The sequence below is a fragment of the Sylvia atricapilla genome, chromosome 5, assembly GCF_009819655.1.
Source record: "Sylvia atricapilla isolate bSylAtr1 chromosome 5, bSylAtr1.pri, whole genome shotgun sequence".
Lineage (NCBI taxonomy): Eukaryota > Metazoa > Chordata > Aves > Passeriformes > Sylviidae > Sylvia > Sylvia atricapilla.
In genome coordinates, this window is record NC_089144.1 from 2,047,086 (window position 1) to 2,118,521 (window position 71,436).

The window sequence follows — 71,436 nt, forward strand, 5'->3', positions numbered from 1 at the left end:
GTGCCCAGATGGCCAAAAAGGCTGATGGCATCCTGGCCTGGATGAGAAATAGTGTGGCCAGCAGGACTAGAGCAGGGATTGTCCCTCTTGTACTCAGCACTGGTGAGGTCACACCTCAAATGCTGTTCACTGTGAAGCTGCACCTTGAACAGAGTTTTGAGCCCCTCTCTCAAGAAAGAGATTGAGGAGCATGTCCAGAGAAGGGAGTGAAGCTAGTGAAGAGTCTAGAGACAAGAGAAGATGGCCTCAAGTTGCACCAGACGAGATTTGTGTTGGATAATAGGAAAAAAATCTTACTTGAAAGGGTAGTCAAGCCTTGGAAGAGGCTGCCCAGGGGAGTGCTGGAGTCACCCCACCTGGATGTATTGAAAAGCTGTGTAGATGCGGAACTTAGAGACACAGTTTAATGTTGGACTCAATCTTAAAGGTCCTTACAACCTAAATGATTCTAGGATTCCAGAAACCTCCCACACCACCTTGCCTTGAAATCCATGGACTATTGGCTTTTCACATGTTTTTTTAACTATTTCCTTACTTTTTATTTAAATCGTCCTTCTGGAGTTGTAAATTACCTTTTTTTAAAATACGTTCAAGAAGAAAGGAAACAAATGTATAAAGAGGCAGGTTCCTATCTATGTGACTCACTGCCATTCAATGCATAATTTACTTCAAAACTCCTTTTATCACTCTGGGGGAAATTCAGACTTAGCAGCCATTCCTATCTTAAGGCTCAGATGTCAGAAGGCACACGTTAGTCAGCTGGAATTCTCATGAGCTGCAGCCCTGCAGTTAGTTCAGTACTGAACTAAAATCCAGAAATTAATGAAATGAAAATTCTGAATTTAATGGTGACATCAATGGAAAGGTTGCACTGATGTTAAAATGCACTGGTCAGCCAGGTACTGGTTCTACAGTTCCTGTTCTGTTGAGAGAGGCAGTTCAGTTTTCAGCTGTTTGCTGCCAAATACGTGCTTATTTCTCTTTGTAAATGCTACTGCTTTTTCCTGGGTAGTTTCATCTGTTAGAGCAAAAGGCTGGGCCAAAACCACATCTATAATAGATGATTCAAGAAGAACCCTGCAACTTTCTGTTGGATTTTTGATTTTACACCACATCATGTTTTTCTCTGTAACTACGATCAAACAAACTTTTTTAGTCCTGGGGAGAATTTACTTCTTCAAATAATTCAAACTCCTCAAAAATAAACATATTAAAACAGTCTGAAATGTGTATTTCAGATGATGATATTTAAATTACAATACTCAAATAATTAAAATAATTTCAACATCGTGGATACAATAATTACATGCTGGCAGTTCCACTATGACCATGTAGATGAGCTATAGAATATAAAGTTGTTCTTTTGCACAAATGTTTGCAGGGCAAAGCAGCTATACCTGGAAAGCTGTATCTATTCTGTTGTTCTGTAAGAATCCAGGGTTTGAGGGGATTTCTGCCTTATGTGCTTAAGACAAGAAAAGTAAATTTAATTAAATTTAACAGTGTTATAGTATTATTTTTTTAATTAAAGGGTGACAAAGAATTACCAGAATTTTCCCACCAGGAATATTACACTACAGACAGAATGTTCCAAGCAATGCAGGAATACACAGAAAAAATAATCATTGCTCGAAAAACAGAGAATTCACAAAGTTCTTTAACAACATTTTATTTTTTTTAATGAAGTTACAAAACTTGAAATACAGTTAAATTAACTGATTGAGATCAAGTTATTTTCTCCTTAGAAGTTTATTTTGATCTGTGTAGTACAATTAGGGTATGGATGAAAAAGTACATTTCTTTAAAACCTGGGAATTTAGTTCACTTCTTTGACTTTGAAGAATTATGTTTTTTGTAGGTATTTGCATTAGCCTGATTGTTACCTCTGTGCAAAACTGATGACATTGCAGGAATCTGAGAAAAGTAGTTTTTTGCCCGGATATGCTTTTGTTCTATTCTGTAAATAAATGGACCTTCATAAGTCTGAAAAGAAAAACAAATTCAAATCCCATAAATACAATTAAAATACCTAGAAATATCTGTGTTGCATCATATTTTAGACATTGTAAACATTTGCACATATTCTAAACTTTATAAATAGCGACCCTTTAATAAACTAAGGCAGGTTATTTATTTGTATTGGTATGAGGCTCATACACAGTGATGTATTTTGTAGTTCTATAATAATATCTTATGGCCCAGTAGTGAAAATTTCTCCTTGTAAAACATTAGTCATGTTTTAAAACCAGAGTAACTTTTTTTTATCCATTCAAGATAAAACTTATTTATTTCTTTATTTCAGGTAAGAAAATTTGTACTTACATTTGAAAATGTCACTTAGACAGGGACATTTGCAAGGTAAGGACTGTAGGGGCATTTCTTCATAAGAATCAGACTTGTTATTTTAAACTAATTATGGCAGCAAGTTTTTTGCAGAATTTCAGTCAGTACTTGCATGCAGTGGTGACATTTTCCCAAATTCCTAGTTATTAGTAGTACTTGGGATGATGGAATATAAATAACCAGAATATTTATTTGAAAAAACCTTTGGCTATTGCTGTAGTCATTACTTTGAATAATTGCTATTAAATAAAATCACTATGAATAATTGCCATTAAATAAATGGCTTAAGAAGCCTTTTTAGTTGCAAGGAATGAAAAACAATGATTCAATTTGCAATATTCCATCTTTGTCTCATTTTCCTTATTTCACACTTTTCTTTTTTTTTTTGAAGAAGAAGAAAGTTGAATCCTCACCACAACTGATTCACTGAAAGTTGAGTCCTCACTACAACTGGTTCACTTCTATATTTGTTGCAAGAGCTAAAGAAAATATCTCATGGCTTTTACCTGTTCTGACCCAACTCCCACATCCACTGAAGCTAATCAAGTCAGTGGCATTTTTTGACTATGACATGAAATGATAGAAGTGCTCAGTCAGAATCTTTGCCTGCTTAATGCTGGTAACAGGAATTTATGGATGCTGAGGAGCATCACTAGATTCAGATTGTCTGAATAGTATTCTTGACTCACAGTGAGTGAGAGAAATCAATAAAGGGATTTCCAGCTTGAAATCCATTTTACCTTCTAAAGCTAAAGCTCACACAAATGTGTTTGCTTGAAGACACAAGCTGAGTACTCACACAAAAAATATAATGGATTACAGAATTCCTTTTGCCTTTAGAATTCCCTGATATATTCCATCCATAAAGCAATACTTTGAAGAGAGCAATTAATTTGCTCTGTCTATTTGGTTTGCTCTTAAGGCTTCCAAAAAGAAGAGAAATACATAACAGCTGAAGCTGCATTTGTGATGCACATATATTGAGTTAAAAATTGAATTAAGAACACCCTGAACAAAAGAACACTAGGCAACAATGACTGCTGATCATTACTTACATAAATCAATAACCTGGAGCTGAAAGGCTTAATAACCATTATTAAGTGCAGGACAAACACTGTTCACAGGGTTTTCCTGTGCCTTACAAAACTAAATACTCTTAATATATGATGTTCAGTGGAGAGATATTTCCAATGAGATATTTTACCATGTTTAGATATGGAATTGGGGGAGACTGGTGTAAAAAACCAGTTTTGATGAAGAGTTTAACACAGTCCTACGTGGTTTTAACTCAGAAGAGAAATTATGTTTCTATCACTTAAATGCAAACTATAAGGTTACATTGTAAGGGATACTTAGCCAACATTTATGTAGGAAAGTAGTGACAAATTTTATGACAAATACATAAGTTATAGACAAGGAAACATTCTTCTATCTGATGAAATTTAGAAGACTAATGAGAAACTAATGAGGCCAGAGCATGTGCAAGAACACAGGCACACAATTGTTAAGTATTTCTGGTTAGTCTTTAGTATGCTTTTCATCCAGGTTAGCCCTTGTCTGGTCTGATCTGATCTGAAGAAGAGTGCACTCATGGCACTGTTCTCAGCAGGGAGTGTGGATGAGGCCACTCAGCTTCTTGCATTTTCAGGAGAGAGAATAAGGCAGGACAGAGTTCAGGTACATGAAATGAGCTGTACATGCCAAGATGCCTTCTGCATTACTGTCCATTTTGTTTAAGAGTACAGATGCAATCATTTAAATAGTCACAATGAGCCAATTTAAACATGGAAAAGTAAATTGGAAATGAGCCAATTTAAACATGGAAAAGTGTAACGACTGAATTTGGCCCAACATAACTAGTCACGGGATTCTATTAAAACATAACACAAATAATGTAAAAACTAAAGCCCATTGAAATGTACCTTCTGAAGGTTACAGATCTTAAGATGTGCATCTGCCTCCTCTTTAGTGAGGAGAATAGTGTTCCATGGGGACCACTCACGCTGCTTATCCCACCTGACCATAACCAAATCATAGAGGTCACTGCAGGCGCTGAGAGCTGACTGGCAGTTCCACACCTTCTCAATCAGGTACTGCAGATCTGGAAGCTGAAATGAAAAACAGGGTTTAAAAGGAAGAAGCGTGTTTCATTCTACAAGTCTTGCACTCATCCAAATGAAACACTGGGTAAAAATGAAGTTCTGTGCACATGCCATATGATCACTTGGTTAAAGAGCACCTTAACATACATATATACTTTCGGCATAGTTGTTGGAACATCTGGTTCTTTGACCTATCACTAGACCTCTTTTAGTGTATAGCTTGCAAACCACTTTTAAAAGTACACCTATGCTTCAAGAGCTTAAGGGCTGCTTCTTCATGGTGTGGAACATCACATATCACAGGAAGAAGCTGTAGCTTTTAGCCCATTTCTCAACCTGTCAACAACACACACAAAATAAAGGACATACAATCAAAGCCACTGCTTACTGTGAGTAACAATGCTCTTTCCAACAGTACCTGAACTAAGAAAACAATTTTACTATCATCCTGATAATCAGCTTCAGACTTCCTGAGGTTTTCTAGTATAAGTCTGTACTTGAAATATGCTTCTCTTTTCCGAGCCTCATTGTCAAGCCGGTAACACGAGCGACATCTGCCAATGGTGTGGGAATTGGCAGGAATGAGAAACTCAGTAGGTGCTAAGTACTTTTCGCAGCTGGGACAGAAGTAAACATTTTTATAAAGCTTCAAGGGATCTTGTGGAACCTAAAAATTTAAAATAAAAAAAAAAAAGTTAATTTACTCCAGGGTATCTTTGTATTACTTGTCACTCTAACACTGTCAGGATACCTCTTCTGTATCTTCACGCAAGTATTTTAATATGTAAAAGCTGGAAGCATTTATTTTAAAATACCCAATAAAGTGTTGTGATTTTTCTTCGATAGGATACCAAGACTCACTGTATTTTCTTACTGCATTTGCTAAAATCAGTTATATAAATGAGTCAATTCATTTTAATGCTATATGTAGATCCTAAACATTATGTTCCAGTGCTCTTCCTGGTGCTTCTATGTATGCAGATTGTCAGTTATTCTGGAAAGATGACAACACAGAAAAAACCGAAACTAAATTCTCTGCATTTGATTTTTCATGTAGAATCTGGCCTTTATGACAAAGATAAAACCCTAGGTTATGGGCATATTAATATTTTGGCATAAGAATTCAAAATCATCAGACCACATCAGTCCAGAAACAACACGGGAAGAAACTAAACTAAACTTGATAGTGACCTCCTTATCCTCATATTCCTTCACGGATTCTGGTAAGAATGTAAATGTAAATGCAATGTAAAGTCTGTGCAGAGGGACCTAGTCTGTAACTGGATAGTTTGAGCAGTCTAATAATCTTCAATCTCTGCTACAGTACATCTGCTAATAAACCTAGTGTAAAACTAACTGTTAGTTGGTTCTAAATCTAACATCTGCATCTAAATCTGATAGACTCTCTACTCCTGAAATAACACTGACCACTACATGAGGAATGCTCTTCTGACAGATGCAAAACAGACCTTGCTACTTAAAGCAGCAACACATGATAGTGAATCATATTTCTATTTGTAATCTGTAGTCAGAAAAGAAAACCACACAAAACTAACTACATCTGCTTTACACACAGGAGCAACTGATTTTACAACAGAAGGCCAGAGGTTTTGCTTAGGTGCAAGCTCACTAGACACTGACATGAGCAATGCTCTTTTCTGGATGCATGGCAGACTCTCCTCTCCTCTTGACCAGGAGAGAAATCACGACTTCCTCTCTCAGTATATTGGTACCACTTTACTATTACATTTTACTGATACCATCCCGTAAGATCTACCATTTATAACTTTCAGATATTTTATTCCAGACATGAGTTCCTGGCCTCTCTCAGTGCTGCCAGTCACTTGTCAGGTGCTTATAATCATGTCCATGCCCCATGCTTCCTAATAGGACTACATAAATTTGTGGGAAGCCCATGTACTTGCTACGTTTTACTTCCTGAGGAACTCCTCCACCAATTCTACAGCAAAATGTAAAATAAAGCTTTCAATGCTTTTCATCCTCCTTCTCTTTAATTCAATGGCCACTATGCCAGGCTGCAAAAGGAGAGTAATACCTTAACAAACCCAGCAACTCTGGGGTTAAACTCTGGAATTTTGATATACTGAAGAAATAATGTACAAATTCTTTTCCTCAGTCCTTCCAAGTTGCATTCTTTCACCCCTCTTGACATAAGATCGACTTCTCTGTCAATTAATGCCACTATTTCCTCTGTTAATGTACATTCATGTTCCTGAAAAAAAAAAAAAAAAGAGAGAGAGAAAAAGGAAAATAAACTGCATAACAATAAAGAAGCAAACAAACAAAATCATTCAATGAGACATGAAAGTGAACTCTGGATTCTGTGCCCATTACCATTCATACCTCTGTATGTTCATGTAAGAACATGTTCACAGAAGAACTTGTTAGTATCTCAGGGAAAAAATCTCCAATGAAACTAGAAATACAAAAGTGACAATGCTTACAGATTCTGTTTTAAGGGACCTACCAAAGCTGGGAGGAACTGTAAGCCTGGAAGCACTAAAAGATGCTTAGCAGAGGTACTGAACAAGTGCAAAATTTGAAGTCTTCAAAAGCCCAAAGAAATATTTCCCTAAGAAGCTTCCTTTGGCTATGAGATTGGAGGTGTAATATGGATGGGTTTAAAAAAAATGCCACAAGAAAACCCCAAAAATCCACCACACAAAAGGCATGGGAGACTTTACCAGTACGCCTGGAAATCAGTACTTCAGTATTTCAAATGCTGAGCAGGAGATTCTCCAGAAAGAGAGAGACATAACAGTTCAGTGGTTTCTCAGGTAAAGGAGAGTGCTATTATACAGACATTCACTGTTCACTACAGCAATTTTGACTTGTATCAAGATGGGCAAGAGTTCATAAACCAGAAATGCTCTCAATGCCATAGTGACTTTAAATAAAATACTGGCACTACTCAAACAAACAGCAAGATGCTTGTTTGTTTTAATAGGACCAGGAAGCAGCATTCTATTCTAGGCAGATGTCAACAGCATCATCCTGAAAGGACCTTGAAAGCCATTCTTTTTGTACATGAATAAATAAATAAAACCAATATGAAAGACAAAAAGAAATGCAACCAGCTTTAAATTCATTGGAAACACTAGCAGCAGCAGTGGGGGTGGCAGGTGAGGAGCAAAGAGAAGAACAAAAAAATCAGTATTTGCTACCCATAAAACTGGTAATCCAAACCAATAGATAGAAAAGGTTCTAAACAGTTATTTCAAAGAACTGAGAAAAAATAAATGCTAATCGCCACATATATGCCTGCCATGGTTCTCATAAGGTTGATATTAAGCAGTAAACTAAACTTTGGACTAAAATTGTATTATGTAATAATATACAAAGAAGTCTAAAACCACGGGGTTCAAATTCTAACACAGCCTGAAGGCAAATATGCACATGATAAAGTGAAATATGAATTTTGAGTGTATCTGGAATGTAAATTACACTCACACACCAGGTAGTACATGAGGTTCTCTAGCTGCCAGCCCACCATCACAGCACTTGTCTGCCAGCAGCAGCACTGCTTACACATCAACATAATGATGTAACAGTGTCTTTGGAAAGTACAGCTTCAAGCTAAACATAAATAGAAAATGAAACCTTACCTCCACTGTACATTTGAGTGTTAACAGCACAGATGTTCTCTCATCTTTTGGGATGTCCTTTGTGCTAATGCTTTGGTAGATTTCAAGTAGTTCCTTGCCACGGAGATTGTCCTTTGTATCCATTTCAGTGATTCTTCCATCATATGCTTTCCACCTCTTCGGTTGTGCACACTTCAGAAACAATTTGTACAACTCTGAGGCATTAAAATCTGACCACCAGCTGAACAATTGCATTATGATACATCAAGTTTCATCAGACAAATAGGGACCTAATGTTAATGCTTGACTAATGTAAAAGGCTAATTTTACTGCCAATAGTGATGCAGCACCTCTTCCACCAAAGCAAGCATTCAATTGCACACTTTATTTAAAGCTGCAGGTCATGGCAGTTTTGACTTACAGGATATTAAAAGCAAATAATATTCTCCTACAGGGATATGCTCTACTTATTTTAATTGAATTTACTGACAGCAGTGTTAGAATACATTTGCTCTGTATTTCACTTTGCAGTCATAAATCCCTTCAAACTATCAGTAAAAATCAATACGTTCGTTGACTGTGTAAAGATTGTGAATTTAAGACCTTAAAGTCTACTGCAGTAAAAAATATCTCCAGGGAACTGTTCTATTTATACTAGTTGAAGAGAAGGAATAGACTTGGTTAGAGCTAGGGCAAGGTACCTGTTTACAGTTTATCAGATACCTCACCTAGCTTCTTGCTTGCTAAATTAACCACATGCCATATGCCTTATGCTTCAATTATCTCTTTGCACATCTTGAACATTTATAGACAGGAAGACAGTATAGACATGATGTCACCTGCCCCAAGAGGTCTGAAAAGTACAACCATTTTCTTCTTTCCAGAAGACTGGTTTTGGTTTCAAATCACAGTTACATAAAGAAGCAGGTATCCAATTCCAATAGAAAAAGAGTTTTCAAAAGCCTCTACCCATCATTACTTAATTCCATTTCCTTTTCTTAATGGGGAGAGGTATTTGAAACCTCTTTATAGTGTTTTTCACTACATTTGGAACTTAAATGTTCAATAACACTCACAAATTACACCTTGCAGTCTCAGTGTGACCTAACAACAGCAACACTTTGTGTAGCATTCACATGCCCAGTAGTTTTCTGGACATGACCCCAGCATTAACAGAATCATTATTTTGATGAAATAGACTTGATATGGTGAAAAGTAATCAAAATATCAAGAATATTAGATAGCTAGAAGAGATGTGATTAGTTATGATTAATTATCACCATGCTCAAACCAGGCTTTTCATCACTTTTAAATAAATAAAGTTAGGCAAAGAAAAGAAAGACAAAATAATTTAAAAAAATATTTAGTATCAAATTAATGACATTTAATTAATAATCAGTGGGGGTAGAACTCTAATTAAAAGAGATATGTGACCAAAGGTCACATTTCAGAACCAAAACTGAGAAATGCAATAGCAAAACCAGACATCAGCTAAAAGAAAACCCCAAAACAACCAGCTCTTAACTACTTGGTGAAATCTTTGCATTTCTGCAAAACTAGAGCAAGGCAATTTTTTTTCTCTGTCATAAATAGGGAGCATTCTACTGTATCTTCATTTTGGTTCAATATCTTTGTACAATACTAGAAATTCCTAAAAAAACTCCAAAACGAAACAAAAAACTCCCCAAATTTTGCAACCAATAAAATTCAGACTGACTCAGAAGGTCTATCATGTTGTCAATCCTCTGTATGTTAGACTGGGACAAACTACTGCTTTCCATGTAGTAGTTAATTCAGTACCTACATTTGATCCTCTCCAAGGAAATCACTTACAACAACAGAGAAAGGTCATTTGTTTATGCTAGAAAGAACCAATGGCCAGAGCAGACTCTAGGAAATAGTAAAATTAGATTCTTCTGATAATTTGCAAACCCAGTATGTGCAAGCAGTTTTGGTATCCTGTTCTATAAACAGCCTTTAATACAGACAAATTGTATTATTATAATTAATTCTTCAAAAAGATATCTGTAACTTTTTGTACTTTTTCTTAGTGCCTTATCATAGCTGGGTATTACATTAAAACATTTTAAAATGTAAAAAAAAACAAAACAAAACAAAAGAAAAAAAAAAAAAACCCACGACATCTTTTTCAGAAAAAAGAAAGACTCGAAAGTTCTCTGATTTCAGGACTATTTTTCTGTACTCCAGACTGACATGAGAAAAACTAAAACTTTGAGATCTTCTGCCAGCTTCCTCTTGTCTTTTAGTCTGCTGGCAGTGCTGTGGAATTTACAATAATCCTGTTATCTGTATTACTTCAGAATGCAAGGCTACTACAACTACACTCTGCTGCCAGTGCATGAAAGCAGAAAAAAGCACCTGAGGTGAGAAACACACAGACAGAGAGAAAAACGTAAGTATAATAAAAAAAAATCCATAGGATGTCTGCAGAAATAGTACAAAGCACGAAAGGTATGAACTGAGTGACAGTTAATAATTACACAAATTTCTTTAAGTAAGCATGATTGCTGTATAAAAGCTTAATCCAATACTTCCTCTCCAAAGTCCAAATGCTGAAGAAGAACAAGCTCAGCATAAAGAAGAACCCCACAGAACACAGTGCCCACACAAGCAGTATTGACCTCCACAAGAGCACACATGCCTGGGGAGGTTCATGCTTAAAGGAGCAAAGAAGGGAACAAAGGTTTCCATGGAGAAGCAGGTTTGGTACCACACTGGCTACTGCAGCTTGCAGTCTTCAGATGTGAAAGATGTTATTCCAGTTTTAACTGGGAAGTGTCCAGATTCACATCACCAGCTTGAAATTCAAGAAAAAAATAAATAGTCCCTATTCAAGTACTCAACAATAAATTTCGTACTGTAATTTAAAGTGCTTAAATTGCAGTGTTATAGCAAACCATCCATTTAATTTTGAGACTTAAACTTTATTTCGTTTATCTTTTTTAAAAAATGCAGAGATTTTAACTTTTTCTCTGAGTTAGAGCTGTCAATGCCAACAGTTTAGAACAACATTCAAAATCCTACAACTTATATGATAAAAAAACCACAAAAAGTTGCACTAGCTCAATAGATTTTAAAATTAAAAATATTACAGTCTTTTTCATGAAAAACATAATTTAGATATATAAAATAGGAATAAAGAAATTATTAGTAACTGCTTCAGGAGAATGTCCACTGTTTGGAAAGACAAAATATCTGATCACATCTCTGATGTGTCTCCTGATTCTCCAAACATTAACTCTCACTGAGAGTTCTTGTGCTGAAGAACATTTTGCTTTTGATTCTAGATGTAAAAAAAATCTGCACAGCTTGTCAGAATATGTGCTTGAAGTAATCTGTACAGGTAGGACACTGGAAATCAGTCCTTATGGGAAAAGTAATGACCAAATGAGTTAAGGGAGAAATATATTTGCTTTGACTGTTCCAAGCTTCTTTTTCTTAGAAGGCAACAGAAAAGACTGTAAGTAGTAGAGGCAAACATTAAAGACTAAAATGATTTAAGGCTCTGAAAATATTCCTAATTATTTGGTTTTCTGTTTTTTTTTTTTTCATTCTTGAAAGCAGTAAGACAGAAAACAGTCATACCACAGCAATAAATGAGGTAACAGTTCCACCAACATTTCAGATAAGCAATTTGTTCATAATGAGAAATGTAATACATTTTATCAAATCACATTTAGAGTACAGTTCCTCTGCATCAGTAATAAAAAGAATGAAAAAAAGGTCTCTTTAGGAAAAAAATGCCGTTTTTACTATTAAGCACTAAATAGTCAAATTTGAAAATAGTAATAATAAATAGATAGCTAAAATCTATTATTGTTGCTGTATTTCTTTCCATAATCATGCCACATACTTTGAAAATAAACTATTATTTTTTTCCAGTGGCTGGACATCTACCTAAAAGGACAAGGCTTTTTATACTTGACATTAACGTACCATTGAATTTAATGCAATTTTAAATCACCTTTGTGAATGAAGGAATTATTATATTTTTTTTATAAAGACTGAAGAACACTTACCTTAAATATCATCCCCAAGACTATACCTGAATGAAATCTCAAGTTCTAATGGAACTAAAGTCAGTAATTTAATAACTGAGTTTAACATCAGATTCAAAGCCTTCTCTAAAAGAAAACAGAGTAAATGCTTTTTTTAAAGACAGACATATGATGACCAGAGGCCTGTTCTCATTTGGGAAATTAATGACAAATTTACTTCCCAAGAAGCATATTTGTATTACTATAATTTATTATATTTATGGTATAATTTTTAATAGTTAACAGCCTTAATGATGTTCAACCTTCCATCTGTCTGACAGCTATGAAATTCTCAGCTCAGAAAAAGAAATTTACTGAAGTGTATTGATGTGAACAATCAGGTAATTTGGATATTTATAACATTAGCATTCACATGATTAACTGTTAAAACCTACAGAAGTTACTTTTTGTAATTTGCAGGTGTATTTTCTGTTCCTGTACTTTGGAATTGTTTATGATCAGCCTAATTACTCACCTTACCCAGAAGGTGCAGTATTGATTTTTGTTGGTTCTCCAGATTAGCATCTAGTTTGTGCATCCCAATGCAAGCAATGAGCTGTGTCTCTTCTTCCAGAAGTGCACAAAGTGCTGCTTTTCTTTCAGCTCCAGTAAAGGTTCTGTTAATTCTCTCTGTCTCTTCCTGCATCCATACTGCAGATACAAATATTTGGAGTATTTTTTACAAGATGATTTCCAGCAAAACTTCTGCTTTCATATTTAAGAAACAACATAATTGACTTTTCTTTCAATATTCACTAAAAGCCAGTTTCCATTTTAGGGAATTGATGGTTTTGGCTATTTTCAATACATGCAAGATGGCCTAGAAACGAATGTAAATTATACAGATGTTCTGTGAGAGTATGTGTGTGTACATCAATTCCAGACTGCCAATTTGTACTCCAAACTCAAAGATGAGTAGGAGAAAAAGCAGCTCTATGTGAGAAAAAGAATTTAGCTCCTGTGAAAATATATGATGAAATGGCTGCATCTTACTGTGCTACCACTAGTACTCAGTGCTGAGAATATTACTGCTTCTTCCTGTATAAATGAGTAAAATCTAAAGAAGCTTGAAGCCCTCCAAAACCAAGATAAAACTTGACTGCCAGTCACATTTAGCACTCCAGGTCTTACACTGGATATTGAAGTGCTATCACCTTTTGCCATGCAAGGTAGATGAATCTGCATTAATAACACGACAGGCACTGCTTTACTCTCCCTTTCCTCTTCCACAACATGACCCTCCAAGTGGATGGAAGTGGCCACAGAAGAAGCCACAGGGTGCTCATGGCAGCAGCACACGGATCAGTACCATGCTGTGTAAGAATCTGACCCCCTGACACTTAGGCTGCTGATATACAGGTTTAGAAAAATCTGCTTGTCAAATCAAACTGTGTTTACTGCCTTTGCATATGCTGTGACAATTCCTGGCTTCTCTGAAAAGTCTGATCCAGTTCAAGCACCTCTGGAGTTTTGTAGGGAATTTTATAAGATCCAAAACTTCAACATTTCTGAATAATATCTCAAAGAGTTGTTATCGTCCCAGAACAGTTACGCAAAAGCAAAACGCAGTAAAAGAAAACCATCCAATATGTGATGCACTGAAAAAACCTGTAACATCCTGGATCAGGTAAGATTAGAGGCAGGAGGAGGGGAAGGAGGAAAGCTTATTTTTTGCCTGTGGCTTCTTATCTACAATACCTTATGTTTTCAATTTTTAAATATTTCAATTAATTTCCTTAAGGCTCTTCAAGCTGTAATATGACAGCTGTCTGACAAGTTCTGAGAACCCTGAGATATATTTTAAATAAAGCCAGTTCAGCAAACAACACTATTATATAGAATTAATTTACATAAAGCTTTATTTGGCCTGGAGGGGGCAGCAACTTCTAAGGTGGAGCTGATAAATACAGTGAGCAATTTTAAACTTTCAGAAATGAAGAAGATCTCACTCACCATGGATACTGACCTCTTGATTGCCCATTTGCATGCAACCAAGTTAAAACACTTCTCTTAGATTATCTGTTCTGTAGGCAGAGATTTTACTCACTACAATTTTTATTCCAGTGTTTCTAAAGCAAAATAGTTCATACTTCTCAAATAAATAATACATGGCTATGCAGACATGCTGAATATATAGATATATCTCATTTGAAAGATACAGTCAACAGGCAAGTTTTTGTACCACCAGGAATTGCTTGTACTGGGTGACCCTGTAATAGTAACCCTGTTGTGATTGCAGCAATAACCTTCAGAGATCCCTGGAGGACAACAGTCTCATTCTATTCCTGTCACAATGATTTAGCTTGTGTAAACTGCTGGCACTATAAGAATGCAAAATTTTTTCAGATGCAGGTCGGAAAAAAAGCCCCAACTTCCTAGAATTATTGAGCTCTATTAAAATGAAGAGCACAACTGCAAATCTCCATGTAGAGAAGCAACTAGTCAACACTAGTTAACAAAAACTAAACAGTGATATTGATACAAGACCATTATTTTTAACAAAATATATAAAAAAACACCCATTTCAAATACTGGAATTTGTTCTGTTCTGAAGTGGCACATGTTTTTTTCAAGTTGTCTAGGTGTGAAATTACTGAACATGCTTGACTGAAAGTTTTATTATTTGTGATTCCAAAGTCATTAAGTTAAGCAGAAGGCACTTGCATAACCATAAGTTTCAAATCTAAAAATATCATGAAGATCAGCACTCTTCCAGAACTTGAACTGAACTTGGTTGTTTCTACTGCAAGTAAGACTTTCTGCACTTAAAAAAAAAAAAAGAAAAGAGGATCATACATCTGATAGCACAGCAGTCTGTAGTCTGGAAGCACCTTCTTGAAGAAAATACTGCAGAAAATCAGATGCCAAATAGTAAAACTTCCCATATGTGGCATGGAAAAAAGTACTATTTGAGTACCTTGGCTTTTGACTACTTAGTGACTACACCTTTAAAAGAGCTTGACTCGGGAACTGAAAAGCAAACTTTTTACAAAGAAAAAGAAAGGGGATAGACAACCCCAAAAAACCCACAAATCTCATGAAGATACCATTCCAACAACTGCAAAGTTCAAGACAAGAAATAATTTTTACATTTGTCACGAACAGTGATATTTATAAATCATTTATTAATTCAGACAAAGCAATTTGTTCAATGCCACACAGAGTATGACAGCATTAAAAGATTAGTGTATAACTTGGGAATTCTTGAATCGTGATCCTAAGCTCTATGAATAACACATGCCACCAAATTTATGCTCAGTTTACCACTGAAGAAAGAGCAGAGATGGTTTAAGGTAGGGCAGGTGGGTTTGTAATGAAGTAGGCAATCCATTAGGTCAGTTTTGCTACAGGGACAACAATATCCAAACTGTCAAAGAGCTATACCATAAGGCACTATAAAGCCTAGATAATGTAAGAGTTGTTACAAGTCACAGTACAAACCTGTGGCTTTAAAAGAGACTTTGTAAAAGCCCAAAATTTGTCTTGCTGTTTCATTATATGCTCGTACAAGCACACAGCTTTTGACTGTTTCTATTTTTCCAAAAGGACATACTCTAAGTTTTATGTTCAATTTGCACCATTAGATTCTTCTAAGGTTTTATGTCAATTATCACCAGTATTCACATTATTTTTCTGGGAAAGTTTAGAGATGCTTGCCTGTATCATCATCTATTCCGAGAACAGGAAATGTATGACTTTCAAAATGCAGAACTCTTAAGAGAAATTTAAAATTCTGACCACAGAGTTTTGTGAAACACAGAATGAAATAGAAAGGAGAAAAAGCATAAGCAGAGGATGGCTAAGATAAAAGGAATAACTTCTGTCATATGTTGTAAAATTCTGTAAAAAAATTTAATCCATTATAAAAGTCTATAGCAAATGATGAATTATGGTTCTTGACACGAATTTCTTCACAGAATTGTTTTCAGCATCTCAAATGTAAAGTGAAAGATAAAAGTAACACTGGTCTAAAAAAACCCTTTTTGTTCTTCCAGCTGACCTTAATTTTAGACATAAATTAAAAAAAAAAAAGTTAACAAAACTCCCAAATAGCACCATTCCACAAGCCAATTATTTCCTAAAAAGGTGTATTGGTTTTGGCTGCAATCAAATTAATTTTTAGTCATCCAACATCCTTGGATGTTGTGTTACCAACATCCAGCACTTGTAAGGTGCTTACAGAGCATCAAGGCCTTCTCTCTATTTCTAGTAATACATGAAGATAAAATAATTATTTTAAAATGAAACTAATTCCACTGCAAAGTGGAAAAAAAAAAACCATGGAAGTATCTATAAAAACACGTAAATCTCCTAAGTTTGTTTTAAACAAACAGTACTATTTTGTTGCTTTAAGGATATCTCTTTAAGAAAACTTACATTCCAAGTCATGGTACAGTAGCTCAAAGTCTTCTTTTGTTTTAGGGTTCAGTTTTTTCTCATACTCTCTCCTCAGTTTATCTTCTTTCTCCTTTTTTTTCTGTAATTCTTCTTGTGCCTCCAATTCCAGCCTTAACCTCCTTTGCTCCTTCAGATTTTGTACTAAATTTATGGCATACCAACGACGGAAATATTTCTGTAATACTATTACCTACATTGGATACAATACCAAAGAATTATGAATTTAAAACAAAACAACGTAGTATTTTGTAGCATAGTATTGTTTTTTCCTTAACTGTTCTTTTCTCCAGCTCCCTAACTACATTTTCTAAGATTTTTCTTGTAGTGAAACTAATTTAAATGTTACAAAATCAGTCATGTATTATTAGTTTATGGACTAGTATGATTGCTCAGTTAGATAACTGCAGGAATTTAACCAGTGAGTACAGAGGATAAAATAGGTTCAAATAATCAAATCAAAATATAAACGACATTTAAATATCTATTTTTCTTTTTCAATTCTCCCCTAATTTTTTTTCCATGTACTGTTTTTATTCTTTTCCTTATCTTACTACCAATTTACAGAGTGGAAATGTAGACACATTTCTTTTAAATTTCTAGCTACAAAAATCAACACATAGACACAAAATCAACTGCATTTTATTTGTGAACAAATAATGAAAGTGAAATTACGAATGCAGTTTTGACAGAAATGAAAAAAGAAAATTAATTCATTGGCCTTCCCAAGCTGTGGCTGTTGAGGACTGGGGAAATGTCTACAGTATGTTAAGGGAGGATACTGCACAAGTCTCACCTTTTTCTGGCTGAGTTAGAATTTCCACTACAGGTAGTTTAAGCAGATCAGTACCATGAGATAATAATGATTGGTCAGCATCAAAAGCTATCAAGCACAAAATCATACCAATACACTGTCTCTGGTACTACCTTAATCTAAAACTTCTCTTGAATCTATCTTCAAACAGTATTTCAATATGGACCTATACTGCACTGTACAAATCTGTGAATGTGAATCAACACCAAGCTGACATCTCTCCACTGTGCATTATAAATTACCTATAGATACACTACAGATTTCAATAAATGTAACTGAAGACCACAGTATTGATATTCCTGAGGAAATTACTCCCTACTTGGGTTCCACTTCTACAAGATGCTCATTGCTGTCAGCTAAAGCTGACCAATTTAAGAAGTTCTTACAAGAAAACTTCTACCCAGAAAATTTTAAAGATCTTGCCAACCATGTCAATATAATTACCAATACAATTATTCTGCTTAGACACCTCGGGAATCAACTGTTTCTCCATTCAGTCAGATTCAGACTGTCTACTTTCAGCAGTCAAATGAATAACTAGAGCATTTACAAAGCAGTGCCTCACCTAACACAATTTAGGGCATCCTTGATTTAGATGTGCAGTCAGGGAATACATGGTTTCCAAAAAGCAGTGTGGAATCCCTAGATGGTATCCTCTGCACAAGGAATATGCAGGATCTGTAATCTGAACTGCCTTCACGAGGCAACTCAGTGCACCAGAAAACCCCACAGACACACTGCCCGTGTTTGAACAGCTCATTTCTACCTTAGAGTCAAAGCAGGGAGCCTGAACAGAATCCAAAACAGACCACTTTGCCCAAGGTAACCTCCTAAGTCTGATAGAAACCCAACCAAATGGACAACACAAAAAGCTGAATGCAGATTTCCTCAATCCTAACCCAATACTCCACCTATTTCAGGCCATACTTAAAACATGTAGTTTAGATTCTTCCAAAGACATCACGAGAATGTTGTTGAACAAGACTGCTTTAATCCTTAATGCTCTCTTAATCCTTAATGCTCTACATGGAAATTTAACTGCCACTGTGAGACAGAGTCCTATCTCCCAGTTGATAAATAAAATTTGGCGAATGTGAAACCACGACAACAATAAATTCAGAATTCTTAATATTTAAGAGATTGCGAGGTATCAAATGTCACTAAAATCACAGAGCAAAACACATGCTTCCCCTGTATCTGAAAGATGACAAAAGATGAGCATAAGACATTTTACAGTTCACTTTTAAATTTAGTCTTTGAACACTCTGAACACTCACTGACTATTCAGATAACCATCACAATACATTATTTTACAGGTAGTTACAAACAGAGAAGGACTTACTGCTTCAAGCCTACGTTTATGGTACTCCTCTGCTGTAAAATACTTTCCAGGAGTTATTAGTTTGTCAGTCATGTTTGATACATAAAGGCCAATTTTAGTCATCTGTGTCGATGTTGTATTTCTTGTTTGTTGTGGCTTGTTTTTTTCCATAACCGTCTGGGGAAAAAAAATGAATGTCAGATGAGAAGAAAATACTCAGAGATTTTTTTCCTCATTACAGTAAGTGGCTGTAAGCTATTAACAGTAAGAATCATAAGATTAATGATATTTATCCACTAAATACTTTCATTTGCACATTTATCTCAGATTTACTTCCTCCTTCCTCTCAGAAACAGTGTCAGCATTCTGCCATATTCCATTTGGCAAAAACAACATTCTAAAAAGACATTACAAAGCCTTTACCTGTGTTGCCTTACAAAATAACTGAATTCCTTTGTCAGGTCGTTTTTTGGGTTTCGTTTGTGATCCTGCATTATGAAATTCCACTCCTGTTGACACATTCCTAAATCCACCCAGAAAAGGTTTATTATAGGAAGGTCTTTCAATTTTTACAAGTACATCTTGAAAGGAATCCAAACCTGTTAAAAATGGAAGTTCCAAAATATAAATATTGTTTCTTTCATTAACACATCTTTAGACCGTAATTATTATGTATGTATTGATAAACATGCAAAACCAGCATTTACCTGTTTGTACACTGACAGTTATGATATCAGGCATGTGATAATCTGATTGAATGACTTCTCCAAGGAAATGTTCCTGATTCTCAGACTGGTCAGTTTCATCAAAATTAGTCTCTGTAAATGTTTCATTATCCTCAATCATGCTTGCTAAAAATAAAACCAAAATTCATTCCTGAGAAGCTTCTCAAAACAAATAACTTTCAAGTTTACCCCAGGATGATTTTATTATGACACTGCCACACAGAATAATCACAGTTTTTTCAGGTGGAAAGACAGTCTATCTGAAATCTGAAATAGGATTATCATACAATTTTAAAGGTGATACTTAATGCAATAGTGTCATCACATAAAGACATTCCTAGCCAGCTTCTCAGAATCAGAGCAGATGAATGCAGCCCAGCCAAGAGGAAAGTAGGCAGCAAGTTCATACTAGAAATTGTTATTCCCTGTGCTCAGGTGCTGAAAAGGAAAAGCTCCTTCTGTTCTGAAGAACTAAAAAAAAGGGGTCGTGTATTGGGAAGATGAAGTGACTGAAGACACCCAGAACAGTGAAATACAGGTGTAGGAAATGATGGAGCATTTGGGGGACTGCAGGAGAAAGACAAGAATAAGGAAAGGTGGGAGGTAAGTTACAGGGGAATCTAAGAAAGGTAGAATAGAAAGGTGATTTCTGTAATATTAAAAACTTAATTTCACAGAATCACAGAATGTGTAGGTTGGAAAGGACCTTCAAGATCATCGAGTCCAACCCAGCCCTAACACCTCAACTAAACCCAGTGCCACATCCAGTCTTTTTTTAAACACATCCAGGGATGGTGACTCCACCACCTCCCCAGGCAGACCATTCCAGTACTTTATCACTCTTTCCATAAAAAACTTTTTCCTACTATTAAAACACACATACAAAATAAGTATACCTACTCATACACATTCCTGGAAATACGGATCATTCTATAAAATGCCATCTAGAAATGACTATGACAGTTTGAGATAAAGGATACATTTCTCACCTTTGGAGGTTCAAGTGAGAATTTAAAAAGTTACTGCAGGACCAAATCCCAGCAAGTATAAACAGAATGAGGGTATGTGGGGATGCAAGAAGCTACAACCAAATTGAAGAAAAGAAGTATCTCTTTAAACCATTAATGCCCAACATTTTAACGACTTCTGTACCTCTCTCTGTCCCATTTGCTGTATTCTCTGGTAGTAGAGAATTTTGAGAAGGAGACTGCTGGTCCCAGCCCTCCTCTGACTGTTCATTGTCTGCAGATTCTGGAAGCAGAGGTTCCTCTGCTGGGTCCTCAGCCTCTCCGACTGCTTCTCCTTGTGAGGATGCAGGTGATTGCTCTGCACCTGGTCCTTCTGATGGAACAACTTCAAAGCTATCTGATGCATCTTCCATTTCTTAAAGCAAGGGTTGCATGCTTTTAACCTTTCTGCAAGAATAATCATAGGATCTACTATAAATTGCATACTGGCACGTTCCTGCTACAAGAATTACGGGTAACTTTCTGTTCTGAAAAGCCTTTCCTGTATCTATTCCCAAAAGGCCTATTGAGAACACCATGAGATCTTTGCTTCCACCGAACAGAAAGCACTTTGGGCTGGTGTTTACCAAATGTAACACTCCAAGCCAGGTAGAAGCGCAGTTTTTACCTCTTGTTTTCTGCCTTTAGAACAAGGTGATCCAAGGGGCTATCACCCAGAGACAGCACACCTTTATGATTTTCCGAGCTGCCACCGAAATGACACTGGCTGGAAGAGTCCAAAGCCCATATCCCCCAATATAAGAGCACAATCAAACCCGCACGACCCGGGACGCGGCTCCCGGCGGGATCCCGGGGATGCTGAACCGCTCAGGGCGGCCCCAGGCCCGCTGCGCTCCGGGGCCCGGCCGGGACCCCCGGGACACCTCCGGGCCCTCGGCACCTCCCGGGACCCCCGGGGCACCTCCCGGGACCCCCGCACATCCCGGGACCCCCGCACATCCCGGCCCAGCCCTCGGCACCTCCCGGCCCGGGACCCCTGGGACACCTCCGGGCCCTCGGCACCTCCCGGCCGGGACCCCCGGGACACCTCCCGGCCCGGCCCCCGGCACCTCCCGGGACCCCGAGACATCTCCCGGCCCTCGGCACCTCCCGAGACCCCCGCACTTCCCGGCCAGGACCCCCGGGACACCTCCGGGCCCTCGGCACCTCCCGGCCGGGACCCCCGAGACACCTCCCGGGACCTCCGGGACACCTCCGGGCCCTCGGCACCTCCCGGGACCCCCGGGACACCTCCCGGCCCGGCCCTCGGCACCTCCCGGCCCGGGACCCCCGGGCACCTCCCGGGACCCCGAGACATCTCCCGGCCCTCGGCACCTCCCGAGACCCTCGCACTTCCCGGCCGGGACCCCGGGGGCACCTCCCGGCCCGGGACCCCCGGGACACCTTCCGGGACCCCGGAACATCTCCCGGCCCGGCCCTCGGCACCTCCCGGCCCGGCGGCGCTCCGGCGGCGCTGCTCGGCCCGGCGGCGGTGCGGTAGCCACGGCAACCAGGCCGGGCCTCGGAGCACGGGCATGCTCACTGCGGAGCCGGGCCGGGGACGAGAAGGGCCGGGAAGGGATACCGGGGCAGCTCCCCGGTGCCTGGCTCTTCCCCCGGTGCCCGGCTATTCCCCGGTGCCCGGCTGTTCCCCGGTGCCCGGCTGTTCCCGGTGCCCGGCTGTTCCCCGGTGCCCGGCTGTTCCCCCGGTGCCCGGCTGTTCCCCGGTGCCCGGCAGCTCCCCGGTGCCCGGCTGTTCCCGGTGCCCGGCTGTTTCCCCGGTGCCCGGCTGTTCCCCGGTGCCCGGCTGTTCCCGGTGCCCGGTTGTTCCCCGGTGCCCGGTTGTTCCCCGGTGCCCGGCTGTTCCCCCGGTGCCCGGCAGCTCCCCGGTGCCCGGCTGTTCCCCGGTGCCCGGCAGCTCCCCGGTGCCCGGCTGTTCCCGGTGCCCGGCTGTTGCCCCGGTGCCCGGCTGTTCCCGGTGCCCGGCTGTTCCCCCGGTGCCCGGCTATTCCCCGGTGCCCGGCTGTTCCCCGGTGCCCGGCTGTTCCCGGTGCCCGGTTGTTCCCCGGTGCCCGGTTGTTCCCCGGTGCCCGGCTGTTCCCCCGGTGCCCGGCTGTTCCCCCGGTGCCCGGCTGTTCCCCCGGTGCCCGGCTGTTCCCGGTGCCCGGCAGCTCCCCAGTGCCCGGCTGTTCCCCCGGTGCCCGGCTGTTCCCCGGTGCCCTCCAGCCCCCCGGTGCCCGGCTATTCCCCGGTGCCCGGCTGTTCCCCCGGTGCCCGGCTATTCCCCGGTGCCCGGCTATTCCCCGGTGCCCGGTTGTTCCCCGGTGCCCGGCTGTTCCCCGGTGCCCGGCTGTTCCCCCGGTGCCCTCCAGCCCCCCGGTGCCCGGCTGTTCCCCGGTGCCCGGCTGTTCCCCCGGTGCCCTCCAGCCCCCCGGTGCCCGGCTCTTCCCCGGTGCCCGGCTGTTCCCCCGGTACCCGGCAGCCCCCCGGTGCCCGGCTTTTCCCCGGTGCCCTCCAGCCCGCAGCACCGCACGAAGCCGTGCCCAGCCGCGCTGTGACCCTGAGCACGCAGTGAGGAGCTCTTACAGCCCACAGCGGCGTTAATGTACCCAAACACCGTTTTTCCTTCCATTAAACCCCCAGAAGTGTTGGATCTCGAAAAGGGCGCTGTGTGTGAGTCTGGCAGCCTTCGTGCTGTACACGCTGTCGCTGCGGAGCTGAGTGGCAGTGCCTGTGTGTGACACGGGCTGTGCCTCACGGTGCTGTTCTCCCGCAGGGGCCGCGGTGTGAGGACTGAGGCTGCTAAAAGGAAATTAAAGACATGTAAACCGTGTCTTTAATTTATGAAATCGAATTTCCTGGTGTTTGAGGTGCCATTTCTGACACAACTCCCGCAAATGTTGTCAGCGTGCTGCAAGGAAACAGAGGGGACGGTCACATCACACAACTTTGGGATGTGCAATAAGAGTTCTGTGTTGCAACTCCAGGAGAATCCTGAAAAAAGCATTTCAGCAGGCATTGAATTTAAATGGATACTCAATAATTGCATGCCACGCTCATTGTCACCATGTTTCCCAGATATTGTGTGGCACTGGAAACTGGGCCTGCTTCCCACCAAAAGGACAGAAATTTCCCATTACCACTGCTAATGCTGTTTATTCTAAAACTTTGTTTGAACTCCCAGAATAGGATCGTCATTAATCCTACAGAAAGAAACAGTCATTTGTGTCACTTTGTCACTTTTATATAGTCGATTAAACATTCAAACTCATTTTCAAGTTGCAATGATTTTTTTTTTCCTAATGAAATAGCATATATGCTTTGAATATTAAAATAATAATAAAAAGCAGCTTTCACTCATCTCCTATTGGTTTGGGTTTCAGGTTCAGAACAGCCACCTGGGATAGGTTAAGCAGCACAGGTGGCAGGTTAGGAATGACAAAAACCTCAGTATTTGCTCTGCTCTGGTGATGGGCAAGTTGTTTTTCTGGTGTTACAGGATTTGTCTCTGCTAGTTCCCACCCTTGCAGATAAAGTACTTTTTTACTCACATGACTTCAATCAGATGATCTCAATGTTTTTTAAAGAGCTGAAGTTTGTTAACTCTAAAGCTTGCAGTGATTTACCTTACCATATTACAACAGATTATAAAGTTCTTTGCATCATCATGTATTTCTAACAATTAAAAGAGAAAAATCAAGCAAAAATCATTAGTTAGCCTTCAAATTATACCTTGTTAGCATATTCCTCTTGGAATAAATTAGGACCTGTATGAAGGACACAGATGAGCATTTGTGAAAGGGAGAATATGAGAATATGCTTTTATCTGTGAAACTCAGTTTTAAAAGGCCATATATCAAATTTCAGCAGCAGTGAGCCATGAAAAGAACTTCCTCTCCCCTGGGGCACAATTAATGAGCTTATAGGAGAGCTGTTTTGAATCACATGACAAATACATCTTTAGAAGTGGAGAAAAGAACTGAACAAGAGAGTTCAGCAAATGTTTCAGCTACAGAAGAGTAGAAAGAATTCCAGTAGTTGCTCCCATATTCTGGAAACTTTTCTTCCCCCCACCACCACCAGTATTTCATGCCACTATCATTTATACTAGACTATGGGTTTGTTTTTTTAATTTATTTTATTTGGATTCCTCTCAGGTCAGCTCAATACTTACTACCGAAATCCATTAGTTTTCCTTACTCATGTGACAGCACTGGCCCTCATTCAAGTCTGTAATCCTTTAATATTTCTCATGTGAAAACTGTTTAACTTTAGCAAAGTCCTCTTCTGGAATGCCATCTAGTGGTTTTACCTAGGAAAAGACCAGCTTCTGCCTTGGTCAAGACTGAAAAATCCTTCAAAACCAAACAATGAAACTAAGTATTTCTCACTTTTTAAATTTTCAAAACCTAAAAATTCCTGTAATTATAGTAATAATACTTGGAGGGAAAATCCCAATGCTAAAGAATGCAGTGAAAATAGTTTCTGGAGAGAATATCTTGGAATACTGTTTGTTTTTTTCTATTGACCTACCCCCCAATACCATTGCATAAAATATTATATAAATTTGTAATTAATAATTTACGATAATGATGTTACAAGTAAATTTATAGGCCTAAAAACGATGAAAAAACAGCTATGACCAAGTATGTTGTGTTATGTAAGTAGTGCATATATAAATGCTTATTAAACTGCAGATTTTGTGATATATTTCTGTCTTTAAACTTGCAGGAATGTTACTTAATGGTCTTGAAAACACTATCAGTAAAGGCAAACCTGCACAGTACCCTTAGATCTAGTTTGGATATTTTAATTGGGATTTATAAGATTAAATCTCTAAACAAAAGCTTTCAAAAGAATCACAGACTATCCTGAGTTCCCAGACCACAGAATATTCTGAGTTGGAAGGAACCTGGAAGGAACCATCCAGTCCAACTCTTAAATGACTGAATCACAGCCTTGGTGTGTTTGGCCCCATGCTTTAATCACCTGAGCTGATCTCCATGCTCAAGCAGCCTCTGGCTGAAAAACATTTCCTAATAGCAAACCTAGACCCCTCATGATACAGCTTCATGCTGTTCCCTTGGGTCCTGTCACTGGTCACCAGAGATGAGTCCCTGCTCCTCCACTTCCCCTTGTGAGAGTGTTGAAGATCACAATGAGTTCTCTCCTCAGCCTCCTCTGCTCCAGACTGAACAGGCAACTGGCCTCAGCCACTCCTCACACGGCCCTTCACTGTCCTCCTTGCCCTCATTTTGACACTCTCTGAAAGTTCTTTATCATTCTTGTGTCACCCAGAACTGCCCCCAGCACTGGAGGTGAGGCTGCCCCAGTGCAGAGCAGACTGGGATAATTCTCTCCAGTATCCTCCTTGCCCTCCTTTTGACACTCTCTAAGAGTTCTTTATCATTCTTGTGTCACCCAGAACTGCCCCCAGCTCTGGAGGTGAGGCTGCCCCAGTGCAGAGCAGACTGGGACAATTCTCTCCCTTGCCCAGCTGTGATGCTGTGCCTGATGCATCCAGGGTGACTCTCCTGGGTGCAGGGCACTGCTGGCTCATGTCCAACTTGCCCTCAACCAGGACCCCCATGTCCCTTTCTGTGTCACTGCTTCCCAGTCCCTCATTCCTCAGTCTGTCTGTACATCCAGGGCTGTCCCATTCCAAGTGCAGAATCTTTAACTTTGTACAGTCAGTGATTGCCCATCTCTGTGATCAGTTGAGGTCTCTCTGCAAGGCCTCTCTGCCTTGGAGGGAGCCAACAGCTCCTCCCACAGTAGAGTCATCAGCAAACTTACTTTGTATCCCTTCCTGTCCTGCACCTGAGTCCTTACTGAAGATCCTGGAAAGTGCTGGGCCTAAGATGGAGCCGAGTGGGAGCCAACTGGTGACAAGTAGCCGGCCTGATGTCACCCCGTGTACTGCAACACTTGACACTCAAGGATCAATAATACACCAATGCAAGTCTACACAACGACTTTGTAAGATCCCAGTACTGAGGTTTGTGCCACAGGTGTTATGCCAAGTCTGGCAACAAACCTGTCAATAAGAAACCTGTTGCTGCCATCACTTTGAGCAGCAGTTCTTCTTTCTCCTCCTCACCTCTCCAATCTTCCCAGTTCCTCCCACAAGCCAGAAATAAATGTTTGGTTATGAGGGCAGCGAGGTCAGCCAGCTCACGACAGGGATTCAGCTGAAACCTAAAAACCTGCTCTTTTTTGGAAGCATTAAATCCCTCATCACAGTATCTGCATGGCTACCAAGACCTTGTCTGGGGATAGCAAATACAGACAACCAAAAGTGGGACAAAATCATCCTTCTGTTTGGGAGGAGATAAAACAAGGAGAGTAAGATCAGATTTCAGCCCTCTCGCAACAGGAGGACTCCACACTTTTCTACAACTTGGATTTTGATTTTAAGTGGCCTGAAATGTCTGTATTTTTAACATAAAACTACAGACTATAAAAATATCTCAGCATAAGACACGAACACCCTGCTAATATGTAACACAAAAAATTCAATAAACAAAAGGGTGCTGGAATGCCAGAAAGAATCTTCTTAAAACCATTTTTGCGAGAAATTGGCAGCAGCCTTTAGATTGCTAAATATAAGTGGACACAATATATTTTAATTAAGCGATTATCTTTAATTTAAAGACAACTGTAAGTAACAATAGATTAATAATTCATTTTTTCTTTTCACTTTCAAGAGGCTACACCATTTTGAAAATTATATTGGCCATCTCCACTGATTAGAAGGAGGTTCTTCAACTAGAGGCTCCCATGGTTTCCACTGAATCATTTTTCTTGCCAAGGACAGCTCATTTTCAGCCTGTTAATAAACACCATACACAAAGTCTTAAATTCTGTACAATTGCCAAAATATTAAATTACCTCTATTTCAGTTAATTACCTCAGTGATGTTACTATGTATCATGATCACAGACTACCATAGCTCACCTATATCAAAGGAACTGTTTTGGGGGTTGTTTTTTGAAAAGAAATCACCCCTGAATACCCTAACAGACATTCTGTTCAGCAAGACATTCCTAATAAAACCTTCATGATATTTTCCACTCAGTTTGGATAACCCCCAGTATTATTCAATCCCCTTCTGCCCTTTTCACTGATTTAGACTCTGTAAGAAGCAGTGTAGGTACACATGCATAGCTCTAAGCATAATGCAAGAAGCAGTTGTTAACTTGTTAGGTTTTAACAAGGCCAGCCCATCACTACATGACAGTTTGTTTTCAGGGTTTTCTTTCTTTCTGTTTGATTGTTTTGCAGCAAAGAAGACACACAAACTTCTAATTTTCTGAACAAAAGCTCGGCCAAAGGAGCACTAAAAAACACTGCTACATTTGTACTTCATCTCAAATTTCCCCTCTTTACCTGCAAAATGACTTCTTCTATCTGACCACTATTCAGTTTGTCCTGTAGTTTTTGCACATCAGTCTCCTGTGTGTTGAAATACATATAATAAAATGTTTCAGTGAGAAGTAGAAAGCCCATAAAAGCACGAAAACAATAATTTAACCAGATCACACTCCAATCTTTCTCTGAACTACTACCAAATAAGCTGGATTGTATCATTTTACATAATCAAAGAAATCTTACTCATTTGTTAGTGAAAAGCAAACATCAAACCCTCAATGATTAATACAAAGAATGAAAGCTATTTAATGAATCCAAAGAAGTATTGGCAGATAAGGGCTTTAGTTTCTATCTTGAAAAAAAGCCTTGTTCTTAGATTTTTATAGAATTATAAGCAAGCTTTCAATTATCACCTTAAATACACAATACCAGTATTAGAGAGTATAATGTAACAAAAAGGAGATTGAAGGCAAGGATTGTGCTAAAATACAAGACTGGCAAGAGCACATATATTTTTCTGTGAAAGTGTGTGAAAATTACCACTTTTTCTATGCATCTTGCAAAAGAAACTATGTTTGCTTCTAATTTTCACAAAGCATCAGCAGGAAATTAACAATTCCTTTTCACGTGCCATCAAAATATCCCAGTCAATAACAAAATGAAACCTCCACACTTCAACTGTTTCTGAATGGATACCTGGAAGTTACATGTGCACCTGAGAAACAGCCGGGCACTCCAAAAATCTCTTTTCTCATCCTACCAATTTTTTTCCCCTGTGCAGCATTAAGGAAACAGCAGTGTACTTACCTTTTTCACCAAATCAAAACGCTCATTTACAATCTGCTCTGTGTATTTCCTATAGGCTGCATCTTTGGGAATGTTTTGCAGGACACCCAGGATCTTTGTGTACAGTATTCGCAGGCGCTGAAGTGATCACAAAGCACAAAGGTTAAAACACACAGCTACAATTAGTTCACTTCTTGTCTACTAAACCCACTGAGGTGCTATCTATACACAAAATATGGTATTCAATCCAGAAGGGTAAGATTAACTAATAATTAAGTCTGAGCCACTGAACTCCATCTTGGGTAAAGCAGGGATTTATCAGGATTTAAACATTTCTGCTGTCACATTCCTCAAAGAAAGAAAATGAAAAAACAAAGACAGTTGCAATCTGAACACACTTGATGCAAAATGAAAAAAACATTAAAGCCTGTTTAATGCTCTTTTAATAGAAATGATAAAAAAGAGGCAAACTCATGTCTAACCCATGATATACTAAAAATTTACCTGAAGAAGACACAGAGATTATAATGGAGGATTTTTTGTCACTTTTCCTCATGCTGGTGAAAAGTTCTGAGTAACAAATAGATTTAAATTAAACCTGAAACTTTTATTGCTGGATTTAAATGCAGGGACAAAGGACACATTGTGGTGAATAAGTTGACACTTCTGTACTGGGTAATTGTATCTACCTGGCAACAAAAGATGTTCTATTGGAACAATAAGAAATAGAAGTACAAAGAGGAAAAAACAGGAAACAAAAAGAAGATTGGCAGAGAATCTGAACTTTAACTAAAACATTGTCCAGCACTTTACTCTTAGCTTCAAGTTGCTGAAAAAACTAAAATGCAGTATGCTCACCCAGAAGGTGTCAAGGTTGTAAACTGAGCTAGAATAATTTCTACCAAACAGCAGTGATTTTTTTCAAGGGTTCTTTTTGACAGCATTCTTAAGTACTGGAGTCAAAAGCATTTTTGAAATAGAATTGTTGTATAGGAAATTTCAAAGTGGAGAACCTAAAAAAATTACTGAAATTATTTCAAAACTAATGCCTCCTGAAATAAAAGCTAATGCCTGATGTGACAAACATACACCACTGAGCCTGAGGAGGTAAAAAGAAAGCCACCTATTGTTACAAGAACCACCTAATGCAGTTCCTGAGTACCACTGAAGTATCCCAGTCTCAGCACTGCTTGCCATCACAGGGTCTTGGTGTGGCTTTGCACCACATCAAAGTCTCTATCATCTAAGACTAGGCTATCCCTTTAGTGTAAGTTATTTCAATATTTGTGTACACAGCAAAGCAGCAAAAATCCTTTTGCCTGTTAAGCAGGAATTATATTTATGAAGAACTGAATCTAAATTTAGAGTTCTTAGTTTTGGCATTACCGATGAAAGAAATCAAATATTGGTTCATAAAGATACTAACAGCAGAGAGGTTTCTGAAATCAGCACATGCCACAAAAAGTACACGTGTAAAATAACTTATAATGACATGCATTAAACCTTTATCACTGTGGACAATTTTAACTGTTTCATTAAGCTGGCACAAATTTAATAGACACTGCATACCTACACATGCAAACACATCACAAAAACCTTAAATCTCACTGAGAGTTTCCATTGCTTCAGAAAGAGATGTGTGACATACCTCATGAGGGTTCTCAGCTACAGCCAATCCCACAAGTCCAGTGGTCTGCAGAGAAAGCACCAACATACTTAACACAGCTAAGCATCCATTTCCACACCAATCTGTTTTGATTCAATATACAATAGACATGGATCTTTCCTGACACCAGCCCTGCCTCCTGCCATATGCCCGTTGTTCCAGGAGCAGCTAACCTTTCCAGAATCAGAATCACAGAATATCCTGAGCTGCAAGGGATGCACAAGGATCATCCAGTCCAGCTCCTGCCCTGCACAGCACCATCCCAAATTGTCCCACCCTGTGCCTGAGAGCATTGTCCAAACCCTTCTGGAATTCTGTCAGGCTGGTGCTGTGACCACTGCCCTGGGGAGCCTGTTCAGTGCCCAGCCACCCTCTTGAATGAAGAATCTTTTTCTAATATCCAACCTAAACCTCCCTGACAGAACCTCAGGCCAATCCCTCGGGTTCTGTCACCACAGACATCAGTGTCTGCTCGTCCTACTCCCTTCATGAGAAAGCTCTAACTACAATGAGGTCCCCCCTCAGCCTCCTTTCCTCCAGCCTGAACAGACGAATGAACAAACAAGTCATAGACCCTTCACCATCTCCGCTGCCCTGCTTTGGATACTCTAATAGCCTGGTATCCTTCTCAGATCGCGGTGACCAAACCCGCACACAACAGTCAAGGTGAGGCCAGAAGGGACAATCCCCTCCTTCAAGCGGCTGCTGATGCTGTTCCTGACGCGCACCAAGCAGCTGCCAGGGCAGCTCCGGTGTCCCCGGCTTCAGCCGCCCCACAGCGCGGGCCCGCCGGCGGGGAGGTGACCCGGGCCCTGCGCCGCCCTCAGCCTTTCCCCGGCAGGGTGTCCGCTCGCTGTCACCCCGCGGCTCGGGCACTCCCCCCAAAAAGGACGAGCCCGCGGCGGGGCAGGACGCGGCTGCGGGCGCTCGGCAGTGCCTCACCTTCCTCAGCGGCCCCGCCATGGCCGCGCTCGCGGCGCCCGCAGAGGACGCAGCGGAGGGCGCCGGGCTGTGCGCATGCGCTGCCGGGCCGGCGGGGCGGCAGCAGTGCGCATGCGCCGCCCGCCGCTGTGGGGAGGGCTGGGCCCGGGCTGTGCGCATGCGCGGCAGCGGCCCGCCCGGCGGGACGGCAGTGCGCATGCGCCGGCGGCCGCTGTGGGGAGGGCTGGGCCCGGGCTGTGCGCATGCGCGGCAGTGGCCGGGCCGATGGTGATGCAGCAGTGCGCATGCGCCGCGGCTGTGTGGGAGGGGCTCTGCGCATGCGCAGCAGTTCCGGGCCGGCGAGGCGGGAGCAGTGCGCATGTGCCGCCCGCCGCTGGGCCCTGCGCGGGGCTGTGTGGCTGCGGTGGTGGGAGCGCTTAGGAGGGCCGAAACCGGCCTAAAACACTGCTAAACAGAAAATAGAGAATAGGGAATGTCATTAAGGGCCTTGAGATAGAGAACAATGGGACAAAAGAGCGATTAAAAGTTTAAATTATTGACAGAGGTGAACATGATGTTAATTTGAGCATCCAGTTGATCCTCTATTAAATCTTACTCTTAGTTGCTAACTTAAAGAGTGAATTTGGTGTAGCGATGCTTTATAATAATTATGTCTAAGTTTATATCTTATTCTGGACAAATTTTTTCTTCATAATTCCCTTGCCCTGCTCTTGAACTCCTCTTTCCCATAACTGGTAGGTGAACTCCACAAACCGAGTTTCAGGATATCTTTGAGTTCTCCCTGGAAGCCAGTCCTCTGGTAAAGTGTGCACTTACACCGACCTACTAAAGCAAAGCAATCAATAGAGGTTCTGTCAGTATTCAAGGTTTGTGTTTCCTCACCCCTGAGTTCTTTGCCATGGCACTGGGAAGAGCTGGAGTTTCTTTCCAAGGTACTGAAATTCTCATTCCAATGTACCGGTCTTTAAAAGTTCCTGCCTTTTGTTTTTTTTTTTCCCCTTCTCTCTGATGGTCCAACCAGATGATCTGTGTCCTGATCACACTCGCAGACCACAGCACAAATGGTTCTGCCCTGGCGGTGTTAACACAGCATCTTTTAACACAGCATCATTCAAACACCAGTTTTGAGTGAGTGTTTAGACAGCCTAAGCACGTAGGAGTCCTTACCACATCCTAACAAACCATGAAAAACAGAAGGCCTCGTTGACAAAAATGTTGGTGAAATCAATCTCAAAAGTGGCACTGTGGAAAATTCTCCAAACTGGTCAAATCCTCTTTCAATACATGATTTAAACATAACGAAGCTGAAACCTAAGTAAAATTATCAGTGTACAGTCAACAAGTACCTGACTTTGAAAACAAAAACCAAAAAAACTCCACCCATATAGCATTTTATAGTTTATTTGTTACCTGTTTTACTGGGGATTCTGTCAGGAGTATTATCCTGTGTGTTAATATTCAGTATGTAGGTAACCTAAGAGGGCCTTGCTATAGCTCTTCACCCCATGTTTGTCTCACCAGTGAGTTTATTGCATATCAAATTGCCATGTGACTTGGTATCTGGACAAAAATCTTATTTTTTCTGCATGAAACATAATAGATGGATTTTTTTATCTAGTAATTATGTAAGGGTGGAATCAGGTGCTTCATGCGCAATGCACAATGTTGTTAAAAATATCTGAAAATCAAAACAATACCATGTTTGTAATGTGGATATGTACTAATTCTGATGGAGTCCTGATCACATAAAGGAAATGAAAGGACTGAAAATAAATAATTGTAATAATTGTGCTCTTTATATGTATTATAAATAAATATTTTTCATTTTTAATTAGATAAGATATATCTGTTCATATCATCATCTAGCCAGCAGTAGAGCAGGATCTCAGCATTGTTTCTGTCTGGAGATTATTTGGGGGCCTGCCACCTTTAGTTAGGTTGCACTGGCCAAAGAAGTTGCAGTGAATATTATTTATCATCATTAAATTTTTTTGCTGATCTTGTGTTCGACTATTGAAATGCACATTGTGCCTTAGTTAAGCTTACACTTGTATGGTTCTATAAATGCAAGTGAGTTGAAAATCATGGAGGAATTCAATGTAAAATTTAATTCCATTAGAACAATTAAAGACGAGTTGGAAGTTTGGGTAATTTTTTTTTTTAGTTTGTTGTATACCCTTACTGTCTGTTCATTATGGGGAAAATGGAAACTGATTGTTTAAAACCAGAACAACACAGAGGGTTTGAATCAGTGATGTTTGCAGCTTCTTCTTCATTGCATGCCTGGGTTTAGCTTGCTGGGTACTGCTGGTTTTGGTCTTACTCTGGGGTTGTTCTGTATTTTCATCACTGCTGTCTGTGGTGCCATGCCTCCTGCTTCAAGATATTAAACTAGTTAAATAAGTACTGTAATTGTCTGTCATTGACTCCATAAAGCTTTGCATCATGTCAGCCTCAGAGAGAGAGATTAGTGTTCTGTGATGTAATATACCTGCAGCTAGGTAGGTAAAGGCTAAACCTTCTCAAATTTGTTGTGATTCATGTAAATATGCTCCCATATGTTTTTAACATATGCTTGAGAATAATTAGTTTTCTTAATGGGAGTCGTTTCAACCAATGGGGGCACAGATAATCTTCTATCCCCAGACCTCGTGTTACATTTGCAGAGATTTTAGAGAAGTCATGTGTAATACTTTCCTGAGGGTCCAGTGTGCTTGTGTTACAGTTGTACAAGGTCAGACCTTAATTTATCTACCAACTGTGTATTTAATTTTAGAAGTATCACAGGACACCTCAGCTTGCTGGGCACCATTCCTGGCTGTTCAAAATGCAGAGTAACACTGGCAAGGTAATGGGTTGAAATGGTGAGGCTGTGGTAGGCTCGCCAATTCCACTGACAGAGAAAGGGTTCAAAAACGTCATCCTTAAGAGACCGAGTCCAAATTTAGATTGCTAGTAATTATTTTATTGCTATGAATAACCTCCGTGCATGCCTAAGTGCCTTCTATTTATAGAGTGAAGCTACGATTGTCTAGTTTATTTTAAGGATAAGAAATTAGAATAACATTAACTCTCACATAACTTTATGTGTTTAAAAGCAATAAATGCTTGATACACTTCTTTCGAAGGAAAGATGTAACTTCCATGACAGCAAGTAGTTAATATTTTTTTCTAATTAAAAAAGCAGTAGTTTGGAGAGAAAAACGTTTTTCTAAGTAAAGCATCAAGAAGGAATATCTAGTTTTTCAGCTATGAATATAAAAAAATATCAGAAAAATATCAGGCTACTCAAAATGTTCCTTAAGGAAAACATCCTTTGTCATACAAAAAAACTAAAACTCATTTAGAGTAAAGGTTTGCAATTGTTTCCAGTGATGTAGTGCGTGGGTCTGGCAATTGAGAAACTGCCAAGGGTGACTGGAAGAAGATTTTCCTGCTGAGCTTTTTAGCCTTTTCATTGCCCCATCACGTAATGTAGCAGTGATGTCGTGTTGCTGCTCAGTGTATCAGCCACGCTGTCCTGTTCCCCTGTGATCCCTGTGGAACATCCATGCTTTGGTCAGGCTTTGTCACCTCAGCACAGTGTATTACCAGCAGTGACAGAACAAACCAGCTCTCAAAGTGCCTGTAGATGCTTGGCAGTGTGTCCAGCCCTTGTGCTGTGGGGGGCTCTTTGCATTATACCTGCTCTACCCTGTCACAGTTACTTGCCACCTTACCAACTTTCTCAATTTATGCTATATGAATTTTTGAGGGATAATTTTCTAGTTAAGTTCTTGTTCAAGAGCTTTATGATGCCTCTGGCAAAATCACTCAGGGGAGTATAGCAAAGCAAGAGAAAGCTTTGGGTATGAAAACTGCAGAACCAGAGATTTTCTGTGATGGCTTCCAAACTGATTTATTCATCTGATCTTTTGGAGAGAAAGGAATGGTAGAAAGGAAATACATGCTCATGAAAATAAAAGGATTTTATTGCTAAAAAAACCTATCTTGCTTAGTGTTCTTAACTCTTCCTGGAAACACTGATGCTGGGAGCATATTGATCATCTGGCAGGAGTAGACTATAAGTGAACATTGTTAAAAAGATTTTGTGATACACTAAATTGACTCTTTTTTTTTTCAGAGAATTTGAAATACAAAGATCTGATCTAAAGCCTGTGTAAATCTTCAGAAGCCTTTTTGGTTCAGACTCTGGGGTAAATATAATATGATGGGCTGGATAGTAATTATTCTCAACTCTCCTAAAGACAGCAGCTTCAGTAAGTATGGCAGGGCATGAAGGTCCATACATGTGGATCCAATAGGGTGATCTTGATTATTAAAAAAAAAATAAATTTATCAGTGGCATGAAGTCTTCAAATGGAGGGTTTTCAAAATGAAAGCTGTGAAAAAAGGGAAGTTAGCTTTTGTCTTAAAGCAGTTGTGGAGGAAATGAGATTATGAATGTTACGTATTTTCCCGTAATAAATTATCTTATGTAAATTAACTCCTTCAGTTTCATTAGGAGCACCTCTTAGCTGCCAACAAGATAATAATGTACTCTAAAATGTACTTTCCTTTTAGCTGATGGCTAAAGCTGAGGTTGTCTTTATGTTCCTTGATGTGTACTTCTGAAACTGCTAGTCCAGGAGAGATTTTATCTTTGCTCTCTGAAAGGTTTGTGAGTGTTCACCAGAGTGCGTTTGTGAGTTAAATGGTGGAAGCTTTTAAGTGCCATCAAAATTTGAGGAGTGTTAATGAAAATGAGAGGATAAATGCATGAAAGAGCCTTGCCTCAGAATTCTCCTGCCTCTCAATGGAATGCATTGCCCACAAGAGATGAGGGAGAGTGCATGTGTCCACATTGTGAGTGACTGATGTCACAATGTTCATCAGCCTAACTTATGTGTTAAATCTTCTTTTGGCCTGTTATGCTGAAACCTTGACTGTAGGCACAGTGGGAAGGGACAGAGGACCTTCAGAAAAGCTTGTGCTTTATGAACAACACATAAAAGTCTGTTTTTCTAAAGCCCCAAATGAAAATGTGTTTGTGAATATTCTTTTATTATTCTTGGACTCTTTTTTCTTTGTGTTCACAGATGGCACTCAAGACCAAGTTGTCTATTTTCTCCATCAGAGAAAGTGGGATTGAAGTAGAAATTATTAACATCTGCCTTCAGATTTCTTTCCTTGCAGTTAAAAACCCAGGCCATGACTCCAATACACATTGAAAGAGGTGAGAAACTCTTATTATTTGGGAATCTGAATCCCAGAGACCTTTAATTTCTGAGTCAATCTGAATGTAAGCCCTTACTAATTTAATTTTGGTTTGCAAGCTTTATCATAATATACTAAGTAGTAAGGTATTTGTGGATGGGATTATATTATTGCCTATGTACTTTCAGTGACTTACTGCTTACAAGAGCAATGCAGAAACTAGTCTGAAAAAAAAAGTTGATTAACACTTCCCCTTGAAAATAAATTTCAGAAGATTTCTTCCAAATAGCATTTCCAATGTTCCTTCTCTATTTGCAGGATGACTAGAACCATGATCTTTCTGTGCCAAACAAACAACAGGGACTTAGTATAATTGTGTGATATTTGTACAACATTTTGAGGATGATAAGTGTTCAGTGTGGTAGAAAGAGCACATGACTGCACAAACTGGGAATAGTAGTTAAAAAAAAAAAAAAAAAAAAAAAAAAAGATTTAACATGACAAATGTGTTAAGCCACTAAGACTGAGTCAAGCAGAAAAACCAAACCTCGTTTGGAAAAACCTAGGTGGGTACAGTATATATTAATTTAAAGCTTTTTTTTTTTCTTTCTGTGTGTTTTACAACATATAAAGACTGCATTTTACAGTTCAAGAACCTAGCAGATGTTGTAAAGAGCAATGTGCCTGACCTTCCAGTTATAATGAGAATTCAGTAGTAAGATGATTGATTGATGAGATATCATGAGGAAAAAGCATAGTGGACCTAAGCCACAGTTACAGTTGGTGATACAAGCAGATTGAATTTAAGTTGATGACTATAGTTAAAAGGTTTGACATGCTCTGTTACTAATCCACTGAGCATTTCAATGACTCTCACACCTTGAAAAGAAGAGCTGGCATGGCTTGACCATCTCCTGACCTTGTGTACTGAACTCATGTGAATGCCATTAAACTTCATGGCTGCAGAAGTAGTGTAGAGAGTCCAAAGTCCTTTGGTCTTCTTTAATAGATTGTGCTTTGGCAATATAAATATCAAATAATATTTGGGAGTGGTTTTGGATGTTTTAACATATTAAAGACCATTAAAAGAGATAATTCATGACATGAGATGAGAACATTTTGTTGTATCACCTAGTGAAAACAACAGAAAAATTGTAACATCCATGAAGCAAGGTGTCCTGAGGTAAAAACAAAAAGCCCAAACCCCAAACAAACAGATAAACCGTAAAATAAAATAAAGTAAATCCTTTGCAAATCTGAGTTTTTGGCATATTATTTTTTCAAGTGCATCACATTTATCTGTTCAGGTTTCTAAGGTCAAGCATCTGGGCTTCAAGAACTTGTGAACCTGACATGTTCTGAAGGAAACTGATCAAAGACAGTGGTTTCCACTGCAGGAGGTTGCAGCTTGGCGAATTTGACAAGTGTGTGAAGTCACTTTAGATGATAAAAAAGGTTAAAATATCCCATAAGATAAGGGGAGCAGCAAAGAAACACAGAAAAATAAGGACAATGGGCTAGAACTGTTAACTAAGAGAAGTATGATCACATCCTCCATGGAATGTCTTATGTTGTTTAAATGTTCAGGCAAATTTTCTGGTTTTGGAAAAGTTGCGTCAATTTACACAAGCAAATAAGTTAGACCATTTTTGACATTTTGTTCTGAAGCTTACAGACAAAGCAAAAATTACTCTTCAGTGTGTTTGGCAGTATTGGTTAGGTTAACATACTTACAAATACTTTTCATAAAAACTTAGCATTTAAGGATTTCTGATATATGTGCATGAGTTAGCAACCCTTGTGCTTTATTTTATCTTTTTTTTACTTTCTTACTATTGGAAAAGATGGGAGACATGTCTCATCTTGTCATGGTCAACAGGTCTCGCCTTTATTGTTCAATCAGCCGTTTTTTATACACACAATAATTAGCTCATGCATATTGCAAAATCTAAGCTCAGGATTGGGTCTAACACTAATGCTTTGTTTTCTATTACTAGCCTTGCGATTCTAAGTTCCCATCTCGTTAATTTTCTTTACTGCATACCAACTATTCTCAACAACCCAGCTGGTATCTCTGCACCTGTGTTTCAAGGGCACTGTTGGCCCTGCTTCAGTCACGTACGCCTAGTTTCTCACACAGAGATTAGCTGAATCTGGCTGCTATGTCCTTTCTCACGCAGCCACATCTCAGGCAGGCTTCCCACATTTCCCCCGTTTTCTTTTTGTGCTAACAAAAGCTGTTTCCCACCACCATCAATCATGTTCATAAGCATGCGTTGCAAGCATTTTATAAAACATGGCAAAAGCAATAAGGTAGCTACAATAACAATTAGCAAGATTATTCCATGTTGCAGCAATGAAGTTATCCAAGGGCCAAAACCGAGTCCTTTCAACCAATCATCAAGTCCAAAGCCTGTGGATTTCTGTAGATGTGTGGTTAGTTCTTGCAACTTAGAAAGCTGAGCATGGATAGAGACTGAGTGATCAGACAAGTTCATGCAGCACATCCCTTCAAACTCTTCGCATCCATGTCCTTGAGCCAGCAGCAGGAAGTCGATAGCTGCTCTGTTTTGGAGGGACGCATGCCGCACTGAATCCACATCGATCAGCAGGTCTGAAATGGCCTTAGAAGTAGCATTAGTTTGTTTAGCCAGCCAACAGGCCATCCTATCCAACAATGTTAAAGCCCGAGCAGCTGCTGCTTGAGGGACAAAAAATGATATTGCAATGATTTCACCCGGGGACCAGAACGTTACATCATCTCTGCACTCTGGGGTGTATGCGTGTATCCTAATGCACACGGACCACCCTCTATCCTTGATGGAATACCAGCCCATGCTCTATCCCCACAAATGAAAAATATCCCTTTTGGCAAAGCAATCGGAGTGTTAGATGACCGAGAAACATTCGTGCTAGTATAGTTACACCAAGCAGTAACATTTCTATACACAGCTATAGTGGCATTAACAATTATGGGAAAAGTCTGATTTCCAGTAGGTGTTTTACTGGCTAACGTCATGCCTCCTATACCTGTGACTGTCGTTGAGGAGGCTAGTAAGGGCCAGTTCTGTGGCCAGTAGTCCGGAGAAATTATACTTGAGTCTGCGCCCGTATCTAACAGTCCAGTTAACTCCACAGTCTTATCCTTAAATCGTAGCTGCAGCTGTCTTTTAGGCCGGGACAAAAGATCCACGGTTAACAAGACAAGTCCTCCGGTGCTTCCGAAACCCTTTTTCCCCCGCGGTGTTGGTTGAATCGGGGGGAGGGCTTTCGCGAGTTGTGGTAGGGGCACCACTTGAGCCAATCTCTGACCCTTGGCGATTTTTAAAGGTGGAAAAGGGGTATGTACCATGACCATGATTTCTCCGCTGTAATCAGCATCTAGCAACCCAGGCAGGATAAATAGTCCAGATATCGAAGCTGATGATCTGCCTAATATCAGTCCGCCAACTTGATTGCCTTCTATGATTATAGGTCCAAAGATTCCCGTAGGAACAGTCTGTGGGTGAGGTGTCATCAGCGTAACCTCTACTGCGGCTGCCAGGTCCAGACCGAGGCTCCCGGCTGTGGCTGGTCGGAGCTGTTGGATGGCATTGCAGCTGCTACTTGTATCCCGGCGCGGCTGCTGCTCGCGCTGTGTCTCGCGTTTCCCTGCTTACGGCGGCATGTAGCAGTATTGTGGGTGTTAGATTGACAGTTAATACACCAGACACTCTTAACCTGGCACTCCTTCCTGATGTGACCGGACTTTCCACAGCGGAAGCACTTCATGCGAGAGCCGACCTGACCGGTGCGGTTACAAGCCATACCGGCCGCTGCAGTTTGGAGAGGTGCAAGGGCAGCCATGACCTGATTCTGTGATGTTTTTGCCTGTTCCTGGAGCCCTAAACCTAATTGCTTAATTGCCTCCACTAAAAATGCCTGAGAGCCAGATGGCATGCCGGCAGCCTTTTCAAGCAACAAGGGAACGGTCCAGTCTCCATTCATAGTATTTATTAATGAGCGAGTCTGTGCGTTCCCATTCTGTAATATACACTGCTTCAGTAATGCCCCTTTCATAAACTCTTGCACCCCCGCTTTATCTATAGCCTCGGCCACCTTATCTACAAACGAACCCAGCGACTCTTCCCTACTTTGTTTAATGCCCATGTATATAGGCGTTCCCCCAGGATCTTTTACCTTATTCATAGCCCTACGCGCTACCTCCATTGCCTCACGGACTTTATCGGGGCCCATTAACACCTGAGCTTCTAGTCTAAGGAATGCGCCGAGACCTAATAGCTCATCTATTGTTATTCCGTGCAAAGGATCACCCGGTCCTCTTTGTACCGCCACAGATGCCTGAGCCTCTGCCTGCCAATGCGCACCAAACAACATAACCTGATGCTGTGAATAGATCAATCTAGCTATACCCCTAATATCCCCAGGCAGAAGCAAATACGCATTAAAAAGATATTCAAGCATCTGCTTTGCCGGCTCACTGTTCACACCGTATTGTGCCACTGTAGTACGCAATTGTGCTAACAGCTTCCAGTCAAGCGCGCTCAGATTTGCCGTCAGACCTCCAGCTGCGTTTTGGTTAAACACCACCGGACACGCCAGGCATTGAGAGGCAACCTCCAGCAACCCTTTGTCCCCACTTTCCGCACCTTGGCGGGCCAGCGATACCCATAACTCACGCCGCTGCCTTGCCAGGGCCTCCGCTAGGTCGGATTCCGCCCCAGGGATAGGCTCCTGACTGCGGGGGGTAGGCAGATGGCTTGAAGCACCGGCAGGGACAGGGGTGCGCTCAGGGGAGTGCTCGTAGCTCTCGTCTAGGGGAGGTGCCGATGGCGCGGCTTCAGCAGGGGCCGGTGGAGCAGGCAAGGTAACCGTGGTGAAGGCAGGAGGGTTGGGGGCATTAGGATGTTGCTGCGAGGAGTCATAGGCATAATTACGTTCCTGAGCGGCTTTGATTTCTTTTGCAGCTCTTTTTTCTGCCTGCATTAATAACAGCTCATTGTGCACTACCCGCCAGAGCTTTCCAATCTTTTTAGCCGGTTTATCATCCTCCAAGGTCAACTCCCACAACCTATCTCCGAACTTTCTCCATTCCGACAACTCATGCACTGTGTGGGGATTAGTAAAAAACCCATAAGACTCCCCGTGTCTCAAAAGTAAAGGTAATTCTTTATCCAGGTCGATACCCTGTATCCGCCTCTGCCTTAAGCAGGCGGTAAATAATTCATATGCCGCTTGCCTATCCATACTCACGTCAGCGCTGTTGCAACTCTCCAAAAGGCTGTCGGCGGCACGTATCGGCTGAGCTCGTCGTTACGATCACTCAGGGTCGGGGCTTCCTCGCTTATTGCCCTTATACCATTCTGGTTGCTGCAGAATCCGAACCCATCATCTTTTCTCAACTCCTGCAGGGAGGGACGCAGCGCATCACGTCCAGGGGTCACCAGATATTGGAAAAGATGGGAGACATGTCTCATCTTGTCATGGTCAACAGGTCTCGCCTTTATTGTTCAATCAGCCGTTTTTTATACACACAATAATTAGCTCATGCATATTGCAAAATCTAAGCTCAGGATTGGGTCTAACACTAATGCTTTGTTTTCTATTACTAGCCTTGCGATTCTAAGTTCCCATCTCGTTAATTTTCTTTACTGCATACCAACTATTCTCAACAACCCAGCTGGTATCTCTGCACCTGTGTTTCAAGGGCACTGTTGGCCCTGCTTCAGTCACGTACGCCTAGTTTCTCACACAGAGATTAGCTGAATCTGGCTGCTATGTCCTTTCTCACGCAGCCACATCTCAGGCAGGCTTCCCACATCTTACCTCTAGCGTCTAATGAATCAACGTGGGAATCCAAAACAAGCAATGGAAAACAACATTAACTTTGGCAGCAAAAACTGGCTTTGTGGAAAATGTGCAAATGATCCTGGGAAAGGGTGTTTATTGCAATACCATAAATTACAAGGAGAAACTCCACTGATTGGTAACTTCTGCCTCTGGGTTTAAGCAACACACGTAGCAATGTTTCTGTGTTCGACACTCACCCTGGCACTCCTGTTGGCTTGTGTGGTTTAGCTGCTGGTCATTATTTTAGGTGAAACTAAATGCCCAAAACCTGGTGAATACCCAGCATTCTGTTCAGCACTCATCAGCTTCAGGTGATCACTGAGATGATCTTTAAGATGCTCCTTATATTTTAGGTGAGTGCTGAGCTGCTTCTAAGAAAAGGGAATTAATTTTTTTACTCACACTATCTTTTCCATGCAGTCAGGTGGTATCTTTACCAACCTTGTCCTATTCAACCATCTTAGGGTAGTACTACAATACAAGAACAGTCCATTGTTTTGACTGGAATATGCCTTTTCTGGAGATCTGGAGGTTAGTGGAGATTTTTGGTTTTATCAGATGGCTTCTTGAGGAGTAGGCAGGTATATTGAAAAACTTCTCATCTCATTTCCCTCCCCTCTTGTGCTGAAAACAAGTTTCAACTGCACTGTAATACCCCATTCTTAAGAAAGATGATTCCTTAGGAAGATTTTATGCTATTGGTAGACTAAAATGAGTTTTACTATACATGAGTAATTTAGTTATATTAGCTTCCAGTTTCTGTTAAATTTTAAAATATCTTTATGATTCTGAAGAGACTAAATCTGTGAAATTATTATGAGAAAATAAAATATTAAAAAGCAATTATCAGAATTGAAATATTCATTTATCTGACTTTATATTAACTTTCATCAAATGCAAATACTGTATTATCATTTTAAGGCCCTGAGGCATTTATAAGGTGTTCTTTGGAAATGTTTTACTTCCAGTTCTTTTCCTTAATGGTAAGTCTGTGAAACTTCAGCTATATCCAGCCATTACTTTCAATAAATCCTGCAAAGAGTTAACTAAAGCTGATGAAAAAATTCTTTCCCCTTATAATGACAATTTCGTTTCCTAAATATTTCTTTATACCACCTCCTGAAAGGGAGGTCTGTCATCAGTGTATATGTTTATGTGATGCTTTTTATGTTTATGATGTTTTTGTGAATCATACATTTCAATCCTAGTTTCAGTGAAATAGAGGATCAGGTGCTTAACACTTAATGGATGATCTTCATGATTTAGTTACTCTTTAATTTTAAAACTCTGATGAGAGATCTCTTTACTAGAAAGGTACATGCTGAAGAATTATCTGTCTACTGGGATGATCTGGGCTTGTGGGTACATTTGGTCATGCTGTACTTCAAAGCAGTTGTGGATGATTGTGCAGACTGCTGCCTCTTGAAAGCCTTCTTATATAATGGGACATTCACAAAAGTCAAATTTGCTAATCCCATGGTGGTGGTCTCCTTCAGCTGCCCCACCAGTGAGTGATCTGCTATTCCACAGCAGAAATTCCTTCTTTTCAGAAGTAAAATAAGGCTCTTACTCAGCATCACTCTTTTATACGTAAATAATTTGCAAGAGTAGTTATCTATGAAAACCATGGAACCTAAAAACAACAGAATATGGCCTTTACTATGGTGGATGTCAACTATGCTTTGATTGACAACAACCCTAAAGTTCACACCAGGATTTGAGCTACCAGGTGAAGAAGAAAGTCACAGGTGGAATTTTCTTGTGACACTGTATGTTTGCAACAACTTCAAAAGGACCATATTTGAATATTATATGATTTTAATTTTTGCTTTCCTTGTCATATACCTGCTTCTGGATTCTCAGAATCAGTGGCTTTTGCCTTCCATGCTGCAAACTGAGATAGTTTTGAGCTCTTATTTGAGTACCTCCATTTCCCAAGCAGATGACAGTACAGTTTATTTGTCATATATTGCATTCTCAGATTTCTACCCCTGGAAGTCTTTTTAATTTCCTCAAATAGAAACATGAGAAAAAGCTTTTCTAAAGCTTAGGAAAGCCTGGAAAACTTATAAGATATGCATAAAACATTGGTCAGCAATGCAAGGAGCTGAAAAACAGAGATGCAAAGACGTTGGCATTCTGAAGAATGATGGAAATGTGAACATTAAGGACAAATATTGAGTAACACGATTAGGGGGGTTAGGACTGAATGTGGTCACTTGTGCTGGAGTGTCTTAATCATAATGATACATAGCTAGGAAAAGAGAAATGCACTGCTGCACTGGCATACATCTTGCCTGACTGCTGAGGTCTTTCAGGAAAGAAAGATGCAATGAGCTAGAAGGAAAGGAGGCATAGGTGAGTGTTCCTGCTAGACTGGAGTGATGCTTGCATGTGTCTGTAATGTGGGAGAGGAGGGGCAGAGTTGAAAGCAATCCTTTTCAGTCAAGGAAAAATTGCTTTACGTGCCCTTTTTGAAGTTCTGTGTTTCTCTTTCCTCCACTCTGTCCCTCCCTCTCTCTCAGCTTTCCTTCCACATATGCAATTATATTGGTATTAATTAATGAAGTAGTTTTGAAATATGCCAGTTTGAAAGTTCTCAGTTGTAATGTTTTCAGTCAAAGCAGAGCCCACTCTGGTGAGCTTGTGTCTGTACACCTCTTATTTTGCTTTTGAGTTTTATATTTGGCACAACAAATATTTCATGCTTTCGTGAAGTTTTAATTTAAATATGTCTGAAAATAAGGAGGAAAGTACTCTGGGTTTGTTTTGATGGTGGTCTGTAAATCCCTTTGAATATAAATATAAGTTCTGTATCCTCTTTTGAGGTGGAGATATCAAGGCCTAAGAAGATGACTGCACATCAGTGTTGCTTCAAGCAGCTGGAGGACATATTCTGGACTGCATAGCTCTGCTTTTGAAATATGGAGGAAGTGGCAATGTGCCTGGTGAGACAAGACTGCTTCCCTAAACAGAGTGGCCTGTGGAGGGGTGTTACCTGTGAATATGAGCTTGGACTTGACATTTTCTCTAAGAAAAAGTATGGCACAAGGTCACATCAAAGATAGCTCTAGTAAACTTGCAAACATATTATTGATATACCTTTCTATTTCAGAAGTGCCTGTGTGAGATTAGATTTAATTAACTTCTAGCATAAAAAAAGCAAAATGCAAAACATGCTCTTTAAAATTAAGTGAAAACCACTGGAACAACTTAAACACAACATCTTATTAGACAGTGCTCAAAACTGGTGTTTCTGTGTTTTGATCTTTTGTAAAATGTCTAGCTGGTGATTCAGAATATAGCTGGATGAGGGTTATTTTCTTCATGCAAGGAAGTTACACCTGCCTAGTTTTGCTCACTGTTTTTTGGAGGCAAGAAGTATCTCATTGCAGCCACATCCCAAACTTTAATCCAGGAAGGTGGGTTAGCCACTGTTCACTCTGCTGTAGATGGTCAGAAATGTCTAGAGCTTGTCATTAAAAATGATTTGAATGTCAACACTCTATTGTCCGAACTCATAACTTCAAATTCTTATGAGGACAGAAGGAAAACTGCATTTTATTGTGCTCTTTCTAACAATGAGATTCTTTGCACCAAAGTATTGCTCAAAACAGGAGCAAATCTAAACAAGAATCCTTTAAACTCTCTTTTCATGGCATTGAGAGCTGTCAGCCAGGGAATTGTGGAGCTACTCCTATCTTATGAAGCAGATGTCAACTGCTAATTTTGTTGCCTAATGATACTCATTTCCCCAGTGCACTCAGTATTCTTTGAATAGTGACATGATGCTGAGGGTGTTGCTCAGTCATGGATATAGTGTGGAGATGTCTTTGGACTTTATTTGTCAGGGAATCTTTGGAAATTAGTTTCTGTGGCCAGCTCCAGAGCACAAGCCTATTCCTGGTTGGATTACTTCTTCAATAAAGGATAAACTTGTAAATACATATCTTCCCTGCTTCTCTTCACTTTGCTCTTTTCATTAGCCAGATTTAAACATGATAGTTTATGGTGTTGAATTAAGATTAACATATTGGCAAAATCCTTTTTTGAAAACACCCTAAGAAAAAAAAAATAGCCATTTCTAATTTTCTGCTTTGAGATAGCAAAAATTATGTACATAGTGTGGTTTTATATTTGCATTCATATGTTAGAGATTTAGAAAGGAGATTTTAAGAAATTATGAGGCAGGTTTGTGTTCCTTTCCTAACCAGTGAGGCAGATGTGTTTCCAAAGAAATATTTCTGTTTAAAAAAACAGTGCCACAGATTACAGCATTTTTTTTCTCTTTGCCTTCAGGCCTGTTTGCATAAATGAAGGGTTTACAAATGTTAAACATGGAAGAAAATGGCTTTTAAAGTTTGACTTTAAAGAAGGCCATTGCTAGGGCTTTGTTTAAATTATCTTCTGTAATTGCTTTAAAATGTGTTCTTTGGCATTCCTCTGCGCAAATTTTGAAATTATGACTTGCTGTGTTCTTTGTTTCAGTTCTGTGAGTTTATTGCTGCTCTGTGATTGAGACATTTAGCTGGAGAAGTGGCTTGTGTTTTTATAGATTGCACAGATTATGTTCCTCTAAGCACAAGAACTCAGTTTTTCATAGAAACACAGGAAGAATGAACAGAGGTACCACTGGGTAAATATCTTAACTCCCAGTTAAAAATGTTATGATTTATTATAGGAAATCTTAATTGCTTATGTTAGGTCACGTTCATCAGAAGTGTTATAGCATACTTTGTACATTAAAGATCATGGTCCTATATAAAATTCTTCAAACATCTAAATGATTTGTTTTAGGTATTTTTGCAAAGTGTTTGCTCCCAGGTACTGCTTCTGTGTCTGCATGTTTCAAGGCTTGGCAAAATTTAAGGGACTTGAAAACTTAAAGGACTTTGGTAGGCTCTTTTAAGGAAAGAATAGTTTTTTTGGTGGACAAACAAACCAGGAAATCAACCAACATATCACCTTGGTTAAGAAATATTGTCATTTTAATTTTAGTTCTTTCAAAATTTTGGGAGATCAGTTCTTGAACAGACTCACCCTCAGTCATGCTGTCATGCACTGCACAGTATGTTTCTGCACATTTAGAGAAAAAGAATCCAACAGAGGAAATGTAAAGATATTTAATTGAAAATTGATTGCAGTTACTCCCTTTGTTTTTCTACCATCTCTTCCATCTTGAGGAAAGAAAAAAAAATACAAACCCTCCCAACTAAGAAGGTGTTTCAATTGGTGGATGTCAGGATTATATAGGGCATAATCCATTTAGCTAAACCCACAATTATCAAATGATTGTGGTAGAGGGGACCTTAAAGATCATTTAGTTCCAACGCCCCTACCATGGGCCAAGACACTTTCCATTAGAGCAATTTTCTCAAAGACTCCATCTCCAACTTGGCCTTGAACACTTCCAGGGATGGGGCAGCCACAACAACTCTGGATGTCCTGTTATTTGAGAGGTAAGCTGGTTATCCCACACACACATATTCACACAAACCAAAGCTCAGCTCCAGTATGCTTCTGCCCTGCCCCATAAACTGGCTCTCCACATTCTTCACAATTTCTCCTTACTTGCTGAAAGTCTTTGTCATATAAAACCTAACTTCTGAGTCAGAGATGTAAATTCCTCTTCTGAAGGCAGCTATATTGGTCCTTTGTGTGTCTGTCCTTCACGACTGATTCACTGGAGCAAATGGAAAAAGTGAAAATCATTCACTTATTCCATGGTCTGGGACAGGAAGAAGGTTTAACAGAAGGCTTAATCACTCCTTCTGCTCTCAGTAGGGCTACTATCCATGTAGCTTTCTGAGACATAACTTCTGGAGTTTTTGCCAAAAACTTTGACCAGGATGAAAACCAGTAATTTATTCATTTATAAAAATTTCTATGCATCTGGAACAGGCCCCTGACAGAAGGGTGCCCCAGGGGACTGATGGCTGCAGGCAGGGCCTGAGCACAGAGTGCCCAGTGAACCCAACACAGCTGACTGCACTGGCTCCACTGGCTCCTGGACATAACTGGATAAACACATATATGCTTCCTAACCTATATATTTTTATTTCTTCGTGGGAATTCTTAATCAGAAATATGGACCTAATCATAATAGATCTTAAATCATGGTAATTTTAATTAATACAGTGATCACAACGCAAGAATCTGGGTAATAGCATATCTGATAGAGTATACTGCAACCAGCAAAAACAACATGATCAAATAGGGCTTTGGACAGGAGATTTTAAGCCCTTTCTGTGGCTAGAGCCAAATTCCATTAGTAATTTTAGTTCATGGGCAAAGGTTTATATTTAGGACTTCATACAAGCATCAGGCAGTAGTTACATTGCCTGCAGCATCAAAGCATTCAGATGTAGCACTGAGCATTGCCCCAAGTGTTTAAAATACCATGAACTAGTCCTTTGAATATCATTAGGTAAGCTAAAAAGATGTGGTATTGGTTGTGTTTATCTTTTAATCAATACAGCCAGGCCCCTGTTTTTTTGTTCTGTGAACTGAATGGAGGGAGAAGTAAAACTTTATTTTAGATGAAATATGAAGTGAGATTGTTATGAAAAGGGAGCTTTTTGCCCCAGGTCAGGCACAGCTAGGAATTGAACACAACTCTTCCTACTCCCATATTTTGCAGCCAGACCATTTGATGCTACTTCTGTGGTCTTGTCTACGTGGTGGTGTAAGCAGGAAACATAACTGGACCAGAGCTGGTGGTCATGTTAAAAGACACAAAGGCATCGTCCCCAGCTGGAAGAATAAATTAATAGGGGAAAAAAAAATCCCTACTTGGACTGTGATTGAACCCTTGCAACACTAGAATTTAATTTTCTGGACTATTTGGGTGTGTCTCACAGGCTGTTCCTCTGCAACCCAATTCCATGGCATGCCCACCCCCAGGCAATGTTGTCTACAAGTAATTAAATGCCCTGGCCCTGATTCAGGCATGCTGTGGGATAGGGACTCCTATCGATTTGGGGACAATATTTGAAATCAGAGGTATAATTTGGTTTCTGTTTCTCATAAAATCTGACACAAGCAGCTGCAGCAGGCTGTGAGCTCTCCAAGGAGCCAGACATTCACCAGTGGTTACATCAGCCTTTAGCCTTTTCAGCACCCCTGGGATGGACTTTGTGAGTGTTTTGAGAGCTCAGTGAAGGAGGGAGCAAACCATAGCCATGAGTCGTGTGTATGACCAGCCCTTCCCTGTAGAAGCCATAATGTTGTGTGGGGGTCATCTATTAAATTCCATGCACTGACTACCATCTGATTTTGGGAGCTGGCATGGCAGGGCTTGTTCTGGTATCAAGGTGGGATGAGGCTGAGGTGGGAGGTGAGCAGCAGTTTCACTGCAGCAGTCTGTGTTCTGGCACGGGCTCCAAGTGCCTGAGCTGCCCTTTCTCAGACTATTGCCATTAGTACAGGAGTCACACATGGAAAAACACAGTCACAAAGTCACAGCCTCCTTTGTGTCTACCTTGAGGTAAGATAAAAGGATTTTTTGTGACCTATACTTAGGGTAAAAAAAAAAAAAAAACAACCCTACTAAAATATCCATGGTTTGACTATGGCGTGCATGGACATAAATTTATGATGACTTCTCCCTGTAGAACAGGTCTTATCTCACTTGTTTTTCCATCACTTCCAGGGGCTGGAACATACATCTTCTGAAGAATGGCTGAGAGAGCTGGGGTTCTCCTGAAAAGCTACAAAAATATATTAGTGAATGGTTAGTAGTCATAAGAATGATATAACAGTGTAGCTCTGGTGACACGTACAATATATTTACATTTCATTTTCAAAATTCAGATTTTTCAGTAGAAATCTCTACATCTAATTGGGCAAACCCGTTGCCACTTGTCCACATATGTGTGCATGGTAGATATTCCCAGAACTCCTGTTATCATTAATATGGACTAACAAAAAAATATAAACAAAACCAACCCCCAACGTCATTAAAGACAATAGAGAATTTACCTGGTTAGTACTGCTGCCTCTACTTAATTCCCTATGAAGTACAGAACTTGTTTATATTGCTGGCAACTCCTTTAAAAAATCTTCATAAGCACACACTGTTAAGAAAAAGTGATAAAGGAAATGTTAAATATAGTAACTAACTACCTGTTTTGCTCTCTGTGTATAAAGAAAAAGAGTAATTATTTAAACTGAATGATAAACCATAGGTTTGGCTAAGTTTCATGGGAGAATTATCTGGGACTCAGGTATTAACAAAGGATGAAATCCATGCAGTTTTCATAATCACTTTTAATTTAATAACTGCCTGATATGGACACTCATATCCCAGTGTATTTGCAAATACCACCAGAAATAGTATAGTTCTTGTATTGGTAGATTTTACCAATATTATTATTATTAATAATTTTTTAGGAGTAGCAGGCTAGCTGCATTTCAGTGAAATTTCCCTTCCCAAACCTTCATTTTTTGTGCATACAGCAGTTCCTCTGTTACTTTCTTTGCAATACAGTGGCCTCTACTTCCTTTCCAAACCTGTTGAGCAATACTGCGTTGTAATTCCAAACAGCTGCTGTGGTCACCCTATGTCTGTACATCAGTAGCAAGTGAAACAATTTCTATATATAGTTTGTAAATCTGTTGGCAATGTTTGTAAAGCAGACTGAGATTCCTCCTGAGGAAAAAGAGCAGCTATATGAAAGCAAGAGCATTAAGACCATCCTTGTGTACAAAGCAGTTTATCTTTTTGGTGTGGCAGAAATGAGGAAATGGCAAGTCTGCAGAGACTTGAAAGAACTTGCTTTGGGCAAAACCCTGGCAGGAATAGTTTGTGTTGTCAAAGATAAGCAGGTTCATCTCACGCTGTTGTTACAGAACATGACATTGTACTGACATGAGGTGATTAAAAAGTATTGGTTGTGTTGGTAGGAAATGAAACTGGGATTGGGAATGACATTTATTCAATAAGATTTATTTTTCCCTGTTGTCTTCCTTATTTTAGTGTGATTCAGGTACGCAAAAGGAGCAGTAAACCCCGAGTCTGCTGCACCTTTGACACCCAGCAGCATGCTCTCTGTATAATAAAATAGACTTCCAGGAGCCATGCACAAAGGTGCCTGGGCAACGTGAGCAGTGGGTTTTCTGTCTTTTAATTAGAGGTTGAGAAATTTGTTAGTTCAGAAATGTTCTTATTTGCACTCAGATGTATTTTTCACCCCAGTCCTTCCCTGCAGTCAGGTCGATCTCTTGACTCCCCTTCCAGTGTCTATCTGTACTTTCTTCCCATCAGCAGCACTATCAGAGCCCGTTCACTTCTTCACTCCCTCTTGCTCTTCTGTCTTGATATGTAAGGCAATGTAAACACCCCCACCACTGAAATGTATTAGATTGGTGGTTGCCCTGCGGCTTGTTGCTATATAGTTTATAGTTATGTCCCCAGCAACTGTTGAGAAAGCTGTTTTCAAAACTGATCTGAGCAATAAGGCAGCCCACATGCACATGTTGTTATGTGAAAGCTGATTACTGTTTGGGATGGTCCAGTTGTTAAACTACAGCCTCGACCTGGAATCTGCCCTTCTGGTAGCCTAGGGTGTGTTGCAGGGAATCTGTGGGAAAAATCTGTCTTTGAGCTAGAATGCTCAGTCTGATTCCCAAGCAGAGACTGGTTTTGAATCAGGGTCATCTTTGCACTTACCCCACTTTATGTTCCCCCAGCACAGATGGCAGAAAATATCTTTTTCTTCTGTGTGGCTCCCTGTTTACAGCATCACCCGGAGAGATGGAGTGAACAACAGAATCATCTGGCATTGAGAAAAGCAGCTGAAAAATGATTTCTTCAAATGCCTTCAGTGCATGCTTCATCCCATTTGCTCTGCTGATACCACTGTTAAATGTAGGTGATGACACATCCTTTTCAGGCACAGTACCGTGCGCACGATTTTCACCAGTTATGCGAGTCTCCCGAGGGAAAGAGCTGCAGCTTGTCCCATCAGTCTGCCTCGTGGTCTTGTGTACTTGCCAGGCTGCTTGACCCTGTGTCTCTCCAGGATGGTTTGAATTCTGCATTCTGCCTGGGCCTGTCCACGCAGCATACAAAACCTGAGACATATATAGAGATAAATATATATATATATTGCTATAGTGGGAGGGGGAGAGCAGCAGTGAGGAACACGAGGGCAGGACAGAGGAGACGTGCAAGGAGGAGTAGGAAGGAGAGGTCAGCAAACAGGCTGTGGAGGTGGCTGAGAGCAGTGAGGGGCTTGCAGGGAAAGCAGGGGCCTGCAGGAGCAGGGATGGAGAAGGCAGCACAGCAGCAATAAAGCATGAAGACAGAACTCAGGGGCTGGTGCCTTGGGGTCTGCTTGAGTGGACAGCAAGAGGGAAGGTGTTGGTCGAGGAATGAGGGCTGCAAAAGTGGAGAGGCAGGAGCAAGCAGCACTGCAGATGGGCAGCAGGAGACATGGGGAAAGCCCAGCGTGGTGCATTGTTTTTGATGTGCTCTATGGCAATTGGAGCTGTTCCTGCAGCGTGGGACTGAGCTCAGTATGAGCCAAGGCATCTGCCTGACAGGCTGTCCTGGGGAGCCGTGACCGAAATAGCCGCTGTCCTGCCCCTGAGGACAAGGTTGTACAGCCCTTTCTTTGCCTGCCTGTAGTTTTCCCTGCACTCATCTGAGTGGAAATATACATTTAGCTGGGAGCTTTGTCCTGCTGAGGGCTGAGCACCGCCTGCCACATGTTGCTTGTGACCTTTAAGCAATTGAGTCAATGTGCCCCAAGTGTAGAAACCTGAGAAGCGGAACAGAGTTCCCTGGGCTGCTGATTGAAATAGTTAATTGCTTAGAAAGGCAAAAAAGGACACTTAGAAGGGTTTTCTCTTGTAAAATTAAGAAAATAAATAATCTCTCTACCGAGTTAGGAAGGATTGAAAGTCTTGTCTGAAATCTGCTGAAAAGCTGGTCTGCTGAAAGCCAGGAGCCCTGGGTGCCAAGATCTACAATGACAGAGTGAATCCTCCTCCTATAAAGTGGATGATTCCAGTTCTTCTCTTCTCTCAGCTCAGGTTCTGAAGTGAACAAACCTTTTAATAATTCTGCTGAATGAGAGATGGGTTTTCATGGCCTATTGGTGAAATATCATGAAATTAGTTCCCTGCACACAGGATTTCAGGAAGGCATTAGGGAGGTGAGTTTGGGTTTTCTGTTAGGAGTTTGCAAAGCACTTCATCAAACCATCACGAAGATCTTTTAGGTGATCAAGTTTAAATGATGATGATGCTAAGACCACAACTTAACCATGTTCCTAAGTGCCACATCTACACATCTTTTCAATGTGTGCAGGGATGGTGACTCAAGTACTTCCCCAGACTGCCTGTTCCAATACTTAACAACCTTTTCCATGAAGAAATTTTTCCTAATGTCCAATTGGAGGATACATCCTGAACAGTGGTCAATGTAGCCACTATAAATCTGCCCTCCTGTACTACACATGTTTCATGCTCTACTCACTGCCTCCTTTGAGAGAAGGAGGGTCACTGTGCCACCTCACTGGCACCAAGTGGACCCTTCCTAAACTGTTTATAATGATGTGATTGAGAACATGGCTGGGGAGATAGAACAGGTTGCTCAGATTGCTGGGTTTCTTGCTTGTTTTGTTTTTCAGAAATCAGAACCTGTTTAGTGCCTGAGAAAGGAGACTGTGAAACAGGAACAAAATGTTTCAGGTAAGAATGCTAATAACAGGACAACTCTATCACTCCTCTCTTTGCTCTGAGTTCCTCTTGGAGGTTGGAACCTGTGATCTGAGGTGTCATAAGGGTGGGAAGCTTCAGCCATGGCTGGTGCCCACAGGAACTGAACCCTGATTAGCTGAAATGCTTGCATAATGCCAAATACTGCCAGAAAGGGAATCCAAAATTCCAAATTAGTGGGTACTTTAAGTCTTAAGGTTTCTCTTATTCTTTAAAAAAGTGGTAACACCTTCATCTCCTCTGAAAAGGTCACTGGACAATTAATATTGGTATTGATATTAATATTGATAGCTTTACTGTGCTAAAGATCAGGGGTAAAATAAAATTCTGAAATAAAATGTGAGTGATCTTTCCCATGCAATGAAAAAGAGTAAAGGTTCTGAGTACTCATGTGTCCAGGATCAAAGTCTGTGATTACAGAACTGTGGAATTAAGGACTGTGTTTCAGTGCACATCAGCAGGCAAAAACAAATACTATTCCCACCTTTTCTGACCTGTGAGTACTTGTCTTTATAGTTTTAGCATCTTTTCTTTTTTTTTCCTATGTGTCATTTTCCGTGTGCTACAGCCTTATTATTTTTATTTAAATTATCCTAGTTCCTGGCTCTTCACCTTTGGCCATTTCCATGTAAAGAATAGGTCCTAAAATACCATGAGTGTCATATAGGATCAAGAAGGGACACAAACCTCTCATAACCTCACCTGACTTCAAATTTTCCCCCTGCTTCAGGGGAGAAATGTACAAGAAAGTACCTTGTCCATCTTTAAATTATCTTATCTCGTGGCTAGAGTGGACATCATTGGCATTTTGTGTAGAAAAACATCACCACTGTCCCAGGGTTGTATCATGTCTCAGCAAGGAGCAGCATTGAAGGTAATATTAATGTTATTTAATCTTCCTTTGGAAAAATATTTTAGAAGTTTATAATACATGCTGCTTTTTGAAGTTTCTTTGAGTTTGGAAAATTTGGCTTATACGTAGAAAACTTTGAATAGACAATTCAGGTATCTATATGTTTTACTTTGTCTAATGGACTCTCAGCTCAGGAAAATTTAAAGACTTAAAAATTTTTTTGTACCTGACACAAAAGGAAAAGCGGAAAACTGAGATTTTTCTGGAAAACAGTATATTTGAATAGGGTTATTTTTAACAGCATATTTTTGCTTTTAATATTGTACATATCAGTGCTTTACATATCAATGTTGTACTAATAAAATATAGCATTTCAATTTCTAAAAGCATTTCAGTTTCAAACAAAAAAATCTGTCCAGTTCACATTTCCTACCTCCATCAAAAATGTTTGCAACAAAACGTTGTCAGCAAAAATGCACTCAAGAAAGGTAACTTTATTGAGCTGCTTGTCTGGCTAACTCCAATGATAACAATGTGAACCATTGTCCTAGACATACTAAAGAAATAAAATTGCTTGGAGTGCAGCTGTATACAGATAATTAATGCATATGTCAGCTCTACCAAAAAGCATGGATGATGCCAAGTTTAAAAAAAAAAAACTGTACTTGTTATATTTCCCTACTCTTTCACATTTTTCAGAATTTGGCCCAGGGTTCATTCTGCAGGTGCAGCTGAAAGAGTGAACAGAACTCCTTTGGACCCACTGACTTGTCTTTGTGCACTTGACCTGTCATGGGACTTTATAGCATGAAGGTAACACTCTTATCTTCATAAGCCAAACATCTGCCTCCTTTTTATTTTATCCAAAGATTCTGTCAGTGTAAATGACCTGAAAATATGTATTTTGTATTAAGGTGTACAATATTCTTATGTCTGCTTTATTAATGTATTTTGTAGGTTAGGAAAGACTAAAGCTATAAAGGCAGAGCTTTCATACCATTCTTTGATCAAGGTAAAGGCACAAAGTTCAGATAGACAAATGATCAGAGGAAAAATATTTTTCTTTATCAAATCTTTATGAAAATCATGCTTAATCTCCTCTCTTTACTGTCAGTAAAGCTGTATGCATAATGATGAAACTAAACGAGCAATTTGTCTAAAAACATATGTCAGTTCAGGTGTCCAATCCATGTTGACCAAAAAGAGATGATGTTGGACAATAACAATACTTCAAATTATGTTCACTTACATTTCCATTAAATATTGGCCTGACTGTCTAAAATACACTGTGTGCTATTATTTAAGAAGATTGATATATATTTTTATAGAAGTGTTCCTACTTCGATGTACCAAAACCTTCTCTCTTCCTCTCCCTCTCTCACAGCATGGGCTGGCAGATATTGCTGGCCTGCATGTTTCAGAAAATGTTCCTAGTTCACCATCATTCACTGCTAAATAGAAAAAAACCCCCAAAAAACAACTACATCAGAAAAACAAACAATAACCAGTACAAAATTTGATCTTTCTTTTTGTAATCCTTTTTACTGAAAGATGCCGGTCAATAAAAATAATATCAGAATAATCTATCATCTATTGGCAGAAACTATAATGTAGGTGTACATTTAGAATAAAGAATTGAAGGGCACTCTCCAACTGCACATTAGTCAGTGACAGTGAGCAGCAGCCCTTAAAAGAATAGCCACTAGAGGCCTTCAGTTGCTCGGCCTGTCAGAAGTGATGAAGGCACAACCCAGGGCTTGTTACCCTTAAATCTCTGGGTGACTGTCCTTTCCCTCCAGCAGAGCACAATTCTCCACGTGAAAAAAAACCAAAAATCTCACAGGTGCTCCAAATGGACATGTCCAGCTGATTCTCACTCTGATGGTCCTGGAAAAAAAAATAAAATAAGGGAACTACTGAAGAATCCAGTTGTGTGATTTGTTGCAGGCGACATGCGACGCTCTGCACAGCTACTGCACACCGAGCTCCCCCTTGGCTGCCTCTGCCCCCATCCCACCCGCCTGCAAACACCTCGGGGGGACAACAGCATTCCTCTAGGGAACTGTGCAAGTGAGAGGAAGTCCACCAAACATCGGCAAGGGGGTTTTATTTCCAGCCCCTATGACAGCCCAGGATTAAATGGCTTTTCATTGTTCTTTCCCCGCTGCAATTTGGACACGATGCCAGTGTAAGTGCGCCCGGGGTTTTATTTGGTGCCGCCCCCCCCCCCGTCTGCAGGGCTGGTATTCTCCCACTAGCTGCCTGTTCTAAATATGGCCATGGCCAGTGTGTCAATAATCCTTCTCTTTAAGGGACTTGCAAACATTAGTGTTGGGACATTCTTGCTGTTCAGATGTCTAGCTGACGTCTGATGCTTAAAACGGAGCATGCTTTCATCCCTTCATGCATTGTCGTAAGCCCCCAATGATTACTCTTAAAAGGGTGCCTCTGGCTATGCAGGGAAACAGTTGCTGACCACAGGAGACACAGCTTGCTTGCTTCAGCCTTCTTGAATGCCTGGTCACTTCAGCTTTGTACCAGCCTGACCAAGCAGGACCATGTCTACCTTTGGGTACAGAAGAGAGCTCAGTAAATATGAAGACATCGATGAAGACGAGCTCCTGGCTTCTCTCACTGAAGAGGAGCTGAAGGAGCTGGAGCGGGAGCTGGAGGACATAGAGCCTGACCGTAACCTTCCAGTGGGACAACGGCAGAAGAGCCTGACAGAGAAAACACCAACAGGGACTTTCAGCAGGGAAGCACTGATGGCCTACTGGGAGAGGGAGACCAAGAAACTCCTAGAAAAAGAGAGGTTGGGTGCATGCGAGAAGGTAAGATGCTGAGGCATTTGCTGTTTCCTGTAGATATTTGGTTTTATCCTTCATTGGCGTGATTTCACTGATTTAATTTCTCTTCAGTCTCCTGTAGCATTTTTAAGAACATTGTTAGCCATACCTCTGTGCCTGCTAAAGTGCTGAGTATTAGCTCAGAGAGTTTTTGTTCTCTCTGGAGGTACCTTAAGTGCTCAGTTCAGAGCAGAAGAATATGCCATAAAAACTATCATTAGCGATTAAAAAAGGCAAAAAATTTAAATGTTAGAAATTAATAGGTAGATACGGGGGCCTTTGGATAGCATTTGGTTTTTTAAGAAAGCTACACAAAATGCCTTTTCCCTTCCTTAAAAACCAGCCAGTATTAACTGCTGAGAAGCATGTAAGGAGGATAATTTTGAAAACATGTTATTTCAGAAGGTGAGTAAGCGGATGCAAGGCTTTGTGCTCGCTGGAAGAAAGCAGCTTGTGTTGCAGTCAGCAGCTTGTGTTGCTTTGTTCCTGCTGAGGATCCTTGGCATGGTTCAGGAGTCTTCTGGCAACTGTTGTCAGAGGGCAGCTGTACATTATTTAAAAAGTGGCCTAGGATAGAGTCATCAATCAAAGCATTTAACTGCATTCCCAAAAAAAAAACAACCAATGGTGTTTGTTAGGCAACTCATCCCCAAAAATAAAAAAGTTGGTAATAAAAGCTGTTTCCTGAAGTATAAATGGGCAGTACAGCTGAGTGGGAATGAAGGGCTGTCTTGGCAAGCAGGGAGGACTCTCATCTCAGCTGATGTCCACATTGGCACTCTTGATCCTTGCTAAAAGTATATGTGAGACTGAGCCCGACCAAAAAGCAACTTCTATTTTCATGGTGGCTCCGTGTAAAGTGGGGACTTGGGAATTTTTAAGCACTGCTTCATACCAAGTTCTAACTGTGTTTATAGGGACACATTTCCCCATGTTTGAGCAGAAGGTAATACAACAAAGGCAAAGACAGCAAAACTGAACTCAAAACTTCTAAGAGCCTTGATTCAGGAACTTATTTCATTTGCAAGAAAATAACTGCAGTTTATACGTTAGATAAAATATCCTCCTAGAGGAAAGTCAGATGGATTAAATTAGCCTGCAATATTCAGAATGTTTTTATATGTAAGTACCTTCTCTTGTTTGTGAATGGTGGTATAAGGTCTTTGTAGGCAAGAGCACAGACCAGTAGCTGTCATCAGACCATTAGTATCAGCTTGCAGACATCGACTTCGCTCCCTGTTTGTCAGTCCTAGAGAGTAAATGGCAAGATTAATGTTTATTTCCAGCTTAGCCTGGAACTCGAAACCTGGGCAGTTCTAAAAAACCTGTTGAACAGTTTTAGTTCAGTATCTTATACAATGGCAGGATCTTCCTTTTTTTTTTTTTTTTTTTTTTTTTTTTTTTTTTTTTTTTTTTTTTTTTTTTTTTTTTTCCATGTATATAAAGCATTAATGATGGGTACTGGCTAAACCTCCAAGTCCTGGCAAAAGACTCTACACTTTTTGATCTGAGGAAAAACTTCCCGAATGCATCCTGAAATAAGAAAAGGATGATATGCTGATACAGAAGTCACAAAGACTCTCTCCACTGATGGCAATAAGAAAGCTCCATGAAAACAATTTTCTTTTTGCTTTCAACTGTCTGGAAATTATGCAGCTTTATCTAAGATGGTTATTCATGCTCCTTCTATAGTAAGTGGTGACAGATCAGCTGGTCCAAAGGCAAACAACTTGCAGATAGCCTTTTAGGGTGAATAACTTGTCCTCCAGAGACATTTACCTCTGCATTGACTCTCTTAGTCCTAACTTTTCATAAAATTACTCCCACAAAGTAAGGTGAAGCCCTAGAGGCTGCCTGCAGCAGTCCTGTACCACAGTGCTGCCACAGTAAGAACACGTCTCTGTATTCAATTTCAAAATTATCCTGCAGATTATTATGACACCAGACAATGTACATGACAGACAACTAAATTCTGCCTTTGACCTCAGATATGCCACTCAAAAAAAAAAAAAAAGTATGTTTTTATTCATCAAGCATCATTAAACATATCAGTGTATTTAAAGGCACCTCCTTCTGATCATCTGTAGTATATATTCCTTGAGATATAAAACCAAAGCCATAAAGACAGGGATTTGGATACCCAATGTTTTGAGGTTTTAAAGCCCTACACATATATAGAAGATAGAGATATAAATCTTAATCCCTTAATAAGCCTATAGGTAGCACAGTATCTCTCAGCTTTAGGGCCTTTCTGCACCTGTTCTACAGGAGAAGCAATGGGGCTGGGTCCTGCAAGATCTCTGTGTGCAGGCCAGTGTAATCACACCCTGCAAGACCCCCAGGTCCTGAATGCTCAGGAGCATCAGGCAGAAACAGCTCAATGTCCTGTTTCACTGAGTCATAGTTCTGCAAATGTTACAATTGGCATCTTTTTTTGCATATATCCCAGCACAGAATTCTACTGCAAATTGTGAAACAGTGCCATGCACTTTAACAGTTCTCTATTTTCAGAACCTTAGATAACTGAGCAAACCTAAAACTGCGCAGGTTGTCTAAAAATAGGCTGTCCTCTTAGTAACACTTTGGTTTTCCAGAAACAGAATTGCTGTGTCTTTGCAGAGTGTACTCACTTTGGGAAATACCCTAGCATTTTGCAGAGATTAAAACATAAATATTGCCAGAGTAGTGCATATGGAACCATTATATTCATTGAAAATTTACAAATTTTATAAAGTGAAAATTTACATTTACAATTGTAAAAAAAAAATGCGTACCTATAGTTTTTCCAGTTGACAAAACATGGCATGGAAGATCTTTTTGAACAAGAGGTTGAAGGTTTGTTGCAGATTCTGGGTTCTGTCATGCCCCATAGATCCCCATTGCACTACTGGAGTCCTCCACGTGGAGAGTGAGGCTTTCCTGGGGTGAAGACCTTTTCCTTCTCCTCTGCAGAGGAGAACTTTTGCCACCATAACTTCTAAAGGCAGCAAGCAGAGCCTTGGGGCATGGTTCCAAATTTGCCTTCCTGGTACTCACCAAACACACTAAAATAACCTTGTGTTTCAGAAAAACAACACATTTGCTCTGTAGATAATGAGTTATAACAATTTACAGTATGGGAGCAGACTGTGAGCACTGGCTTAGCTCTTGACAAACCCAAAGAAATTCAGGGGTTATTGACATGTGGTTACATGTTACCTCTGGGAAGGCATCTCAATCCTTTCTTCATAAATAGTTTATTAATATGTACAGTCCATGCAGTACATCCAAAGTATTTTTGACATGACTTCTGTAATTCTGTGTTGTTTTGGGTGCTGGTATACAAGACTACACACGCAGACACTATTTGTAGTTTACATCATGGCAACCTTTAATTTTTTTTTAGACATACTGCCATATGCAAGGGAGTCTGAGATGTCTAATCCTCATGAAATGAAGAAGCTTGTTGCTCATGTTCATTATGAAATTGTTGTCTTATGTTTCTGCTGTCAAGGATCCAAATGATATCTCCTTGTAGACATCTCAACACATAGAAAACCTGGTGTCTGTGTTGTAATACCTTGTATCAAGTTTTCTCTTGGCAGAAATCGCTGACATTGGTAAAGTGGTTGCAATTTATGCTATATTAATGTAAAAGAAACAATGTTAAAAAGATGTTAGGTAAAACATTTTCTGTTCTCCTAACTGTATTTGTTTGTTTTTAGATTTCAATGTTAACTTATATAGTGTCAGTATAATCGTTCCTGTGCCAAAAGGCAGTAGCTACATTACTTCAATCATGTTTAACACCCACACCTACATTCTTGTTCAGGATTCTGAGCAAGAAGACAATTCAGAAGAACTTCAAGAAGAATGTTTCACAGAAAGCAATAGTGAAGTGTCTGAGGAGGCATATACTGAAGAGGATGATGAAGAAGAAGAGGAGGAGGAAGACGAAGATGAGAGTGATGATGAAACTGAGGAAAAGCAAAATGCTGCAGCTGGAAGGCGTTCTGACCACATCAGGCACAAAAAGTGTAATGGTGCAAAGGATGATGAAAACTTCCTCAATGGCCATGATGGAAAAGACAGTGATAATCGGGGTTTAAAAAGCAGTGCCATCCACCCCTGTGGAAATCCAACAGTTATTGAAGATGCTTTGGAAAAAGTAAGGAGCAACGACCCTGACACCACAGAGGTCAACCTGAACAACATTGAAAACATCACTTCACAGATGCTCATACAATTTTCTCAAGCCCTGAGGGACAACACAGTGGTTAAGTCATTCAGCTTGGCCAACACCCATGCTGATGACAACGTGGCAATAGCCATTGCTGGTATGTTAAAGGTTAATCAGCATATAACTAGTCTGAATATTGAGTCAAATTTTATCACAGGCAAAGGCGTGCTGGCCATCATGAGAGCTTTACAGCACAACAAGGTTCTAACAGAACTGAGGTTCCACAACCAGAGGCACATCATGGGCAGCCAGGTGGAAATGGACATAGTCAAACTGTTGAAAGAGAACACCACTCTGGTAAAGCTGGGGTACCACTTTGACCTCGCTGGCCCAAGAATGAGCATGACAAGTATCCTGACAAGAAATATGGATAAGCAAAGGCAAAAGCGGATGCAGGAGCAGCGGCAGCAAGAGTCAGGTTGTGATGGAGCTGTCAACCCAAAGACCAAAGTTTTGCAGAAGGGGACACCTCGGTCCTCACCTTACGTGTCACCTAGAAGCTCACCATGGTCTTCCCCAAAGCTCCCTAAGAAAGCAGTGCCAGGGAAATGTCAGCCTTCAGCACCTGCACCTCCACCTCCCCTTCCCCCCTCACCCCCACCTCCCCCTCCTCCTCCTCCTCCTCCAGTTATTCCAGAGAAGAAGGCACCTACCAGGAATATAGCTGAAGTCATCAAACAGCAAGAAAGCTCCAAAAAAGCCTTACATAATGGACAGAAAAAGAAAAAAGGCAAAAAAAGCAGAAAACATGAGAACAGCATATTGAAAGAAATTAAAGATTCTTTAAAATCAGTCTCAGACAGAAAATCAGAGGAGGGTTCACGACCCTCCACCCGGCCATCCACCCCACAGAGGTCTCTCCACGACAACCTTATGGAAGCAATTCGGGCAAGCAGCATAAAGCAATTAAGGCGGGTAAGTAAGAGATCCTAATTCAGTAACTGATTGTGGTCCAAATATAGCACAAGCTCGGTTTATTTTAGTACACGCATTTAGTTAAAGAAAAGCTTAGAAATGTGAGCGTAATGAAGCACTTGGGAAGAGGCTTCCCCCTGATTAGGCTTTTCTCAGCACAGTGATTTCTGTCTGACTGTGATTCTGACAGAAAGTGAGCTCCTTTCCCAGGCTCACCCTTGTTGTGGGAGATGATGTGTAGCACAGAGTTCTTGGCAGTGTATGTCTGGCAAGAACTTCAGGTATTTTGCCATTTAGACTGTACATTACATTAGCAAATGTAATGAATATGCCCTTCCCACCCCTGTTTCGTAGGTGGAAGTGCCAGAAGCCCTTCGGTGAAAGCCTGGAGGACAGAAGAAGCAGAGCAATGATCGAGGGGAGGCTGCTTTTCCTTTCACTGGTAACACAGACTGTCTAGAACGCTGTTTCCAAAGTACACTCTTAGATTCAAGCCATTTCTCGTTAATTCAAAGAAATAAACCCGCTAAATACAAAATAATGCTTTAAGGATCCATTTACATTGTAATCTGTAAATATGGAAATAATTTTCTTTTTTTATTTAATGAGATTTATATTGAGAAGTTGTTGCTTATTTAGATATCCTTGTTAATATCTGACTGCACATCACTGGACAAGTCCTTTACACTGAGATGTAACAGTTTACCAGCCTGTGGTTTCTTCTTTTTTTTTTTTTTTTTTTTTTTCCTTTTTCCATGAATTTACAATAAATGTGGTTTGAAGCTTTCAAGCAGACACATAGTCCTGGATTTCTGTGAGTGAAAACCCACTAGATGGCTGCATCTTGGGAAGTCTCCTGAGAAACACCTGAAATCTTTCTCAGCTGCACCTGAGCCTTTGTGGAGGATACTACCTGAGCCCATCTCTTAGTGCAGTTTCATGTTTGCATTGGAAAAAATGAAACCATTGGACTATATACCACTATAACTAAGCTATGGGTTGTGTCAAGTCACCAGTGTTGCACACTAGATCCTGAACCTTGGCCTAAAGAACTGGGAGAAGAATAGAGCTGTAGTTCACCCTGACTTGTAGGCTGATAGTTAATGTCAATATTTTAAGGATGCAGCAGAGTTATTCAAGTGAGACCCATTCAGTACAAGTGCTGTCCGTAATCAGAACTGACCTCAGTGCAGTCATCCAGTCAGACAGAGAAACTTGAAAAGCAGCCTGCCATCCAGGTGGAAAAAAGACTTTCCTATGGTATCAGTTGAACAACAAGCAGGGTGTGAAGTGTCAATATGATACAGTGGAAGCAGAGCCAACATCACTTGGAGATGCACGACTGGAGGTATCACATCACAGGCAATGGCAGGAATAGCCCTTCTTCATGCACTAGACATCTCCCACTGTCAAATTAGTTATGGTTCTGGGTGCTTCAGCTAGTGTGAAGGCAGTGATAACATGAGGAAAACTGAGTAGTGGCCAAAAGGTTGAAAGGCAAGAAGAGAGATATGTTCAGAAGCACTACTAAGTATTAATTAGTTTTCTCATTGCAACTATAAATAACAGAATTAGTATTTATTTTATATAAAGCCACATCGAAGAAAATTAATTAGGGTTACCCAACTGTGATACTGAAAAAATATGGGTAATCTTGTACCTACAAATATTAATAAGACAGATTTTCCCAGAAATAGGAACAAATTACTGGAGGGAGAGGGGGTCTTCTAATGAATTGTCAGAAATGTTACTGCCATGACAAGGAAACAGTGAAGACACCTTTTTCTTTTGTATGTATTGACCAAAACATACCAAAAGCATTTTATAACTAACTGAAACACTTTCCAACAATTTTCTTCTTGTTCAGGATCACAACAATTAATGAATATTTCTAGATCCAGTACTACAGGAAATATGACACGTACAATTGGATTTTAGCTGCCTTTATAATTGCATAGGCTCTCATGGCAAAAAATTCAACCTATAGTCAAATGGGAGACCATGACCAAATGGAAGCTGAGGCTTGGGATCTTCTGAGGGTGGAAGCAGTACTGGAATGCAGACCACATTCAGGAGTAGACCTGTGTGCCCCAGACCTTGTATGCAGAAACTTGAGAAGGATGAAAAACATCCTGGATGTTCAATCAAATGGCAGAAGCAGCTAAGCAGCTGCAAGAGAAAATAAAAGGCAATAAGGGAACTCAGAGAGAGCATGATGGAGAGGATTTGGACAAGACAAGTAAATGTTTTAAAAAAACAATCCCATACTTTTGAGGAAAAAAAATAGAGTGACAAGTGAGGAAGCTGTCTATATAAGAGGTGAAAAATTATATAGAAAAATGAGATGATAAAGAAGAAAATTAATACTGAAAAAGGGCAAATGAGAGAAGAGAAAAACGTGGAAGAAGAAAAAGCCTAGAAAAAAGGAAGAGCGTAGAACTCATTTCTCAGGTTGGCAAGAGCTGTTGGAATTACCCTTTTGCAGAAGGAGAGGACGATGGGCACAGCTCCTATGCAGCTTTGTCCAGAGCTACTGCCTGTGCTGGCTGTCATCAGCTCTGCCAGGTGTGAGCCCTGCTCTGTTGTGCAGCCACAGCAGCACAGGCACATGCAGTTATCCTGCTGCACACTCCCTCCCCAAGTGTCAGGTCCTGTCCCTTAGCCAAACTCTGATCCGGGCAATTACCTTCTGCTGACATACATTTCACAGCAGTTTCTCTTGGAGCCATTTCAAGGCAGAGCCACAAGGCAGCCCCAAACACCTTGTTAAGGTTTTGATGTTTTGATGCTTCACTGAAAGGAAAGCCAGTCCCCTTCCCTCCAGGGTGTCAGCTCTGTTCTGGTGGTGCTGAGCTCCCCCACAGATGTGTCCAAGAAGCAATCTCTTCCATTCAAACAGGCAAACAAGCATCCCAACCCCTCTGGGAGCTACTGTGCTGCCTTCCTGGACAGTAATATGGCTTAGCAGGAGCCAGGAGGTGCCAAGATGTGCTTCTGCCTTGGGAACAGGCTCCTCCAGGGCCATTTTCCCTGGGGCTCAGGTCCTATCAATAAGCTCTGTTCACATCACTTTTTTTTGGTGACAGGGAGACAATTGATCTCTGCTAGAGGCCTCTTGTTTGACCTGCAGGAAAGGTGTCCTGGAGTCAGCTCCTGCACATCCTGTGCTATGCTCCCATCAGGATTGGACACGGGAGCCTCAAGATGCTCCTCACTTGGACTCATGAGGCTCCTGCAGTGAGTGTCCATCCATTTTCTCTGAAAGACCAGTCAAAGAAACAAAGACATCAAAATCCACCATCTGTGTTCCATGTGAAACATGGGACAACTCAGCACCGTGAGGCCACACCTCTAATCCTTCATGCCTCACTGCAAGAAGGACATTGAGGAGTAGGGGAAGGGAATACAGGTGACCTCACGCCTGATAAGTAACAGTCGTGTTAATTAACCAATACAGCCTCACCCCTGATGAGTAAGAGCTGTATCCAATAAGGATGAGTGAGATAAAAGAGGGGGTCAGCAGGTAAGGGGAGGATTCTCATGGAGGAGGAACCTTGAGGAGAATGAAGGAAAGGGAGCCATGAAGTAGGATCTTTGGGAGAGAGAATCGCTGCAGTGAGGTCAGTCTGGGTCTGCAGTTAGAGCCTGTTGTTGGAACATGCAGTCACAGTCTGGCCAGGTAAAAGCCTGCAGTCAGAGTCTGCACACTAATGCCTGCAGTCAGAGTTCAGCAGGAAATAACCAGCAGTCAGAGGCTGCAAGGAAAACCTCCAGCAGGAGCTTACTGCAGCCACAGTCAGGGGGTGGTTGGAGTCAGGATGGCCAAGCTGTAAAGAGGCATAAACCAGAACCCTTTTTATGCTGTGTTTAACAAGTGGTCTGTGCCTTGGCTCGTTTTTACCCTCTAATAAGAGGGCTGCTGCAACAAGCTGGAGCATGTCCAGAGAAGGCCAACAGAGCTGGTGGAGAGTCTAGAGAGTGAGTCCTGTGAGGAGTGTCTGGGAGATCTGGGTGTGTTCAGCCTGGAGAAAGGGGAGACCTTGTTGCTCTCTAGAACTACCTGACAGAAGGCTGTAGCCAGGTGGGGGTCAGTCTCCTCTCCCAGATAAAAAGTGACAGAACAAGAGGAAATGCCCTCCAATTTCACCAGGGGAAATGTAGACTGGTTACTAAAACAGAATTCTTCAGCAAAACAGTGATCAAGTAATAGAATAGGCTGCCCAGGGAAGTGGTGACCTTGTCTGTGGAAGTGTTCAGAAAAATGTGTAGGTGTGGTGCTTAGAGGTGAATCTGGCAGTGCTGGGGTAAGAGCTGGATTCAATGAGGTTTTTTCCAACCTTAATGATTCTGTGATTGTATAAAAGAGCTGACCTTTGAAAGAAGCAGAAATACCAGAGTCTGACTGCTACCTGTAAATCCAGTATGTGGCCCTTTAGGTCATGCCTCACCACCTAGGGAAGTGTCTGAAATTACAGACAGAAAAGGAACATATAAAAGAGCAAGAAACTTTATTTTCCTGTCTTCTGGGAGTTTTTCTGCCTCCTTCTGAGTCCCCTGTTGATATTCTGGACAGTGACCCACCTTGCTAGGGCTTGGCTGAGGGCAAAGATCCAACTGGCCTGCAGAGGTGATTCCTTCCCAAAAACAGGGCAGGTGGCCATGGGGGCTCCTGCCAGGTGAAGCCACATCCATTTCTGCACACAAGTGGGGAGCCAGAAGAGCTGGTGTGGAACCGTCCCTGCATGGTGTGGTGGGAGAATGGCTGTCCTGGGAGGCAGGGAGGAGTGGGAAGCTGTAGCCAAAGCCTCTCCCTCACCCATATGGTAGCACAACACAGTGACAACTCTTGCAGAAGACAGCAGAAGCTGTGAGTATTGCAGACTTCACACCAGTACATCTTTCTCAGAAGTCCATCAGCTCAGTGGCAGTAAGGATTGAGGCAGAGCAGCTCCACACCCACATCAAGGAGATCTTGTCTGCAGGCTGCTTAGGGAGAGACACCAGTGACCACCATGAGTTAGCCATGAAGGGGCTACTTCAGTGCCTGGATGTAAGGGGAGAGGCAGCTCCAAACGCTATTTTCACAAGTGAAACAGCATCTGGAAGGGTGTGTACAATTTCAGTAACTAACAGCCAGGAAAAATTGTTTTGAATTGGAAGAGAGACAGAAAATGGCTGGGATAATTGGGCAGCTGAAGAGGCTGTCCTGTGAGAGAGATGAGAGCAGGTGGTGGGATCAATCTAGCCAAACAAAGGCTCAAAGGGATTTCAGCTCATGGCTATAAATACTGCAGTGTGGAAAGAGCTACAAGGCATAGTTAGCAATAGAAAAAAAAAAAAAAAAACCCACCCAGAAACTGTGTAGAACTGCATTTGGATCAGAAATTAGAAGACATAATCAAATTCTTAGAGCGAGGTCCTTGGAGCAGCATTCCTATTAAAAAAGAATGGGAAAATTCTTGCTGTTGAGGTAGTGCAAGAAGCTTATGAAAACAGTGGTATGGTTTGGTGTTTTCAGAAGCAGAAGCCTGAAACTGGTGCCACAGAAGCTCTGCCATTATTAAATTAATGTTGTTAGATGTGATAACTCCACAGGATCTGCAACCTGGAATACTACTGAAAGTTGTAAAAAGTCTCCTATGATTTGTTGTAAGATGCTCTATTTTCAAATTCATGTAAGAAAGATGTAACTTTAGAAAAAGACTATCACATGGAAACCAAAGTCTTCTACTAGATTCTGGCTTAATATCATCCACACTTGATGCCAGCAGGAAACTAATAATTTTCTGGAGGGAGTAGAATTTGGTTCACATATTGATAAGCCAGCACTGCATGTACATTCCCTGGTTCTGACAGATCTGTTTGTCCAATGCTGTGCTTGTGACAGAATTAATTTTTGCATTTCATTCCTCAAAAGTTATAAAACAAGTTTACTTTGACTTGCCAGTTCAATTATTTGGGTTTGAATTTTAATTTCTTAAATAGGATAGTGACAATTGTGCCATGCACATAAAGAGAAATACTGCACCTGGGATAAAAAGCTTTGCTTAGAAAAAAAGATAGTGTACTTGTATCACTGAGAAGGTGCTCTTCAGAATCACCTTGGGATTTGTGGTGGCCACTTTTATACAAGTAGCATGAGATATTTTTCTTTTGACATATGTAAAATATCTGCCCACTCACAGTGTTTCAGGTTAGGCACTAAATGAAGCTTCTGTTCAGGACTGTGATTTTTGCAGTATTTTAGTAATTTTATTTTGTCTGGCAGTTCTCTTGCTCTGAGACATAGAGAGGACTCATGTTTAAGAGCTGTTACTCAGAAAACACCATTATCAAGGGAAAAAAATCTCAATATCCTGCCTCTTGGCTGGGGCTTGAGCTTCCCAGTGCTCAGCCTCACCCTGAGCTGCCAAGACCTGGAGCCAGAAGGGAGAAGGATTGGGGACAAGGGGTGCTGTCACAGCTTGGGGAGGCCGAGGAAGGTGTAAATCAGGACAAAGCAAGTGGGTGATGGGTAAGGGTGGGTAGCTGCCAGCAGGGGCTGACCATTTGCCCCAGCTCCACGCTGCTCCCTGCCTTGGCAGGGCTGTTCTGCAAGGGCTGAAGGTCCGTGGAATTGTTGGGATGCAGCTTTGTGCTGGAACTGGAAGGCAAAGGAGAGAATTGCAGTGAGAGCACAAGAGCTGTGGGCTTTTCTTTGGTGCAGAGAGTGGAAAAATTGGACAACTGTCATGCACAGGCTGCAGGGGAGTTGTGTACTATCAGATCCAGATGTAACTGGTCTGTGTGAAAAGGATGGATCAATCCAAAAAGAAAAATGGAGATGGGGAAAAAATTCTGTCATTGTGGAAAGTGAGGAGACAGTCTATCTGCCAAATGTATTTATTTTTACATATACATTTATTAGTGTATATATATGTATATGTACATATATATACATTTATGTTTATGACTACTTTCAGCTTCAAATGAATCTGAATTTTATAAAGCCTTTTTAATGGCAAAAGACAGTTATTTTCTCTACAACACAAGGAAAGATGTTTTTGTTGTTTTTTTTTTCTTACTTAAATGCAGTCACAGTAAAGATTCTTACTGAGATGTATCCCAAAGCCAAGACTGAGGTTTATGTCCTGGGCTGTTTGTGTACTCTGGGGTATATTTTTTTAATTTGTTATGCCTCTACTTTGCCTTGGAGAGACCAGTACTGAGCCATCTCACAGCACTGCAAGGTTATGTTCACACAGACTGAAGTGTGCTCCAAGATCCTCAGGCATCAAGTGCTATTGGATTCATTACTACTATATTTATTTTACTTTTATTTTTGCTAGCAGGAATACTTTGACTAGTGGAGTATAAGTGAATATTTCTAAATGATGAGAGAAGCTCAGCCCATGATCTAATGCAGGAAATTTTGTCAATGCAGATGAGGCAAGCCATGAGGACAGGAGTCTCACAGCTGACCTGGCTGTGAAAGAATGGCAGGAATTCCTTTCTGGGAAAAAGAAGACACCCCATTTCTGCCATTTCCTCGCTTAAGAACCAAACATCTAAGGAACTGATGGTCAGAAATGCTTATGCACTCTGAGGAGGATAAATTTGGGATGATTCTCAGCAGTGACCTAGAAGACATTTCACCAGACTAACCAAGTATAGCCTCCACGCATGAGATTATTTTTCTTGCATGGGACACACTTGAAATTTCAATTCTATAGGTAAGAAATGAATTCCTTCTGCCCCCTGTCATGCCCTTCTGCTGAGAGCATTAGGTCAATTCACCCATGAAGGACTAAGTATTTCCTGGGCTCTTCTTTCAGGTTTGTTTTTTTTTTCAAGAAACATTTTGAGCTATAGGTATATTTTTTAATTATCACACTCATGAATATTCTCGAGGGCTGCCAACGAGCTACAGTTCAAGCAGTGAATTTTGCAGGCACCTGAAGGAAGTGTTTATGTGTACACAGTGTGGGGTCACCCCTGTTGCTCGGTCTCAGCTTACTGCTCTCTAAATCTGCGACCCATGCATGTGTTGCTGTGTTTCACAAACAAGTTGGAAGGCAACAGTGCTCGGGTTTCATGTGCTCCTAAACACTTCTGCCAAATTCCAGCCCTTTGTTTTCCTCTTCACCGAGTGTGCTGGGGCTGTGGCAGGTCAGCCTCAGCTGACCATCTTCTGTCTAGCCACTCATGAGCTGAACTTTTCAGTCCCTGCTATAGTTCAAAGTGACTAAAATCAGTTTGAGATCCCATCACAGTAGCTGGATTTCAGGTGCAGCACCAGGACAACTTTGCAGCTGTGGCTCTGCCCTGCAGGAAAAAAAAACCCAACCAACAAAAGGGAATACCATTCCAGTTTGCTTCCCTGCACTTCTCACTGCAGTTTTAGAGCTGTGTTGCTAGTGCAAAGGAGATGCTGGGAACCTCTAGCTAGGAAAGACAGAGGAGAGTACTGGACAGCATGGATTTAGCTTGGATTCAGCTTTTCTGGATCAGTACCCCAAGAGCCACAGATGTTGATAGTTGATAGCCCAGCACAGCTGAGCAGCTTGAATAACCCCACCGTGCCACTGGCTCCCACTCTCAAATTCCCACTGCAAAGAATCCCCCAGGTCACATGGAGAGCTGAGCTCACAGCTGGGTGTCAGTCCTGAGCCCTAATCCTGCTCTGACAGCTCCCTCTTGAAGTCGTGGTGTTACCTCA

At 40.8% G+C, this 71,436-nt stretch overlaps 4 protein-coding genes across 4 annotated transcripts; 2 read left to right on the forward strand and 2 right to left on the reverse strand.

The window, feature by feature from the left end:
* Positions 1-1,270: 1,270 nt before the first annotated feature.
* Positions 1,271-20,848, reverse strand: IQUB (IQ motif and ubiquitin domain containing). The gene is made up of 11 exons (XM_066318583.1): positions 20,516-20,848; positions 19,346-19,489; positions 19,062-19,237; positions 18,660-18,815; positions 16,486-16,696; positions 12,584-12,759; positions 8,072-8,242; positions 6,502-6,678; positions 4,864-5,112; positions 4,266-4,451; positions 1,271-1,983 (listed from the first exon to the last, which is right to left on the reverse strand). Exons 1-11 carry the CDS (start codon positions 20,742-20,744, stop codon positions 1,822-1,824), a joined length of 2,037 nt encoding a protein of 678 aa, XP_066174680.1. The 5' UTR covers positions 20,745-20,848; the 3' UTR covers positions 1,271-1,821.
* Positions 20,849-26,993: 6,145 nt separating this feature from the next.
* Positions 26,994-31,197, reverse strand: NDUFA5 (NADH:ubiquinone oxidoreductase subunit A5). The gene is made up of 5 exons (XM_066318584.1): positions 31,136-31,197; positions 30,176-30,220; positions 28,549-28,665; positions 27,760-27,825; positions 26,994-27,199 (listed from the first exon to the last, which is right to left on the reverse strand). The coding sequence occupies exons 1-5, from the start codon at positions 31,154-31,156 to the stop codon at positions 27,098-27,100; spliced, it is 351 nt and encodes a 116-aa protein (XP_066174681.1). The 5' UTR covers positions 31,157-31,197; the 3' UTR covers positions 26,994-27,097.
* A 13,908-nt stretch (positions 31,198-45,105) lies between these two features.
* Positions 45,106-49,886, forward strand: ASB15 (ankyrin repeat and SOCS box containing 15). Its single transcript, XM_066320266.1, is given in 6 exon segments — positions 45,106-45,129; positions 45,534-45,903; positions 45,906-45,941; positions 45,944-46,119; positions 46,670-46,807; positions 49,833-49,886. Coding segments are annotated over 6 exon segments (798 nt in total).
* A 6,898-nt stretch (positions 49,887-56,784) lies between these two features.
* On the forward strand, positions 56,785-63,533 carry LMOD2 (leiomodin 2). Its single transcript, XM_066318573.1, has 3 exons — positions 56,785-57,589; positions 61,416-62,738; positions 63,093-63,533. Exons 1-3 carry the CDS (start codon positions 57,317-57,319, stop codon positions 63,117-63,119), a joined length of 1,623 nt encoding a protein of 540 aa, XP_066174670.1. The 5' UTR covers positions 56,785-57,316; the 3' UTR covers positions 63,120-63,533.
* The last annotated feature ends 7,903 nt before the right edge of the window (positions 63,534-71,436 follow it).

Excerpts from the sequence above, each read along its gene's own strand:
- IQUB (XM_066318583.1), bottom strand. The coding sequence starts at position 20,744 with ATGGAAGATGCATCAGATAGCTTTGAAGTTGTTCCATCAGAAGGACCA. Across the intron at positions 18,816-19,061 it reads TATTTTGTAAGGCAACACAG|ACGGTTATGGAAAAAAACAA; the intron begins GTAAAGGCTTTG and ends TTTTTTCCCCAG. Across the intron at positions 4,452-4,863 it reads AAATTGTTTTCTTAGTTCAG|CTTCCAGATCTGCAGTACCT; the intron begins GTACTGTTGGAA and ends TTTTCATTTCAG.
- NDUFA5 (XM_066318584.1), bottom strand. The coding sequence starts at position 31,156 with ATGGCGGGGCCGCTGAGGAAG. Across the intron at positions 28,666-30,175 it reads TAGCTGAGAACCCTCATGAG|CGCCTGCGAATACTGTACAC; the intron begins GTATGTCACACA and ends TGATCACTTCAG. Across the intron at positions 27,826-28,548 it reads GTTTTGATTTGGTGAAAAAG|GAGACTGATGTGCAAAAACT; the intron begins GTAAGTACACTG and ends TTCAACACACAG.
- LMOD2 (XM_066318573.1), top strand. The coding sequence starts at position 57,317 with ATGTCTACCTTTGGGTACAGAAGAGAGCTCAGTAAATATGAAGACATC. Across the intron at positions 57,590-61,415 it reads GGTTGGGTGCATGCGAGAAG|GATTCTGAGCAAGAAGACAA; the intron begins GTAAGATGCTGA and ends ATTCTTGTTCAG. Across the intron at positions 62,739-63,092 it reads GCATAAAGCAATTAAGGCGG|GTGGAAGTGCCAGAAGCCCT; the intron begins GTAAGTAAGAGA and ends CCTGTTTCGTAG.